This window comes from Micrasema longulum, unplaced genomic scaffold (assembly GCF_059751315.1).
Source record: "Micrasema longulum isolate JH-2025_06_02 unplaced genomic scaffold, ASM5975131v1 h1tg001914l, whole genome shotgun sequence".
NCBI lineage: Eukaryota > Metazoa > Arthropoda > Insecta > Trichoptera > Brachycentridae > Micrasema > Micrasema longulum.
Window position 1 is genome coordinate 197,176 of NW_028279088.1, and position 55,865 is coordinate 253,040.

Consider the following 55,865-nt stretch of genomic DNA (forward strand, 5'->3'; position numbering starts at 1 on the left):
TAAGATCTAACTGTAAAATGTTTTGTAAACAAAAATTTTGCCAAGTAAATTTTAGAATTATATGTATTTTAGTTTTTGAATAATCTTTCTTTTGTGTAATCTCTGGGAGTTTGTTAAATATGTATATCTTAAAAGTCTTCCTGCATTGAAGTTAACAACATAAAATAATGATTTTCGATGTCATCCTTTGAAAATGACGTAAAACATGAATCTACTTTAATCTGTGATGAAATTGTAATGTTTAGTAAACAATTTAAGTCACTCCAAAATTTCTAAATTTCACACAAGTCATGGTCAAAACAGTTTTGTTTTCAAAGGAATAAAAATATATAATCTCCCCAATGAACTAAAAATTATTAAAACTATGAAGATTTTTTTAAACCCGAGTAAAAAGAGTATTCTATTTTAATTAGTATTATTGCATTATTATTGTCCGTTTTTCTCTTCATGCCGTTTTTTTTTTTTTTAGTATATTTGAAATTATATAACTTTAAATTACTAAATAACTATAACAGTGTAAGTCACTCTCTAATCATAAGAGCTAGTCTCTTTTTTGGAAAGTTATATTTATAAGATTAACTGTATCATGTATCATTTTATGTACCTAACTATATTAATTAATTGATCAATATAATAGCCACGTGCCGTGAGAATATTTTTAAAAAACACACCGATATTGAAAACGATAAAAAAAATAATAGATACGTCGCTAATCTTTGTTTATCTTCCAAAAAAGCTGTTTGTTGCTAACAGCCCCGTAATTAAATACGTAATAATGGCAGATATTTAATTTTTAGTACCCGATCGCCCTTGAAATGTTTATTTGACATAGTCAGCGCCCAGAGGACTGTAGACATGTAATCAGATCGCAAACTGAACTTGGTTCCTAACCACGGGTATAGCGGCCTATGGCAATGACTGGGATTGAGATCATTTTTAAAATACTCGCCACTGGCAGTCGCAGTCGGTTTGATTAGCCACTAGCCATGCCTACCTTGTGCAATAATGTATATCTTCTTCCCCGTATAAAAACCGATTAGCTGCGATCCGAGGAGCAGTTCATCATGGCACGTCTCGTGGTGATGTTAGTGCCTCTGGCCTTCGCGCTTATAGCGGCAGGTGCGTATTTACCTTTCCATTATTCTGCGTGTTTCCTCCGAGCTGGAAACAGCATCTCCAGTTACTTGGGCCGCTCAGTTCTAGCGAAACGCCTTGTACTTGGACTTGTACGATCCGGCTTTTTTTCGCAGTCAAAGATCAAGGTTCTTGCGAAGATTACCTATATTTGATCCCTAAAATCTATTTGTTTACGAATTAACATGGGAATATTAACGATTCCATGTCCATAAATTGGGTAATTATTCAATTGATTTGCTTTGCATTTTTAAACAAAATTATTCATAAGGACGTGTGTTTATTCATTATACAAAAAAAAATATAATTCACATAAACATTATCCGCATATTTTAAACAGCCAGGAGAGCTCTAATATCAAATAATTCGGTATTGTCCTTTTCCCAAAAAGTTATTTTGCAATGCGTGGAAACCTTATTATTACTTATGTAATATATATATATATATATATATATATATTAAACGCGCGATTTAAATATTATATTAAACTTAACAATAAGAATGAAAAAGTTAGTAAAAGTATTATAGTTTAAGTAAATAAAATTAAACAAGAGAGGAAAACATTAAAGATATTTCTCAATACTATTCAGTCAAATGAGGCATGAAAAATAGGTTGATATTATTTTTTTTTTATCACAATAGTATAATAAATATTAATAACAGCTTAATGTAGAACATGTACTTCACAACCGTCGCGCGTTGACATTTCAATGTTGATAAAATATATTAATAATAAAATGATCGAGTTGCCAAAAAGTTTATAATGTGAAGTAAAATACCATTTCGCCATTTTTCGTCTCTTTCAGTTTCAGACAGAAATAGCAAAAAAGTGTTGCTGTATCACATTATGATTAATATTTTTAATTTATAGGTAGTAGGTACCTATAAGACGAACAAACAACATTTCATTCAAGGCTGTTTAGTTTGTAAGTTTAAATGATGTAAAAATGACGCATCGGATACATTTTTATTAAATAAATCATAAAAATATTTTTTTAATATTTATAAAAAATATTAAAGGAAAAATCTAGGAATATTAATTTATACATAATTTAACACACGTTTTAATTAAGCATTTCTTATTTCTTGGTATAATAGTAATAACAAATGGTACATAAGTGTACAATTTTACTAACAACAATTTTTGATAATTAATATTTGAAGCACTAACTTTGCGATTTCCGCGTTGAGTTAATATAACTACGAGCTTAATTTGTGTAAAACCACAAATATAAATTTAATATTCCGGCAGGTTTAAGAACATGACTGCTCCTTTGTCAAGGCTTAAACATAATTAACGCCAATTAAATTTTTCTTGTTAAATTGTAATCTAATTAAATTGTTTTATTAACCCTTACTTATTATTATGTAAGTACATTTATTTTACAAAAAATAAATTTAAATTTTTATTCATACTCTGTTGTTGATAATAATATTTTTTACGCCCTTTGAAAAGTTTGTCTGAGTTTTTTGTTTAGTTTTGTCTGGTAGTTGATTGTATAATTTCAGTCCCTGATTTACGAATTCTCAGGTCTGCCAACAAAGATCCCAGTCTTGATTTCTTTGATAAAAAGTTGTCTACTTTCATGCGATCACTGAATCAAATTCAATTGAATTATATTCATAAAAAATATTGCAGTTATAGTTATAACCATCTCTTTCCCTCTTTCATTCCCGCCTAGTTCAATTTTTCTCCCTCTCGTAAACGTATTTTCGTATTTTCTCCGTGGATGGCTCATGGCACTATAGTAATGATTTGACACACTATAGATATTTACCATAGGCGTGTCTCTATTGTTTTGTTTTTTTAATAAATTATTTCTTATGGGAGCTAGGACCACCCGAAAACCCAAAAAAGCACCCAGTTTTATCTACCGTCTTCGGACGTACGGTATACAAAAATGATAATTAATTTTGAAAAACAGAAAAAGTATCGACAAAGAAAATTTCATTTTGATTTTGCGAGAGAGTGACAGAAAAACTCTCAATGTTATTTCTTGTACTTTTACTGTATATTATTACATGTATTTTTTTCTGTCATATGTATGACGAATATTGTCCTTAAAAATGTTCACTGGGCGTAAGTATTATTCTAATTCTTAGTTTGTTTTCTACTTAACACTTTGTATCCCAGAGCCGTGTAAACACGTGATTATACAATCACGCGTTGTGTCCCGGTCCCGTGTTTTCACGTTACTTACCAACTGTTCAAAAAAGTGCATTTTAATGACATTTAGTGACTTTTATTAGTACTTTTTCGCTGGTGGTAAACTACGTGAAAACACGGGACCGGGACACAGCGCGTGGTTATTATAATCACGTGTTTACACGGCTCTGGGATACAAAGCACAAAAATTGCAATGAGACCCTGTAGGTATGTGCGAACATTGCAATGTGACTCTCCATAAAGGCCAATGTTGGCAAAACGACAACACAAAAATGATTTATAAAATTGTTTCAAATAAATATGAGAAGTTACAATTGACTTAACCAAGTATTTTCTTTTAAGAAACCCTTTACAAAGCATGAAATTTCACAAAAATGGGCCGGGCACAGGGTAAATTCTATGTGTACCTCAAGTGAGGGTTATCACTAGAGCCCTTACAGGGCACTGCACGTTAAACAAACACCTTGCTAGAATGAACCTTTCCGAAACTTCTAGATGAAGGTTCTGCAGTGCAGATGAGGAAACACCTATACACATTCTATGTGAATTTGTTTACTTTAAATTATAAAAGAAGCCTCATCCTCGGTGGACCACTGGTTAAACCTGACGATGTTTAAGAGCTCTCCCCCTACACAATAGCACGATTCTTCACGGGTCTGGGCTTGGAGGGGAAGATTTACCAAAATAAGAACTCTCGCCTTCCACACAGCAGCCAGGCTTTTTATAGACCTGGACCCCGATCACAGAATTCTAAACGTTACGCAGTGCATGTTGTAAAGGGATCACTTAAATAAACCAATTGCAGAATATTTAAATGTTCATCATAATTTATTTAATTGGTTTAACAACAATTGCAAATAATAAAAACAGAAATATTCAAATTAAAAATAAATTAAGTACCTATATATTTATTATCAATTATACGCAAACAATAAATGAAAAATCCGTAAAATGGAAGGGATTAGTTCAATTAAAATAAAGTTTGTGGAAAATGTGAAACGAACGCCCCGTGGTGTGATAGTCAGCGCGTTTGCCTACTACGCAAGAGGTCTCAGGTGTGATACCCGACATGGTTGACATTTATTTATTTATTTGGTTTACAAACAATAAAAAGTAATACATAATATACAGAAATATTCTAATAAAAAAAAGACATGACTTATTTTTCATCAATTACACGTAAACACCAATAAAATACATATTTAATCAAAATTAACAATACAAATGATTAAAATTGAAATAAAATTATTGTAAAAATTAATTTATGAATATAAAATGTCTTTTGACTAAAAATGTGTTTTATCTTACACTAGAATATTTCGTAGTCCCTGGACTGGCACCTGAAGCGTAAGATTAATCATCTTACCCTTATGCAACAAAAACGATCAAGATACGCTGCGATTGGTGTACCAATGCAGCGCCATATGCATTATTCGATGCGGAAAGGGAGTGATGATGATGATGATGAAGGTGTAAATTAACTAACGGTTAAAAAAAGGGAAACTAATTTTACACCACGCAATATATTACCTGCTCCATCTTCAGCAGGATGAAGAATACAGTTCTGCGTGAGAAATAGAACCAACACCCAGGCGCGAGTTTTCGACTCGATGGCAACTCTCAGGTGAAAATCTCGAAACATAAAATCTAGTAGGGATAAGTCTGCCTCGTAGTGGTTGCGTATTAGTCTACCGTGCTTGAGGTATCAGGTTCGATTCCCAGCGGGGTCGAAATGAAATATTTGTTTTTAAGGTGTTTTTTCACTGAAATATTTATGTCTCGGACTATCACCGAAATATAATTTCATTTGGTGTTTCAATGCAGTGCCCTATGCACCTCGGGTATGGATAGGGGAATGATGACGAATTTATTACCTATATCAAAATGCGTCTCGATGTTTGTCAATTATTTCATACTTACTCAGTCATAACTAAACTAATTAATTTTTCCCTGTATTTCTTCGTGTCAATAAACAATTAATAATTTATCTATGGATTATATCTAAGAGCTTTTTTAAACGAAGTGTAACATTTATAATCATTCTTTGTCAAGAGGGCGTGAGGATTTTCTTAAACACGAATGCATAAATACTATGTGTGTAATGCTTGAGCAGATACTTAAAATAATTACTATTTACACATCATCTTAATATAGTATGTGCACTATACAAGTAACATAGTATATATTTATAAATATTGTATTTTTTTTGGAACAATATCTGTCGTTTTCTTTTAATAAATAATAATATATATAAATATATCATATTTATCGTACCCCTTTCCGCAACTAATGGCGCCCAGCGGTGGATTTCTGAACGCAAAAGAGCGCACAGAGAACGCATTTTTAACGCGTATTTACGTACTAAATACACGCTAACAGAGCTATTTCTGAGCGCTATACCGTTCAGAATACCAGCCCAGCGCTGCTATTCCGAACGCCGTCGCGGCCGTAGAAAACACTTTTATAACGCATATTTAATATGTAAATAGCTTTTTATACGGTCGCGAGAACGTTTGGAAAAGCAGCCTAGGACCTAAACGCAGCCTATTGGCGATTTTTCTTTATATACACGGAGGCAAGATGGAGTGAAGATCTATTGAGACGGATCCCCGTGAATAGTTCTCGCCCTGCGAGCCCAGGGCCCCGATTACAATGGAAAGTTAACAGGGTAGTTTTCGACTGTCTATAAAGAAAAACCGATATTTGTATACGAAAATGAGTTTATTTGCATGAAAATTTAAAATATCTTCGTCGGTAACCTATAATTGAACATGTTTAGAAGAAATAAATTTACGCATATTCTGCTTTTCATACAGAAAACTTAATTTTACTTTGTAGATAAAATTTAAGATAAATGTTAACTTCCCATTGTTATCGGAGCCCACAGGTCTATAAAAAGCTTGGCTGCTGTGTAGAAGGCAAGAGTTCTCATTTGGCTAAATCTCGTATTACAATCGCTGTGATTTTTTAAAGTTTTCTAATTTGAAACTACTCCGCCCGTGACGTCAATAGTTGTTTTCGGTGAGTTGATCAGAATGGTGAGATGGCTTCCCGGAAATTGCAAATCTATCACAATATTCTAACATTGGTCGATTCGGAAAAACACGGACCTCGGACCAAACAGACAAAACAGACAAAAACTTGGACCCAGTTAACTTTTTATTAAAATAATTTTTATTGGCATTTTCATGCATCTTCGAGAAATTTCGCCGTACAATTAAACGCTCTATTTTTTTATCGCCCGTAAAAAAACATTTTTTAAATACAATTTTACAGAGCACCGAACTCCTTCATAAATTGACCAGTTACCCGCGTGTATCAACTTTTAAATCAGTGCAGTGATGATCTACAAAATTATTTATATTATACCACGTCGCTGATGATCAAGTCCTGTACTCCTGTGTCATGGAAAAATATAAATTGCATATTTATTGGATAATTTGATTTTTGTATGTTGCTTTGTATTTGTATATATATTATTTGTGTAAATCATGATTTAAAAGCCTTTGTAAATAAATACGTAAATAAAACAGTTTAAAAAACTCGTTGTCTACTAATTTTAAAATAATACTCGGCACGGACAAAAACACGCCAAAAAGATAAAAAGCCATTTAGCAAAAAAGAAAAATAATTAAAACACGGATTAAATAGATACAGATTTGAAAAAATCTGGTTTATTAAAAGAAAGATAAAATATTAAAATCTTAAAAACCATTATTGAAGAGAAATAAATGTCATCATCATCATAATCATTCCCCTTTCTCACCTAATGGTCCACAGGGCACTGCATTAGTACACCGATCGCAGCGTATATTGATCATTTTTGTTACATGAAGATAAGATGGCCAGTTTTACGCTTCAGCTACGCTACGAATATTTCATAGTCCACGGACTATGAAATATTCTACTGTGAAAACACCCCTATAAATAAATATTTTACATCAACCATGTCGGGAATCAAACCCGAGACCTCTTGCATGGTAGGCAAACGCGCTGACCATTAACACCACAAGGTCGACATTGAAAAATTATTATCTCGCTTTTTTACTCCGAAATTCTTTGATTTTCAATCAGTAATATTTATTCGTTGTAGCGAAACATTTGAATTAAAGTCGCCGATTGGTGGAATTAAATCACAATAAATTATTGCAAATACGATCGTTCGGAATTTCGTTCGCGGACGTGACCGGTTGTATTAAACAAAATATTACCATAACCATTACTTGGATGCCTATGTTTGGATCTATTATGTGTAGAGATCGAATCCGATTAATTTAACAATAACTTTTAATGGTTATTTAAAAAAACAACCAAAGAAGGTGTATTCGAATAAAATACATACAAATATTTTGATTATGTTAATTTAGGGTATTAGGGGTCGTTGGGTATTTGCTTTATTACCTATGGTTAATTGAACGTAGCTATGCTGAAAGAAGCCAGTCATAGAAAAGTGAAAATGAGACAATAACACTTTTGTGAAAAGAGTGAATAATCTAATATACACAACAGTTCGAATGTTTTTACTTTGACAAATAATAAATAATGCATACATTTCTTTAATATAAGACAAAAATTTTATTATGTATTTGATCAGTTTTAATGATTTTTAAAGTTTGGTTGACCCCACAACCTAAGATGCGCATTTTGCAGAAAACAGTCAGCCCTAGCAAATATCTAATTAATGTTGTGTCATTATGTATTGAAAATATTAATTTATATTTATATTAGGGTACTTTATTATAAAAAATCTCTTAATAAATTTGTTATTATAACATTAAAAATAATCTAACAATATGTTAACGGAATTTTGGTATTGTTTTAAGCCTGGCCGACCACACAAATATGCATTTGTGGAAAACAGTAAGATCTAATGTTAAATGATGCCTAATTCAAACTTTGAATGTATGAGGCATAGAATTTAAAAAGTCCAGAAACCGCACACAGGCATCAAACTGAATCCGACTAAACTACTTACAAATGAGTAGTTTTCGCCATCGGGTACTCTATGGACGTCACTTAGTACGCAACTGCTGATTTTAATTCAATTATGCCGCGTTGTGTCGATTGCAAGTGTCAAAATACTGGTGGGATTGAAAGAGAATACGGTAGGATCACATTTCATGTGATAGAAGCTAATTCACAAGTAATATTATTTAAGAATTCGATTATTTTACTACCGGTCAGATTATTAAATTAAAGTACGTGGACATTTTGTTAGTATTGCCAGGGTAGTCGAATTTTTTACCCGGCTTTCTATTAATAAGCCTCAGTATAATATTGAACGGTATTAATTTACTTAACTATTAAATTAATTTTCAATACGTTTTCCTATTACCTGTTTTTTTATAGTCCATTGAGTAAAATATTTTTTGTTGTAAAATATAACATAAAACAAAATTATCTTTTATTCGTGTATATTGTTCACGGTTTGGCAACATTACGGGGCCACTTCACGCATGCGGCGGGATATCGGGTAGAGGGGGAACTTTTCTTACAATTCTATATTATAATTCTAAATTAAAATTATATATTATAATTTTATTGTATGACGTGACATTTTGTGTTAAAATATTTTTTTTTTGTTGTAGGTATTTTATATTTATGAATCTTTATATATATAATTCCTCTGTACGTGTGATGTCACTGAACTCCTTCTAAATGGCTTAACCGATTTACGTGCGGTTTTCAGAGAAATATAGATCTTTATGCTGTGCGTGTTCGTAGATATTAAAATCTTCAATATAATGTGTAAAAAAGAAGTAAAGAGCATAAATGTTTTATTCATCGATCTACCAGGGTTGCATTCGAGGAGAATGCATTGACAAAAAAATGAAAAGATTTTGTTTTTTTGTTTATAAAAAAAGTTTGTTTTCGAATGGTTACAAACAGATTTTGTTTTTTGTGGATCTCAATCAGATTCTTTCCTTAAATTCCTTATAATTTCTATCCGTTTATTTTTTTTACTGGATTTTTGGTAATACTAAAATAATATTAAATTCAACACATTTAAAAAAATCATATTCCCACATATATACACCTCTCTGTTGGTGAGAAGACCGGAGTTTGACGTTTGCAAAAAGAATGCCATATTTGAAAAACTATTTATTTTATGTTTTGGAACTCAACCATAAACAAGTACCTACTTAAATAAGTACCTAATTAATTTAATAAATTTTGAGTTTTGGAATTCAATCACAAACAATTACCTTGGTACCTACTTATCAATAAAAAGTATTTTTCCAAGGCAAGCCAACGTTCGGGCATGACAACATCTGTCGGGTCAGCTAGTTATATCATATAATACAGTGTTTTAGACCGCAATGCGCACGAAGCCAAATATGGCGGTTGCAAAAAACAGCTCAAAAACAACATAAAAATATAAAATTTCATAAATACGAAACACATTCCATATTCTTAATTATTCACTCTACATGCATTTATTTTTTTTATAATTGTCACTTACCTGTAACTATTTATTTTTCACTGATAAATGTGGCACTATTTTTGTAGACCTCGCCAAGCCGGGCGCGTTTCACATACCGTTTAATTATTATTGTCACATTGGACTTGCCATAAACAAAAAAATATGTTTCGTTTTACAAATAATTACTTTTACTGAGTCTAGTTTATTTTTAAAAATTTGATAATTTATTACGCTGTAAAAAAATCTAAAACTTTAGAAACCATTTTTGGCTTGGTATGCGGCAAAAGAAATGAATTTATAAAATTAAAATACTTATGTAATTATCCACATTATTTTTTTAAAGAGAATTATATTTCTGGAGGAATGCATCTTCTATCAGCATCCATACCGTAAGATTTTCCTAAAGCTGCGGGTATTTTCTACAAATTGAGAAATGCCGTTTTTGTGATCAACACCATTTTCAGAAGGTGATTATTAAAGTTTTTTTGCATGAAAGTGACCTGGCTGTTTTTAGCAGAATATAGAATTGGCTTTACGTCACCTGATAACATAAATATCTCATTTTTCAAAATTATGAATTGTCTGCTTTCTGTATAACCACGTTCTTGAACAAGGTCGTTAATTTTCTTTTGATAAGAAGGAAAAAAAACTAAACATTAGTCGGTTTCATAGCCACAAAGAAGCAGGGTGCGGCGCTTGCCTCCCTGGCTCAAAATCATTTATTATAAAATCAAATAAAAAACTTAAAATAGTCAAAGGAAAAATTATCGGTAAATAACAATAATTTCTTATTATAGTATTGCGCCGGTGAATTCGAACTTTGGTACGACCAATGGAATGGAAAAATGTGCCAAATGCCGAACTGAAGGAGTGGAAATTCATCTTCCAAGTCGGTCCCTCAATGCTGAGGATCGTGATCACCACGAACACTTCTAGTTAGTCTGTTCCACTCCAGTCTGTCCTCAGCCCGACGTACTGACTCATCAAATTTTAGCCCCGTAGCCACCTTTATTTGGTCAGTCCACCTATATGGGATTCTACCCCGGCTTCTCCTACCTTCAACTCCCTAGGACCCGTTTCGTCTGCTTTAAGGTCTGTGAGATTGTTAGGACGATTAAGGTCTTTGCATAGGATTGTTTCTACTGTTGGTATTAGGAAAATAGTTTTTGCGAGGAATTCAGTACTATGACGAAAAGTAATTTCGCCTGAGTTCGATAGGGATCATGTTAGGATCTGTGTTAGGATTTTGCCGGTAGTGTCTTGATAATTTGATGTTCCACTGTGATTTGTTATAGATACGAATTGTTTTTCTTCTGTTGATTGAGTGCATGTTGTATAGGGCAAATTATTCTAATGTTTCCTATATGTATTTGGGTTTCGTGTCGTTTGATTGATTTGTTTGTATCACTACGTTCTTCTTCCTTTCCGATGCGGGATCTGGAGCGTGCGGCCGCGGTCTCAATTTGGAACTAACACTGTATTCCTCCACTGTAATACTGGGAAATTAGAAAAAGGTGATTGTGCTGACCATGTGTATTTGATTGATCACAAACTGACAATACTGCAGTGAGGGGTACAATGAAAGTTTTTAAAGTTTATTTGTTTTGTTATTTTCGCGGTTTGATTGTTAAGAAATATTAAATTTTCGCTTAATTAGTTTAAAAATAAATAAATGAAATTGATATGCGAAACTGAAGAAAGACTCAAGTCTTTATGAACAGTTTCGGGAAAGGGGTGGATGCTTTCATACCTTCAACTCGGCCAGACATTGTTGCCTTTTCTAGATTGTCTGGCTCAAGTCTAGCAATATGTCCATAGAAAGACAGTATTCTTCTAGTAGAACTACCCATCCGTAAAACGGGGGCTACTTATCTCGCGTGCACAGCCCTGCACAATTTCTAAAGATCCTTCAGCATCTTTCGGGGTTATACTGAAACAGGTAGAGGAATTTGTGTATCTGGGAAGTACGTTTAGTAGGGATGGAATGACCGAGAAATATATTGAAAAGAGGGCGAGTGCCGGGAACGTGCACGGTGCATTTAAATCAACCTTGAAAAATAAATGCTTATCGCAAGAAACAAAATTAGCAAAGTAGGCTGAATGCTGTCGAAATGCGGTCTCACAGGTGAATGTTTGGAAAAACTATGTACGATAGGTGCACAAATGACGAGATCCGTACATTATGTAAGGCTGAGGATAAGCATTATCGACAAAATCAAGAAAGGAGTTCTGCGTTGGTTTGGACATGCAGAGCGAATGAAGAGCGAAAAAACGCTTAAAATGATTGACGATGCAAGTGTTGATGGATACAGAGATGGAGAAAGACCAAGAAAGATATGACACGACCAAATCCAACAAATATTTGAAGATGGACATCTCAAAAGTAGGAATGCTCGGCGTGCGTGCATGGAAAAATGAATAAATATAGAGGAATGATTTGAAGATAATATCGGTCGTCTAGAGCGAAAGTACGAGTCATAGAATTAAGAATATTAATTTTATGGTACGAGTAGTAATTATTAAAGTGTTTTAATATTTTGTTTATATATTTATTTTATTGTAATGCTTTTGATTATTCACCGCCATATTTATGGGGATATTTTTTGCCTAAAGGTACTGCATATCTACAGTAACTTCAAACTGCCTACTATTATATCGAATTCAATCTGAAGTAACCGTTATCTACTTTAAAAAGTAACCGAAGAAAATCTCCGTTTTTATTTAGGTTACATACGTGTGTTTATTTTGCCTAAATTACAATTACGTGACTTAAATCTAGTTGGATCGAAATTGTTACAGTTAACCGACGCGCGACGGCCAGCTATTATTTATCAATTTTTTTTGCGTTTTTTTATCAAACATATAGGTAGAACGATATTTTCTTATCCGTCATTCTTTTGAAAATAACGAAAAGCTTTTGGAAGTCTAGGCGAGAACAAGATGCAACTATAATATAGTTATTTTTCATTGTCTACGTGCTTGCAGATATACACATTATGATTATAAATAACAAAATTCAGATTGATGGAACCAAGATGCGGTTATAGTTAAAAGAAGTAATGAAAAAACATGAATTCAAGCGTTTTGCATTCAATATACGAGTTCAGTCCATTCAAATCGTTAATAACCATTGCTTTATGTGTGCGTAGCAATGCCATAGACTTACGAATAGTCCAGAAGGAGCATAGAATCATATTCGAATACATCAGATTGTGTCCCAAAATCCCCCCACTATGCTCCACTTTCACCACGCGCATTCGTGATGTCGCCGCGTAATGTTGCACGACGGGAAAAAATATAATCATAACACAAATGTAAAGTAAAATTAGACTCTTTAAACATACTCTGCGAAATTAATTTTAATGTGTCTTTTCGCGTGACATGAAATAAATATTTATTCCATCTGCCAGTATTTAGCATTAACTATGCATAACACGCTTTCTTTTATCGTTCTTGTTCAATTTTTTTTTTCACCTATTGATATATTTAACATATCTGGCTGCCATACACTTCCACTTACTTTTTGATGATGCCCAAGCTTACAAGGCTCACACACCCGCTCTCATACAAATTTATTTATTATTATTATCTTACATATTTATTACAGAAATTTACAAGTAATTATTTATACAACAAATTAATTAAGTAGTAAAACTAAACATATATATTTTTTATTTTTGCTGTTAGTTCATCTAAACTGCCTAACTAGGCATAGCTTCCCCGTTCTAAGGCAGTAAATTATGTATTTTGTAATAATATTAAAAATAAATTATAGTTTTATCATTATGTGTGCTTTTTCAGTCTTTAAAGTAAACAATAAAAATCCAGAGAAAACATAAACAATACCAAAATCTCTATATCCTAAGTCCTAAGTCATTACTAGTAAAACAAGAAATCAGCTTACAAATACAAACAAACACATACATTTATTTGTTATATATATTTATATATATACACGCACACACACATTTAAGAATGTACCATTTAATATGTATGATTAATATTTCGGCCTCGTGGTGTAATGGTCAGCGCGTTTGCTTACTAAGCAATAGGTCTAGGGTTCGATTCTTGACATGGTTGATATGAAATATTAATTTAAATGGGTGTTTTCACAGTAAAATATTTCATAGACCTGAAGCGTAAAACTGATAATTTTATCTCCATGATACAAAAACATAATGATCAAGATACGCTGCGATTGCACTATTAGGGAATCATGATGATTATTTAGAAATTTTGCTTGTCTGTCTTTCAACCTTATCGTTATTACGTTATCATTCTTGACTATGTTTCTATAAAATAAATTACCATCTGTTTTTTCAGAGACGGCTTACTATGTGCCGAAGTCATTCTACGTGATTGACCAGTCTGGGGCGGTTTCCGCCCCCGTCATGCTGCTGGGCGGGCGCTCTCTTCTGCGGGCGCGGCGCTCCGCCCTCCCCGGGGTCTCCTCCGCCTCGGCCTCCTCCAGCTCGTCGTCCAGCGGGTCCGGCTTTGGGCAGTCCTTCAGCTCGAGTAGCAGTAACACCAGTGAGTGCAAAAACAAAAACATGCAAATAATTACAGGCAAATAAATAAACAAAAAAAGTTTTAAAAAGGTAAAAATACAGCGATTGTAGACAAGAACATTTTATTTATTTACCTTTTTATTTATTTGGGAAAAAACATTTTTTTTTACATATAATTCTTAAAATAGTACAAAGATTGATTATTAAAGTAATTTTAAAGAAACTTTCAACATTCAATACGGAAAGTCCATATAAAATATTTAAGGTTCATACAGTAGACACTTTTTATAAAATAAATTCTATTACACAAATTTATAAAGAAGAAAATTACTAAATTTTACATCTTTAGCCTAGTCACGTTTTTGCGTACTAAAACAAGCTTGCAGATTACAAATATTATTTGAGGATTCTCTATTTGGAAACTAGAATTTCTAATATTATTTCCGAAGGACCACTTTTATTTGATAGGATACCGTTGACATATTATGTAACACATGTGACATGTGGCGTTTGCAGTGTCCGTTTTTGGCATCATTCATTTTAAAAGGTATCGGCTAGTGCTCTCAGTGTTGACATTTAAATAATAATGAAAATATCTGGTGAATGTCATTGTGGTCATTTTTCATAAACTTTTGTACAGGTATTGTATCGAAATAGTATAAAATAAAGCCACGTATATCGCGTGGTTAATAATAATTGTTGTTTGAGTTGATTTTCACACAACTGCATGAAAAATAATCATTTATAATTATATTACTTGCATATTATGTAGGCACAAATTAATTGTCATTTTTTGTAGATTTTCCATAAAATAAATCACGGCTCGCCACTGCAAGAAACGCGATATAAAATGCATAATTAAAAAATAAATAAAAGTTTAAATATACCGGTAAACTCCAGTGTAATTATAATCTTAAGAGATATTTTAATTAGTTACCGTTCGCTTCTTTTCTATTAATAAGATTTATAATTTCCTGTAAAAGAGAAATAGTATTATTAACTATACTGGTTTACGATACCGCTATTTATTTATTTCCCATTTCCTTTACTAATTAGTTTTCATATTATAATACCTTACACAAATATAATGAATGTTTTTGATATGAAATAATATTCACGCAATCATTTAATTTTACTATTGATTTTGTTTGTTCAGATGTTAATGAATACGTCTTGTGAGGCCCATCATAACGAACATGAAAATTTCTATTATTCTTGAAAAATTTTAGATGAATAAAAAAGAAATGGTGAACTCTAGACGAAGTACATGTGACTTAAACCACCCAGCACAAGTCGTAAGCCCTCTAAATACTTAGATTTTCATATTACTGTCTTAAAAAGGGTCTCTATTTTTTCTGAAATATCTGTGAAGCTTGATAAATTAAAAAATCGAATCCGGTTTTTTTTAAATGAACATTTGAATTGAAAAATTCAATACTGTTGATAACCATAGTATTTTAGAACGATGTATAGCATTTTTTTTTGTTGGAACTGCATTTCAATTAATAAAATAAGATACATTTTTTTGTTATGATTACTTTTTAAAAAACGTAACAATTGTTCTCCCGTGACTGGTAAATAAAAAAAAGTAGTCAAAACTAAAGGACGTATTTTTCCTTTTATAATTTATTTATTTTTAATTTTGCATTGTTGCATTACTTTTTACCTTGATTATAATATTACAATTTTTATATTTCAAAAAGAGGATTTTTTTGCTATTACTATAACTTTATTTTAGCTAAACTGTTGGGATCAGGAAGGATATTCTAATGTGGGCCAATCAGGAACTTCTCAGCATTTGCTCATGTGGAGAGGAAACCACTTAAAACTCTTCAGGAGAAGCCGGCCTGTTGGCAGTATTCAACAGGCCTTCCATTCCACTAGAGGAGTGTTTGGCATTTTGTTCCCTACTTTAGTTTATTTTACCAATTGCCTGCACTATATTGATCATGTATGATAATACTTCTCGTGTGAGTTCTTTATTACCTATCACCGATGGGATGTCGCAAAGATCTTCACCTAGGCTTATGTCTTTTTATAATTGATAATTATTGCTTTTTTTCTAGATTCCGGATTCGGATATCCAGATCATGGAAATGGCTATCAAGGTAGTCCTTATAATGGACCCCAGGCCAATGTCCACTCCAACCCACACCTAGTAGAAGCGACGTAAGTATTTTTGATGGCAGTATTAGTATTACACCTCAGAGTAGTTTGGTTTTTAGTTTAACAATAAACGTGTATTGGACGGTTTGGGTTCGCGCTCGCAATTCACAACCCTAGTAACTACAGCCCGTTCTATTTCTGTAATCTGTAGCGAACTTTAACACTTTAACACCTTTGACGCACCTTTGACCCCTTTAACACCTTTGACGCTCTTACTGCTGCAACCAAACATACTGCAATTCACCACAGTCGATTTTTATTTATTAAAACGTAAATATTATGTTATTAACAAACAGAACCAAGCACAGCGATAAAAGCACCCGATAAAACCGATATGCTTATGTTGTCAAACAAACAAAATGGCCGCCAATTTGTTGCTAACCAACATCGCTTGCGTTCTATGAAACATAGTGATAGGGCTTCTCTATGGGTTGAAGCATTATTACTCTGAGATTCATATGCTAGTGAATTATTTACAAGTAAATACGTTGATGATGAAATAAATATTGATTGAAAGTAGGCAATCGATTATTGTGGCTACTCACTTCTACAACACTACATAAGGCATAATGAAATATTTTTTCAATTAAAAATACATTTTAATAAAAAAATAAAAAGCAGCATTGTTAGATCATTAGAAATATTTAAAAAATACACATGTTACTTGTAATTTTGAAGAAGTATGCTCTTTTTCATAAATTAAAAAAAATAAGAAATTCGATACGTAGGTGCTATAGTAATGTCTTAAGTATGATATATATCTTAAATAACCAACTGGCCAGCGCGCAACGATCAATTGAAATTATGATCATCAATAAAATAAATTAAATATGGTATTTTTTGTGTATTAAATAATTTTGCTATGTCCTTTAATATTAATTTTAATTATCAATTAAAAAATTAAGAAAGGTGATTATTTAATGTTCAAATTAACGGGGGCTGTGGTGTGCCTTAAAAGCTTTAATGTACAAAAACATGAAAATGTTAGACATTTTGTTAAATCGTATATAATTTTATCAGCTGCACGTAAAAATGATCATACAGTAAAGATGATGAATACATTAATGACTTCACGACTGAAAACGAGATGATGATCATTTTAACCACAAACACACATATATACATTTACAAATATATAAAGGCATTAGATACTTACATCATCGTTGAGATCATGAAAAGGTTCACAATGATTTTTATTCGTAAGAATCGTGAGATGTGGATCTGCTTTCTGATGACCATTATTAAGGTCAAGCAGCCTAAGAGTTTTTTTTTTTTTTTTGTTTATTTTTCCATACTGTTACATATTATGCATGTATTAAATTACATATTTTATACATTATATTTATTAAACATTAGAAGAGAAAAAGAGAAAAAATACATATTCTAAAAATAAACATAGCCTTAAATTTGGAAAAAATGCCCACAAAGACTTAAACGTCTGAGCGTGGGCCATTCCTTTTTTATTGTTTTTGGTGATTTTTTTGGTATACAAACACAAATATGACAATGCCATTAAAAATCATACAGAAATAACAGGAAAATGACATAAACAATGTAATTAAGACAAAAAAGTTTAGAATATGCTGTTGTACGACTCTTTCACAATAGGTGTATATCTGTATTTTCCATTAGTTAGTTACATTACGGTAATGATTTATTTATTGAAACGATTTTAAATACTTTTATAATATTTTTGAACAGTAGTGGTTAATATGAAATAAGTACACAATAAACAAAAATCATGCATCCGAAATATAATAAATAAGTTTTACATTATGTCCTGTAAACCAATCCAATATAAAGATTTCAGGTCTATAAAAACCCGCCTCTTTCCAGGAATAGATGTGGTTAGTTTTCTCCATACTTTTATTCTCCATTACTAACCAACACGCGTGGGAATGCAATTTTTAACAATTTTAACTCCCGGAGCCGTGTAAACACGTGATTATATAACCATGCGTTGAGTCCCGGTCCCGTGTTTTTACGTGGTTTACCAACTGTCTAAAAAAGTGCATTTTATTGACATCTAGTGACTTTTATTAGTACTTTTTCGCTGCTGGTTTTTCACCTGAAAACACGGGACCGGTGCACAACGGGTGGTTATTATAATCATGTGTTTACACTGCAACTGCTCCGGGGTAAAAAACACAAAAAAGAAGTGAGACTCTGTGTATGTGCGAACATTTTAATATGAGGCTCTCCACAAAGGCCACTGTCGGCAAAACTATCATACAAAAATGTTTTATTAAATTTTTTTAAATAACTATCAGAAATTTAAATTCAACCCAGTATTTTCAAAATTATGACACATAAAAGTTTCTTAAAAAGAAACCCTTCACAAAGCATGAAATTTCACAAAAATGGGCCGGGCGCAGGGTAAATTCCATGTGAATTCGGCTGGTACTCAAAGTGTTAAACAAAGCATAGTACTGATACAGGGAATTAAAAATGCACATGTGAATTTGATTGTCAAATACTTTTATTTATTTATTTTATTTATTTACCTACATAAGTTTATTGTGCATTATTTGAGACATAAGTCCCAACTCCATGGGACTAAAAGTCCTGCGTTGAGATGGGACGATACTGTACGCATAACTTTGAATGTTACATAGCGTGTAACGTCATTACTTAACCTAGCCGATTATGGATTAAAAGTTTGTTAAATTCCTAGATTTCCATATTCTCAACAATTGAATCTCTGTAGAAAAAATATCTAAATTTGTAGTGTAGTGTTAACATAAATTTTTCTGCTTTTTTCTAAGTTTAAAAATGAACACGAAACGTAAAAAAAATATTAAAGGTTATATTATTATGTCATTCGAAAGATAATTTTCTGCTCTATAAGATTGTTGGCTTTTACGTTATATACATTAGTTTATATTATGACAAGCCTTCAAAATGGAATCATGTACGAAAATGAGCATTTTTGACACATTCTGTTTGCGTTCAATTGAGGGAATAAAACTTCTAAAGCTGCTCGCGAAATTAGCACAGTGTACGGTGAAGATACTATCAATTATTGACCAATTTGTTGTAAAATAATGAAACATAATATATTATTGACTAATTTGTTGTAAACTACTGAAGCAGAATACATTATTGACTAATTGTAATGAAATAAATTTAAATATCTGAAAAGAACTGGGTTGTGGTCCCGTGGTAGTATTGTGGACTCGCGGGCCAAAGGTCCGAGGTTCAAATCCCACTCTACCACAACTCGATTTCCATTTTTCCAGCACAAGTTATTTATGACTTTTAGGAAATGGTCTGAAAATTAAAATATTTGAGTTAATAATAAGATAGTGTCGTTTCAATGGTAACGGATTACATATAATAAATATGAACTAAAGAAATATGTTTATCTCTTTCTTATATTATGAATGATTACATCTGTATCGTGATTTGATCAGTTTTTTTTAAAATATAGTTAAAGGCAACGCAATATTTGCTATATCTTAGTAAGTAGTAAAGGAATAACGTGTCTATTTACTATACGTCATTGATTAAAAGTACCGGTTTCTTCAATGTGTACTTAAGTATTATGGACACTTGCTGTTAAGTATTTGAAGCGCAGCAATTATGTTGATTGAATATTGATGTATTACGAGAAATTCGTGTATGGTATACCTGAAAAGGTATGCGTATCTATTTAGGTTGGACCTACCAAGTACAAGTACTATGCATGTAACGGTTGTCTAAGGTATGATACGGCTATTTTACAAATTAATGGGACTTATTTGAAAATTACCGTTAAATTAAAGTCAGAACTCGATACATGGAAAAAAAACTGAAGAAATTACCACGAAATAACAATAAAACGAAAATAAATATGTACTCGTGTTTATCAATAATATTTTGAGTTTGCCCAAATTTTTCTAGACATGCATTGGATTCGATTCCCTGGGAGCTGTTAATATTAACATTTTTTTTTAAAATTAATTAAATTTTTTCTTCAATGTAGGTATAATTTACACGCTTATTGAAAGTCAATATATAAATAAATAAACAAAACAACACAAAGAGATAGTCAGGATTCAATAAATAATTACACATTCTAAAAATAATCAAAAAACAACAAATAAAATAATATTGTCAGTTCCATATTCTGCTCTCTTCCATGTACTCATTTAGTCCATAATAGACCTTTTTTAGAAGTACGCCTTTTACAAAAATGTTGAAAATTTTTCGCCTCAAGTTGTTCTAAATCAACCAATGATAGATCTTTGTGATAGATTTCCGATTTCTGGGAGGCCAACTCACCGATCAGGACAACTCACCGAATAGTGACGTCACGCGCGGAGTAATAAAAAAATCAAAACTTAAAAACATCGTAGCGATAATAATACGGCACAAGTGCCTTTTGCAAATCGTTAGTAGAGTGGTAAAATATGGTTAAATATTTACATGGAGATGATTTCAATTTACGGAGACTAAAGTTTGAAATGTCAGTATGAGATGTAGGTACATTCATTGCCTAATTTGTGAACAAGAGGTAGAGGTTAGTGACAAAGATAATTCGTTCCAGAAAGGTGACAATAATAATATTATAGCGCTTTAATAATAATTTAATAATAATAAATACTACCTACATAGGTATTTTTACTTACATACAGCAGAATCTAAGTTTTGTTGGTGATTTGTTTTCATTTCCAACAAAATGTACTAGAGTCGGTTATTTCACGGCCAAGAACAGAAACGTAATGGGCCAGTGAACCTACCGAAGAAGATTGTTTGATTTTTCAAATGCTTTAATACATTTTTCCTTTTGGTCAAGAGAATCTGAGAATGTTCAGAATAAACGGTCAGATTTCAAGTTTTTTGCTTCCGGAAATGAGTTTTTATGGAGCATCGTAAATTAAACTCATCTAAAAACGTTATCCCAGTAAACCAACAACATAAATAAAAGTTTTTTTATAAAGACACAAACCATTGATGGTGTTTTATGTAGGCAACTTATAAATCCATATATTTGAAAAACTCAAACTATAAAACTGACTTTTTTTAAATAAATTTTTACATTTTTACATTTTATTACATTTTTTTTTTTTGCACCACAACAGGCCAGGAGGCCTAATTACAGTGGTGAATTACATCACAGAGCACCCAGGCTTGAGAAAAATCACATTTTAATTTTTGTGTTCTCACCGGGAATCGAACCCGGAACCTTCCGTGCGTGAGTCAAGCGTCTTGACCACTACACCACGGAGGCCGCCAAACATGTGATGTCAAGTGATCAGTTTACAAAAATTTAAACAAAATATGTTGATTTGTTTAATCAGAAGCGATCCACACTTGTACTATGAATATGGATTTTTATTTTTTTATGTTTCTAAATAGCTCACATTCAACCATGTTTTGAGTATATCCAAATGTTTGTAGATAGACAGCTCTTTATTGCAAATAGGAAATCCATCCTGTCTTTGGACATACTCCAAACATTCTTAATTAAACTAACTGGATAAGAACAAGTATAAATTTAAAAAACAGTTTGCAGGCGTTGCCTAGTAGGTTCAATAATTCAGCCTGATAAATCTCACCCCCATCCATAAAGGTTTCAGCTCTTAAACTTTACAAGAGAAAACAGGCGAACGAGTTGAGGAAATGTGAATATTTAAATATAGGCAGAATGATAAATACACAGTGTGTAAAGTAGCCACTTGAACTAATGTTTTTCCCCTCTGTTGCAACAAATTTCAATATTAACAACCATCCATTTATCATATAAAATTTACTGTATTCATGCGTTTTGTGTAATTCAACTCAACACAGGACTTTGGTTTCATAGAGTTAGGGCTTGTATCTCAATAAATGTTTAAATTGATATATTGTAAATAAATAGAATAAAAAAAATAAAAAAATAACTAACTATTAAATGCCATTTTTTATAGGTAAATAATTTAACTCTATTTATTTGTATGTATATATTATAGAATTCATTTTTTCCTTGCATGTGCCTAAAAGTCATGAAGTGCTGTTTATTTAAATAAAACAAAATAAGACGAACGCTTTTTAGGAAATATTTTATATCGAATTTAATGAAATAGACAGCTACCATTAATTATTATAATATTTTTTTATTTTTTTATTAATATCCCTAGAGAGATGAGGTAGATTTTTTTCAAATTCAGGATTATGGATATTCGAGTGTTTACAGGGCTTATGACCTGTCATTGGCTGGGTTAAGTGGCCACTTTACGTACTACAACATTCCCCATTCCGCTTATTAGCGAATATCGACACAGGTAACATTTTTAGTTTTTTGTATATATGTTATTAAATGAGAAACCATTCACAAGCGTGTTGGAGCGCCATCTATGTATTGTTATTGAAGTTAAGTATTTTTAATTAGCACATAAGTATTTTTAATTGAAAAAATTCTACCTCATCTCTGTAGGGATATTAATAAAAAATATATACCTACTCCCCCTTGGGAGAAATCCAGATTTGTGTATGTACAAAATACACGTACCAAAAATAATGTTGTATTATAATATTATTTGTTTTGAATCCGCGGTTATCACAACACATGTTTTTGAAATACCTGTATTCATATTTAAATAAATACCTATGAAAGGACGTATAAATCATTGTAATGAAATCCCAGAATCGCAATAAATAACGCAATATAAGTATTCAACGAATCTCATGCTCATGTTAAAGCGTTATTTTCATTGTTATTTAAACTTCATCCGGTCGCCAAATGATTCAGGGTCCGTTGCTTTTGCGCTTCCTTTACGGACATGTTATTTAACATGCGTGATAATTTCCGTGACATAAAATCGAACACAAATAAACATAACCACGACTATTTGCCATACTTTGCGCGGAACTAAAACTGCCAATTAATCCCACAAAAAAACAGGAATAACACAATATTTTGAGTTTGTCAAAATATTAGTAGAGAAGGACTGGATTCAACTCCCTGGGGAGCTGTTTATATTAACATATTACAACAGAGATGAATAACATTTAAGATAAGGTAATATAGAAGTCTAGGCATCAACAGGGCTTATGACATGTCAATGGCTGGTTTAAGTGGCCACTTTACTAAAAACATACACTATACTATGAAGAGTGGAGAGGGAATGGGAAAGAGAAAGAAACAACTCAAATATTTAGATGGTGTCATTTCAATCTTGATTTAAATGTAAATAAAAAGGGTGTCTCTGACATTAGTGGGTAGATTATTCCGCAATCAAGATGTTCACTCGTTTTATTGATAAATAATAAAAACTAATTAATGAAGCCTATTTTACATGAATCCAAAATTCATGAATGAAATAATAAAAAAAAACTAAATTTTCTCCCCTTTTATAATTTATGAATAAAATACAGTGTTGTATTTTCAGATAAAATAATTATTTTTGTTCACGTACACACACACGTCGAAGTCCTAAATAAAGAAATCGGTTTGATTTCTAGAAAGGAGAATGTAAAATATTGATTTTAGAGGTTGTTTAAACTGCAATCTTTCATTGTTCCTTAACCGGCACCTTCAGCGAAGGACTGATCGCCCTTTCTTCGTGTAGCTAATCAAAATACGCTGCATTTGGTTTACATTGCGCAATGCATTGCCTTTTGCACCTCTGGATGATAACACACACATATATACTTAAACACTAGTGTGTTTTTCACTTTATTCAAGAAGGTACTTCTGCAAAATATACAAGTAAACAACTAATTTAAATAATTTAATTCAAATGTTTTTTTCATCGCCAACTGCTTCCTGCATATAAAAATGTTTATTTTATCCAACCTGCCTAAATTTACGATGGTTTATTCGCCGTAGTATTTTAATCGGTCATTTGAGAAACCTCATAAGTCAGTCAGTTATTATGTTGTGTGTCGTTCGTTTACCGACGTTTTGGATCGCATTACAGCGTCCATCATCGGAGTTAATGTTTTTTGTGTTGATAAATTTGTAACCTTATGTACTTAGGATTTGTACCGTCTCGCAGTCGTTTGCTGTCTACAGCTCGTTAGTTAGAAATTAGTAATCATTACTGTGTCCATTTCACAGTCTTCGTTTTGACGTGATTTTTAGGATGATTTTAATCGCATCCCACACCTTTGTTCATATTGTTGGGATTTTTGTTAATCTCGATTGTTACCAATCGAGTTTGGTGACTCTTTAGTCTTTGAAAAATTATCAGCCGGAAGGAAAACTTATAACCCGTTTCTATGTGTTGTCTGCGTGCAATTTTTTCTTTCGTATTTTTTCTGGTAGTCCACCCAATGTATACCTTGGGATAGTTTGAACAATTAAGCTTGTAAATACCTTTGTTTTCAAAAGGGTCCCGGTCCTTCGCGGGTTTTAGAAAATCTCTTATTTTGTAAATGTACCGGAAACGGTTTTGATGGCACGTTTTTTAAGAATTTTGGAAATTCTATTCGTAACATTCTTTACATTTGGCAAACAACCTATGCCTTTATATTAGGGAAATATCACATACTACGAATACCGATAAAACTATATGAAACGGATTAAGAATAACTAATCGTATTTTTAAAATCAATATGGATATTATGGAGAAATGTTTTCATATATAAATGTAAAAATAAAATTCAATAAAAATACGTTCGCAGAAAAACGCGACGTGTTTGTCCTTGGTTGTTGTGACGTCAAGATTCATGATATTGTTTTACACAAATTTTGACGGCTACGAACAAAAAAACACGAATTGTGACGTGTTAGGGGCGTGGCCGATGGAATCACCGTTTTTGCGGGAATTCAAAATTACAAATTTAAAAGTATTTTTTATGCTACTAATAATTCGGAATTTTTGTTTCTTGGACTTTTATTACTTTAAAAGTGTAAAAAAAAAACAACCTGATATTTCCCTATTGTCGTTGGTATAATTATATGTCTTGTTTGTACTTGACATGGAAGTTATTCTATTCAAAATATTCTTCTTGTAATATCTGTTTCTTTCTAACTCTTTCGTTAAAATATTTCATTCACCTCTTAAGTTCGTTTCCTTATAAATACGAGTTGAGACCCAGTTTTTATGACGGATGGTGGTGAGAGATAGATTGAAGATACTGATTGGTATGCGTTGGCTTACTATAAACATTATGATCCAAGCCACTGTCTTGTGTTTTCTTGTAACTTCCACATCAAGGAAGGACCAAGTCTTAGTCCTAGAAGTCTAAAATGAAAGTTGTGACATCATCATCATTCCATGTATTTACAAAGAGCCTCCATGCATCTATATCGGTTGCCAGCTTCTGTGCGTTCTTCCAAGTCAGGTTCGCGTCCCGTAGTTCTAACATAAACTGCCGACGATCAGTCAGCAGCGGATGTCCAGGACATCGAGAACCTGATGCCTTGTAAAGTAGGCAAGCGCGGTTAGGGTTCTCAGGAGGCATTTGCAGTACATGGCTAAGCCAACCGTATCGCCTCCGCTTGATAACAGTTATATAATTATTTTATTCCTTACAAAGTCAAACCACCGCTCACCTAAAAATCTTTTGAGACACTTATGCTCAAAGCTCAGTATTTTGAGCCTTGGTGAGGTACCATGATTCGCATCTGTAGAGGAGAATAGGTATTATGTAAGTGTTATATAGGTGGCATTTGGTTGTCACTGAGTAATGCGATCTCCAGACAGCCTTCATACTGTTGACAGGGCACCTGCTACTCCTAGCTGCACTTCCAGTTCATTTCGAAAGCTGCCATTTTCTGTAACATATATGTAAGGTGACATCATTAAGACCTTTCTTTCCAGTTCCTTGATGATAAGCATATACTGCAGGAGTATTGTCGTTATAGTTGTGAATGCGCACAATAATTGACAGCGCCGTGGCGCGGTTGGTTAAACGGCTAACTGTGAAACTGGCGTCGCGGGTTCGATTCCCGCCAGTTGCAAGAAAGGAATCCAATAAAGATTTTTTCTCAATTGATCTGGGTGATGTGGTGTATTTTTCACAGCTTCCTTCCATATCCTTTCTTTCCTACCTGCTGACAAGCTTCTGAAATAGAGGCTTAGCGGGTTATTCCTTTAAAAATAAAATAAAAAAATAAAAAAATGGACAGCGAAAGAACGGATAAAAAAATCTACGATGTGAATGTTGATGGATGCAGATGACGAGGAAGAATGAGAAAAACATGGCACGATCAAGTTTATCAAATAATTGAAGATGGACGTGTCAAGAGTAGGATTAATCGGCGTGCGTGCATGAGAAGATGTATGAATGTAGAGGAAGCGAGGTCTGTATGCAAAGACAGAGTGATATGGCGTTCTATTCTCTCTGCCTACCCCTATGTGGAAGTGGCATGATGGTTTGTTTATTTGTTTTGTTTGTTACCTCCTACTTTTGGGTCCTTCTGGCATAATTTAATGACTGCGTACAGTTTCTCAAAAAAAAAGAAATTAGCTCTGCCGTTCCCATAAAGATACGACTCCTATATATTTTTATACGGTCATCAGCTTCTGCGCACATTTTAATATCTTCCTGGGCCTCGATTATGATGGGAAGATAAAAATTATCTTTAAATTTATCTACAAAGTAAAATCAAGTTTTTTGTATGAAAAATATAATATGTTTGCATTTTTTTTCTTAACATGTTAAATTACCGGTCACCGACGAAGAAACTTTAAATTTTCAAAAAAATATTTACACTTTCGTGCATATATATCGATATTAGTTTATACCGTCTCAAATATACAGATGAAGATAGCCGTTCATAATCGCGGCCCTGTTATTATAATAATTATTTATTTTAGCAGATAACAAGTTAAAAATCACATACGGAGTACTCACAATGTCAATTGTCAATTGCGTTCAGTGAAGTAATAACATGACAGTGACTTGTGGGTTATGGCCATTGACTGGCAAGTCGACCATGATCAATTTGTGTGACTAAAATTACGTGGATTCTTACGGAACGACATGCGTTTTAAGAAAAAGCAACCGAATTTAAAAAAAGTCAAATCCGCCGAAACCCTGACTTACGGGGTTTTTCAAATGACCAAATCATTTGTTGACGACATTGACGATACCTTGTTCGAAGAAAACATTGTTTTTCGACCTCAGAGGCTCCATTTTATTATTTATAGTTCGTGTTTGTGACAACTAACCGCAAATTATCATAGTGAGGAATATCCTAATCTGACCATTATGTCATTATTCCACGACGTGGCTGGTTCTCTCGCAACCAGTTTTTATATTGCCCAAGTCAACAAACCGTCATACCTGACATGTTGACATCGCCTGATTGTTTACAAATAATAAATAATATTTAACGGCGGTGCGTACCATTGATTCTGAAAAATGTTTCGAATAATAATTTTGAGATGTTCCGATTTTTCGTGTACAAAATATAGCCGCTGTAGGTCAAGCACGAAACCCATCGAATTCATGTTCACAAAACCAAATAAATGTACCGGTTTCACCTAGTTATTTATGTGATTATATAAATCAATATTATCGCTATCACCTTTACTTTCCGCTCCTTATGGTGCATAGAGCATTGCATTAGTACACCAACCGCAGCGTATTTTGATCTTACACGAACAAAAGATGATTAGTTTCACCTACGCTTCAGATGCCAGTCCAGAGACTATGAAAATATACTAGTGTAAAATTTTTATTTTAAATAAATATTTTACATCAACCATACTGGGATTCTAACCCGAAACTTCTTGCATGGTAAGCAAATGCGCTGACTATTACACCACTAGGCAATTCAATACTTAATCTACAAAGAATTAGAAATTAATCTTAGTAATTAAAATATAATCTGAATCTAATCCTTAATTTACACTATGCACATGAGGTATTATTTTATTTTATTGTGGTGTTCTTTTTTATTTTTTTATTTGTACTTTTGTCTCATCATGTATTCCCTTTGTAAACTTTGTTACTTTTAAAACATATTAAATAAAAATAAAAAAAACAAATAAATTATAACCAAAAAAAAAAAAATGAATAAACTACATGTCAACTTCAAAATAATTAAGTTCTAATCTAAATGAGTAAAATCTTTTAATTTATGTTTAATCAAGGTGGATTTTTAAATATTTTATCAAAATAAAAAAAAAACTAATTCTCAGTGTTAATTGGTCAGATAAGTCTGACCAATTTAACGCTTTAACCGTCTAGCGAGCATTTTCAGTCTATAATACCAATCGGTAAAATAAACAAGCAAAAGAGTGTAGATAGGGGAAGAGAGATTTTTTCAAAATACTTTATTTTGTGTATTTTTACTAAGAAAAAAAAATGTGTGTAAAAACCTACTTAAGAAGGCAGAGCTTATTTTATTTTTATTTATTTATTTTAAAACCAACACAGTCATGGTAATAAACAATACATAAAGAATTACAACAAATACCAAGACCAATTATGGGTTTCATGTAGGAACAAAAATATAAAAAAACAAAACGTAGTTTCGCTAGGGGTTCGTTCGTTAGGGGTGGGATGTGAAAATAGGGAAGCAAGAGAGGAAGAAGAAATAGTAAGTAAATATAAAACAATGAAAAAAAATGTATTTAAATGTACACATACAAATTACATACATATACATACACATAGACATACACATCCATATATATATATATATACATATACACACATGAACATGCATATATATGTATATATACACATAAATACACACATGAACATATACGCATAAACTAATGCACATACTTTCGCGTACATATATGTAATTAATAATAAAATAATTAATACTAATAAGTTAATCGATAAAAAAATAGTACACTTATGACGTCTCTATCGCAATTTTGATATATTTTTTAAAACGGTATTTTCTTTCGTTTAAATGATCTATCGCGCAATTTTTTTTATCATATGACGAGCATACTCTATAAATGTATTAATTTTTACCCAGATTCGATTGTTGAAGAGATGTTGAAAAAAGATGATTGAGTCTACTATTAAACCTGGGTATTCTAAATTTTATTAGTGATAATAGTTCAGTTATGACTTGTCATTGCGTAATATTCACTTAATAAATTCCATAGAGAGTCAGTCTATAGGATCGAACCACCATCTAAAATTCAGTTTTTTAAACTTTAATTATATTTTTATTTATTTTCAGATTGTTCAATCGATTCGGAGATGATGGAGGAGTATCGGGCATAGGAGTATCGGGAACGTCTACCGGAGGCAATGGTGTTTTCTCAGGATCATCGTCAACAGTGGATTCTGATGGAAAAGTGCACTTCTCAACCCATACTGGCAAATTCTAGGCCATATGGTTCCTTGCGCCCTTTCACTACGTGCTTATACTACAAATTCAGACAATTGCTCGCCTAAAATTGCCTATTAAATAATAATAAAATTTGAAAAAGCAGAACCTGTATATTTAAATTAAGAACCAATTTGCATTAGAATTTGTGGATTTGTTTTGCGTTTAAATAAAAAAATATTTTTAAATATTGCACAGATATTAGTTAGGGCCAAATGATTAAAAAAGTGATAAAATAAAAATGTTTACTTGTAACAAACCAAATGTAGAGTTTATTGATAAAATATCGTTATGTTAAGTTATTTTTAAGTATTTTTTTAGATTTCTGCTATGCAGCTATCGGTGGTTTATAGATTTTTGGGTAATCTTGTTTTTTTTTTTGATTTTGAAATAAATAAACGATTACAGCGACTACTGTCTTTTATTTTTCGTATAAATAATACAATGAAGACAAGATCAAAATATAAAATGGACTAGGTATTGAAAATTTTTGTTTAATAAAGCCAATACTGTTATTTTCTGGAATGTTGTTATTATATTTTTGCATATTTCTCAGATACAACCTACAAAACATAGGATTTTTTAAAAATCCAAATGTAAAAAATACAAGCATTAAAAGACATTGAATCCGTTGTAAAACCTAAGAGTTTTACCTTCAAAACATGCCTATGAATATTTACTCTGAAATAAAATATTGATTACTGTTTTATTGGCTATTATTATCATCTTTCGGCTGGGCTCTGAATTGAAGTCCGTCAGGAAGTTCCAGTGGTGGCCTAAGTTCATTGGGATTAGGGTAGGAATACCCTTCTCCTTCTTGAGGCGCAGGGGCGGGAGCCGGTACCGCATCCACCACCACTGAGTCTCCTATACTGCTCAGTCCAGGCTGCTGGATGTTCACGAAACCATTGTTGCTTCCAGTATAGACTGAAGGCGCGGGCACGGGGGTTTCAATCCGTTGGTAATTGTAATTGTTGGGAAACAGTTCATTTAAGAAAGGAAATTTGCCCGGATAATTGCCGGGATAATTGCCGGGGTATTGTGGGAATATATTGTTTCCTCCCGGGTATCCGATTGAATTCGTTCCGTGGTAGTTTGGAAACTGTCCGTTTCCTGAGAACACGCCGGCTATTTTGTTGAAAAGAGGCCAGAGGATTTTTTCGGATGGTAGAAATCTGTTCAAGTCGTTTTGATAGTTGTATCCGTTAGTATTCTGGGGCACGTAGGTAGGTCTCGGTATATATCCTTGATCGGGAACTGGATAAGGTCTCTGGACTACGATGGGGTACACCGGTCTAGGCCGTACCGAGACAGTGTCCGGGATGACAGGCTCCGGGTCCCTGTAGATGGGCCGAGTGGATATGCCCGGACGGGGATAGTCGTACCCTTGAGAGTTGTCCTGCGGTTGCCAGTATACGGGGGCGGGTCTGGTCTGTACTCCGTGTTTTAAGTTAAACAGCTCTGACACATCTCTCGGGACTCGCAGATGACTGCATTTCGCTGAAATCGAAAAAAAACCCATTAATATTTTTACGGACTATGGGTAAAAGAAGAAATACTGAAACAAAAAATAAAAACGATTTCAGCGGTGCCATTCTGAACCGATCTCGCGGCCGTAGAAAACACGTTTATCTCGCGTATTTAGTGTTTTCTACGTCCACGAGAATGTTTTGTTTTTTTTTTTTGCACCACAACAGGCCAGGAAGCCCAATTACAGTGGTTAATTACATCACAGAACACCCAGGCTTAAGAAAAATCACATTTGATTTTTGTGTTCTCACTGGGAATCGAACCCGGAACCTTCCGTGTGTGAGTCAAGCGTCTTGACCACTACACCACGGAAGCCGCCACGTTTGGAAGAAGGTATAAAAAGAGAAAATGTATTTGTATTGCAACAACAGTAAATAACGTTTTTGAACAAATATATTTTTCAACAATGTTTGAGTATGTCCAACCATCTGGACCCATTTTCCGATCGTGAGTTATTTACAAATCAACAATGTTTGATTGTGTCCAAATGCTTGCAGACTGGCTGGATTTCCTCCCTAGCGAGTTATTCATATTTAAATTTATTTCAACAGAGAGGGAAAACATTATTGAGAGGGGAATATGGATGTCTAGGCATTTGGAGCGTGCGGCCGCGGTCTCAATTCGGAACTAACACTATATTCCTTCACTGTCATACTGGGAAATTAGAAAAAGGTGATTATGCTGACCATGTGTATTTGATTGATCACAAATTGACAATACTGCAGTTAGGGGTACAATGAAAGCTTTGGAAGTTTCTTTGTTTTGTTATTTCCACGGTTTGATTGTAAAGAAATATTAAATTTTCGCTTAATTAGTTAAAAACATGATATTGATATGCGAAACTTAAGAAAGACTCGAGTCTTTATAAACAGTTTCGGGAAAGGGGTGGATGCTTTCACTGTAGGCATTTACAGGGCATATGACCTGTCATTAGCTGGTTTAAGTGGCCACTTTAGACACTGTGTAATATTCACCATTCTGCCCATGTTTCAACATCCATATTTCCTCAACCTTTCCATCTGTTGATTTTGACTTTGCGAAGTCAATATTCCCTTCTCAATAATGTTTTCCCTCTGTGTTGAAATAAATTGAAAATATATTTTTATTGAAATTTATTATTACGGAGAGGGAAAACCTTATGATTTATTTATTTTTCCGTGTTTTTTATTTATCTACATTAACAATAATATTATTATAAATTTAAAAATAGCATCCATTTTCTCAGACTTAATAAGTTATTTTGGTCCATTTATTATTTATGCTATTGTGATAATATTCCAATAATTACTAAAAAGAAATTAGTGCTTATTTTTAAACAATTTTTTAATGCATCCAAATAAATGTATTCCCTTTTAAAATAAACCGCGACATCTGTTGAAACCTTTTCAAACTAATTATATATTTTCACAAAACCTTGACAAAGTTAGTTCATAATTGACGATTGGTTAATACGATTGAAAAAAAAAATCATATGAAACCTTTTAAAACACCCAACGGTTTTTGTAGGTTTATTATATTTAGTTTCGATAATTGAACTCTTAACTTATTTTATCACTGAGAAATATATATTTTTACATTGATATAAGACACCTGGAGCCGCCAAGTAATTTTTCTTTTTAAAATTTTTATTATCTATCCGTCATTTTACTATTTTTACGGAATATTATGATTTTTGTATAAATAATAAGGAAACACGCAAGTTTTATAATTCAAAGAAGTTGGAATCGAATACAATAATTATTATCAGCCAACGATAAAAATTAGCCTAATATTCCCTTGTAAAACTTAGTCGTCCATAGGAACACAGTCGGTGGATTTGCTTGTTCTTGATTTTGGGTATTTCAAACATTTTTTTTTGTCCTGAACCCAAGTAAAAAGTAATTTTTAAGCTTTATCTCTATTCAATATTTTTTTTTCTCAAAATAAGTATTTGCTTACTAAAAAAGTCTCATCTTTCTATTTTTAAAGATAAAATTTCTATTCGCTTATCAATTAATCCTACGGATACAACAAATACGTAAACATTATATTTGTAAGGACTTGGAGGTTTATTACGTTACTTTTTTAAACTTTATATTAATTTTATCCATTATTTACTTTTGCGCCATAAAAGCTCAAAAGAAACAAAAACAGCGCTGAATCAGAGCATAGAGCTTCTTGGCTTGAGTAAACTCAGATTGAATTTTTGTAATCCCAAAGGAAATCGAACCCGAAACCCTGCATGCGTGAGGCTAGCCTCTTTGCCATTACAAGACGGAAGTTTCACTTTATTATTGAATTATTTAGAGTTCAAACTGATATATTTTTATATTCTTTATTAACGCATTCCAAACCGTATAAAAATTGTCCGAATCACGAAATTTTATCAAATAACACATTTGAAAAAGTTTTTGAATAATTGAAGAACATAGAATATTTATATAAATATGTAGTGAGATCGAAGATGTGGTTAGGTGGGGAAGGCAACGGAGTATGCACATGTGAGGAGAATAGAGCCACCTAGACTCCCTCACATTGCATCGCACGGCTAATCCCAAGGTAGACGACCCCCAGGGAGACCACCAAAGAGATGGATCGTCAGTTGGGAATCGACTTCTCAGGAGGCTAATCCTCCTTGAGAAACAGCCCGCAAGGTCTACACGAAGAAGAAAAAGAAGTGTATATTATAATCACATGCGAGTCACACGCGAAAGAACATATTTTTCCATCATACTATCAATTACTCAAGGAAGATACGTCGAATTCAGATGGTTACACGGATTTTTTTTTCATATGATAAAAATAACGTAGATATTAAAAATCAAATATCACTAAGGCACATTTTTTTCACTTAAACAAAGCTCAAAGTTTTACAAAGCTCTTTTAACATTACCTGCAACAAAGAAAACAGCTAACAAGTAAAAGCTTTTCATTGTTCTAACAATGAGCATACAGCTCGTTCACCGAATTTTCACACAACTCATACTGACTATTCCCAGCACCTTCTCTAGGTTATATAGAATCCCAATATTTGCTTTGCAGAACAAATCCTTGAAACAACGTGCATTGTTTGTCTAGTATTGAAGGATTGACTAATACAGTTCCTTCTATTTGACTGGCTGGCTGTCATGTCTCCCACCTTCTGAGATAAGATTCGGATACTGAAATAAATGTTAACTAAATACGATGAGGTTTGTTTTCTTACTGGGCTTGTCACGTGTTATTGGCCAATAGTCAATAGGAAAATGAGTAATTTTGGTACTAAGCCTGGGAAAACTTTAGAGTCGACGCTAACACCTCTTGCACACAAAATGGTTTCGTAATGCGAGTACCTTGCATTGAAAAAGTGGGCATCTTAAATTAAAGTAATAAAGAATGTAAAAAAAAACTATTTAAATTATTTGACTAGATTCAGAATGCGTGCTGTTTCAGAAGTAAATAATTTAAAACCGTGAAATTGCACACATTGACGACTTTTTATTTGTCGATATTATTGGTAAATGACGACAAACTCATACGATATAAATACATATTATGTATAGATATATCTCTAAAGTACTCGTATACATCACCAAAGTTTCTACAAGAAAAAAACCTCAAATCTATTTTCACATGTGTCCTTTAGAGGTAACTCGGTGTCTGCAGATTTAAAAAAATCTTCATTCTAAAAATTGACAGACAACTTGGATGTAGTACATCATCAGGAATATAACGAGTGACAACGTCTCTTTGTGGCTCCGAAGCTCTAAATCTGGTTACCCAATTTTCAATTAACTATATTTAAGGCGCTTCACTTGTTAGGCGAATATTGTAACGATTACAGAACTTACGCCCAGCTGCAGTAAGCGAAAAATTGCTCGTTATATAGGCCTCGATAGTGAACGCACGCGTCTTTTCCGATCAACAATCTATGGCAAATAAAAAAATCCGCAGTACCTGCAATTAGTTTTTTAAGATTGAAATATTAAATTTTCCACCGGACACTCTGAATTAGTCTTTATTGAACGCGGCCCTTCACTTGGCTCAGGACTCAGGACCGTGAGGAATGGAGGCTTAGTGCCAGATATCCTTGGAGACTACGACGTTCCACATTCAGTAAGACGAGGATAAAGAAGAAGAATCTAAAGACAGTATCACGCACTAAACATCTACAGAACCCTGACCTATTGAGTAGTCATTTGAAATATTACATGTCATTAACATTAATTTCAATAAAGGTAATACTATTTGTTTGTAAGAAGGAATGTACTACTTACATAGAAATTTTCATCGTGAAAAATCAATATTTATTTTTTAGTGGTGAATCCCACACCAAAACATTATTGGAGAATAAAATATGATCAAAATTTCAATTTTCACCGTCCAACGTTTATGTCCGGGCGGATTAAGAATACAGTTCAGCGTACGAAACACAACTGCATTCCTGGACGAGTGCTTTCGACTCCATGGCTACTCTTAGGTTAAATTCCCGAATAAGGATAAGTCCGTAGTGTTTGGCGCATTCGCCTACCATGCTCGAGGTCGGAGTGATATATTTATTAAAAATGGTACTCCACCGCAATATTTTATGTTCCCGGACTGGAACCCGAAGCGTAAGGCTGATCACTTTACCTTCATGTGACACGTGATCAATATACGCTGCATTTAGTGTACCAATGCAGTGTCCTATACACCACCGAATGCGAACGACGATGCTTCACTTTTAAATATTTACTCTTACACGTTATTTGTGTTTATTTTAAAGTCCCCTTCTAGGTAATCTCCATCGGATATAATCTTAACATAATAACCAAATAGAGTCGCCCATACGGAGAAAAGCCATTCTATGATTATTGACCACAAAGTTAGCTACATTTTCGTCTTACAGCAATGCAACGGGTCGTAAGTACTTAGGTTGAGAATTGTAAGCACTAACCTAAATCGTCCGTAACACGTTTGTTGTTAATAAAAAAAACAAAGTAAAGCCAAACCGAAAAATTGGAACGCCTTTGTTATGTAATAGAGCTTAAGGGCTTCTCTAGAGAATGATTACTCTGAGATATAATACACTTACCGTCGCTTGTATAAGTCACTGCACAACTCGGCTCCGGAATATCTAAGGGAACTATGCATTCCAGATGAACTAGCTGACAGGCGTCTCACGCTTAGATCAGCTACGTCTACGGCGAGAGGAAAAGTTATTATACCTCTACGCAAACAGCGCACTAAATTTGGTGAGCGCGCATTTGCGGTCGCAGGCCCTATGGCATGGAATGCTCTCCCAGCAGAGGTGCCAGGCTGTGAAAGTAAAGTGATGTTTCGGAAAAAACTTAAAACCCACTTGTTCTCTAAATCATACGAATAAATCCGTAGCACGTGACAACAAAATAAATTATTTTAATTAAATGACAAATTTAAAAGCTTCAATTAAAATTAACTTAACAATAGAATCACCATGTAAAGCGCCCTTGAGGTATTTTATTACGAAAATGGCGCTATATAAGTTATTACAATAAATAAATAAATTTAGTTCGTTTTTGTCCAACATTTCATTTTAACGAAATTGAGTTGAGTGTACAGGAGAAAATGTCTACCATTTTACGTAAAAAAAGACTTATAATTAGAAATCAAACACTGATTTGAGTCTACTGAACACTTTATTTTATTTTTACAAATATAAACTTATATAAATTAAAACTTCGTGACAATTGTTTCGCCTTATTAGGGCATTTTCAAACGAATGTGAAGATTATTTGGATTGAATGTCCTTATAAAGTTATATAATTCAAGGTACTTAAGTAGAAAATAAAAATAATCTTAAGAACCATAGCATGTACATTAATCATAATTGAGGGAAAACCCGATGGTTAAGGGTGAGGCTAAGTGTTTTTCGCTCTTTAATGACATTGGTCGTAGGGAGTCAGAAAAGTTGATGCGTGCCACGGATTGGAGATTCTTACTGGATGTCGAAAATAAAGTATAAAAATAAGGAATAATTTAAAAAATATATATTTATAGATGGCAACCATGAAGTTTCGCATAAATAAATTGTCTATGTTTTTATGAATGTATGTATGTGTATGCGCATGGGTGTATGTATGTATGTGTGTGTATATATGTGTGTGTATATTTATATATATATATATGTGTATATATGTGTATGTGTGTATGTATATGTATCAAAATGTGTATACGAATAAGTTTATATTTTATTTGTCTGTGCTCTCTGTTAATTTGTTGGCTATTATAATATGTTAAAATGTAATTGCCTAGCTTGGAACGGGGTATGTACCCTTGTTAGCTTGGCAAAGTGAACGTAAAATTATATTTTGATAAATAGTGTAAATAAATAAATAAAAAATAAATGAAACAGTTCTTCATTGGACGCTCCAGGAACTTTAACTTATCAACTATTAAAGGAATTACGACGTTTGCTCAGAGGAATTTCTCTTTTGTGGCCCCAAGAGTGTTCAATGTCCTGGATGAAGTTCTTACCAAGTTCTACAAAACGAAAGCCATTTTCATGAGTGTATAAGTCTGGATTCTGTCTAAGGGAAGAGACCATTGCAGAAGACTGCTTTATTTTTTATATACTTTTAAGCGTGTTGTCTAGATGCCCTTTAAAATATATTGATTGACTAACTTGCAAAACTCCAAACTCCAAAAAAAATAATTTACGGGAGGGTGAAAAAACAGTATAAGTATAATTTCAACAAATTATGCTGTTTTTTCTCCCATCTGTAAATGATTTATTTCTGGAGATCGGAGTTTTGCAAGTTAGTCAGACGATATGTATGTTTATGTAATAATATTTAATTTTTATTTTTGCTATTTATTTAATTATGTACGTGCTTCCACTTTCCATTATGTTATATCCCAACTCAATACAGGGCCCTTGGCATCATAGAGTTTGGGATATGTTATTATTATATATTTTTTGTAACATGTATGTATTTGTAGGAATAAATAAAATAAAAAAATAAATTACAGAAGTATAAATACGAAAGATCTTCGAACTACTTATTATAGTCAACAAATCACTAAATCAGCCTAGTTTTCATTTATTATGTTAGACAATGATTCAATTACTAATTATTTGAATGGACAACAATTCCATATCTCTTATTGTGCTCATTTTCTATCCGAGTACAGCCGAACGTAATTCGGCACATCCCGACCGCACGTTTCGGCCAAATTTTGGCCGAAACGATTTTTTTTGAGACCGAAACTTCGGTCGGTATCTTGAGTGCGCCACTACGCGCCAATCGCATTAGAGGTCTATATTATATCTATTCTCTTCTAAATGTTTTATCCAGTTTTTCTTGCGTTTGATAACGATTCTACTGTCTAAAGTAATTCATAGAAGTTTTCTTCTGACATCTTAAAATGTAGGTAAGCTTGAAATCTCTCGGAATCTATTGGGATTGGGATTTTAAGATGTGGTTTTGTCTGTATCTAGACGGATGAAGTATACAGTTCAGTGTTTGAAATGGAAGCAGAACCTTTAATGTATTTATTGTATTTAATTAGTTTACTTCGTTATAACAAGGTAACTTAAATATACTCATTAGTTTAATACTAACAATATTTTGAGTTTGTCCAAAATTTCCCAGACAAGGACTGGATTCAACTCCCCGCGGAGCTGTTAACATGAACATATTACAACAGAGATGAAAAACATTTTAGAGAAGGTAATTTATTTATTTATATATACGCCCAATGGGCATTTTTATGGACACATTTATGCATAGAAAATTAATATTAAAAAAGGAGAAGACTCAATGGTATATAGTAAACTTTGTGGGAGTGGAAGCGGGAGAGAGGTGTTTATAATTGAATTTGATTCAGTGATCGTTTGAAAGAAGACAACATGTTATCAAAGAAATCAAGACTGGTATGTTTGTTGGCAGACTGACTGGCAGAATGAAAACCATAGTTAGTTCTATGGTTATCGGTATGAAAGAGTAAGTTTTGTCTGAGGTTTCTAGTTGGGATTTTTAATTTTATTGAGTTCAGTCGTTCAGGCGCATCAAATATTGAGTTGAGAATTTTAAATAGGACTGTAAGGTCGGATTTATTTCGACGGTCTTGAAGAGAATATATATTCAAGGTAGTTTCTAACTCATAATACGTATTTGGGTCTCCAGATAAGCCCAACCTCCAGCCTATCTTTCTCAAAAATCGATGTTGAACTGATTCAATATTTTTGATGTGAACATCATAATATGGAGACCAGATAACAGAGGAATACTCTAGGTGCGGGCGAACTAGGGAACAGAAGAGAGTTTTAAGGGTATTGATATTTTTGAAGTTAGCTATGCTTCTGTTAAGAAATCCAAGAAGTTATAAAGATTTATTGACAACATGTTCAATATGAATTGTAAAAGAAAGTTTAGTGTCAAGTATAATACGTAGATCTCGTATACTAGACACAGATGATAAAATTTCATCGTTCAGTGAGTAGTCGTATATGATTGGATTTTCCAGACGAAAAAATCTCATAACCTTTCACTTGCTTAAGTTGAGATGTAGATTATTGGATGAGCACCAGGTGCTAAAAGACAATAAGTCAGATTGTAATAGTGAACAATCGGAAGGGCTGTCAATCTGTTTGAGAATTTTAGTGTCATCAGCAAACAGCCAAATTGATGAAGTAAGAAAATCATTTTTTATATCATTGATGAACATATTGAATAGCAAAGGAATAGTAATAAAGAAGTCTAGGCATCTACGGGGCTTATGATCTGTCATTCTATTTTACCTTATCTAAAATGTTCTTCATGTCTATTGTAATATGTTTATGTTAACAGCTTCACAGGGAGTTGAATCCAGTCCTTATCCAGGGCTTATGACCTGTCATTCTATATTACCTTCTCTGAAGTGTTCCTCATCTCTGTTGTAATATGTAAATGTTAACAGCTCCCCAGGGAGTTGAATCCAGTCCTTATCTACAAAAATTTGGACAAACGCAAAATATTGTTGATAAATCCACCTGGTCCATGTAGAAGTATAGAAATTGAAAAATGAAATTTTTAGGCGTTGCCTAGTACGTAGGTGAAATAATTAAATTAGATGAATCTCATCTGTATAGATAAAGGTTTAAGCCTTTTAACTTCACAAACATCAACAGATGAAAGAATCGAAGGAATATAGATGTTCAAATATGGGGAGAATGGTGAATGTTACACGGTGTGTAAAGTGGCCACTTAAACCAGCCAATGACAGGTTATAAGCCCTGTATATGTCTAGACTTCCATATTACCTTAAAAATGTTCTTCATCTGTGTTGTTATATGTTAAAGTACAATACTATTTATTTATTTAATCATATTCATAAGATACATATTACAAAAATAATAATAACGTATCCCTAACTCTATGAAGGTAGTAAGGGGGTAGGAAATATTCAGAATATCAGCCCTAGAGGCAATACATTGAAATAAGTATTCAAGTCTCGAATAGCCTTTGCTTATTATGTGCGTGACATAAAGTTTTCATATAAACACGAGCAAAAATATTATGTTCACTTGCTTCACCTACAGGATATACCATGTACACATGTATATCTACACAGACAATATCAACGTAAAAACCTGAGTCAAATGACAATAAAATCATTTGCAATTACTAGTTACATAATTTATTGCAACAATTATTGTGTTATTTATATCATTAGCAAATATCAAGGTATTTCCTGTAAGTTAAAGAAAAGTGTCTAAGATTCAGCAAACTTAGTCCTTCAGAACAGGATAATAAAAAGCGAGTCCTCTATCAGATTTAAATACAGTAAAACTCCAATTATCCGGACCAATGAGTGTCAGACGGAACCACATAACAACTTACTTAAACATGTCCAGCAAAGTTAGTTTGTTTGACGAAGAAACGCGCCGGCCGCCAGAGCCCTTTTTTATTTCTTATTATAACATCTCCAATATTTTATTTTTTTTAGATAACATTCCTGATATTTGACAATCCGGATGACAGGAGTTTGGATAGAGTTCTACTTTATTGAAAAATGTAAGGGGTAAATTATTTTTATTTTCTCCTTCGCACTTTTTTCCTATTTGTTTGTGAGAAAGCCTTAACTTACTTTCAAAGTACTACATGGGTGCTGAGTAACTAAGATTAAAATTAAATTAATTTTATTACAAGATTTTTAGTTTGTCCAGACGAAAAATCAACAGGTGAAATAATTGAAAACATATGTTTGTTCGAACATAGGCAAAATGGTAAATGTTACAGCGTGCAAAGTGGTCATTTAAACCAGTCAACCTAGACTACCATATTTCTGTATCTAAAATGCTCCCCATCTCTCTTGTAATTTGTTTAAAAAAACCTGAAACTGATTTTTCTAATGATTTTATTTATTTTGTTTGCTTAAATTATTTATTTCATTGATAAAAACAATTTTTCATTCTTATATAGTATACACCTCTGTTCGAGCGATGGCTGGAAATGCCGAAAACACCATTTATGCAAAAAAAAAATGTTTTTGTTTAATTTTTTCTTAAAATTGGTATATTTTCATTCATTTTTGTATTATATTTTAGTTAAATTTTTCTAGGAAGTTTATCTTTTATACATTTTATATTAATATTATACATATCACGTAAGTTATCTTTGTATGTATTATTTACTATTATATATTATCAATACATTCTTAAATTAAAACGAATTTTTTTTTTCATTTGGCAGAATTGTCTCTTCCAAATTCCCTTTTCTAAAATATTCTCCATCTCTATTGTAATATGTTATTGTGTTTTAACTGCCTCGAACAAGTAGAAGATGGTGTAAATTTTTTGAAACAAAGAGAAAAACATTTTGGGAATATGGAAGTCTAGGCATTTACAGAGTTTATGACCGGTAATTGACTGGTTTGAGTGGCCACTTTACACACTGTGTTAACATTAACCATTATGCTTTTGTTAAAACATCTACCTACAACATGACAGGTCATAAGCCATGAAAAGCCTAGACTTCCATGTTCCCTTCTTATTATTTATTCTTTTTTTTTAAACATTTTGTACATAATGTAAATTGTCAGCGGGCTTATTACCAAATGGCAATTTCCTCCAACCAACCAATTTTCCCCTCTATTGCGACAAAATTATACCTTAATAACTGCCTAGCGAGGAAATCCAGCCTGTCTACGAAAATTTGGACATACTCAAAACATTGTAGAAGTAGGTATTGGTATTACTATGCATATAAAAAACATTAACAATTGTAACATTTTGTCCCATAATTTGTCCAAATTAAACATCTGGTGCCAACAAAATAAATTGCAACTTAATATAAGCAAATGTTCTATTTAATTACATGTTAAATTACTGATGTTTCTACCGTGAGCGATCTGGGTGTTTTGTTCGATTTGAAATTATTATTCGAAGAGCGCATTATTAAAATATCTAACAAAGCTTTAAAATTATTAGAATTTGTACTTAGAACCGGAATAGATTTTAATAGTATAAATTCATTAAAATATTTTTACACATCTCTAGTTAGGAGCCAACTGGCTTATAATTCTCCAATATGGTCATCTTATCAAATCACTTTCTCAGAGTCTATTTAGAGAATTCAGATTAAGTTTCTTAGATATATTAATTTTAAGATAGGCTTTCCTTGTAATCAATTAAATAATAACAAAGTTCTAGACTCTCTAAAATTAACTAAATTGCAAGAACGAAGAACATCGACGGATCTTACGACTTTATATAAAATAATGAAATCAATGTTTGATATTCCTGATCTACTGAAGTCGATTTAATTATATGTACCACCTAGGTTAAGTAAAACAACAACAATATTTTATTGTCAAAATTCTCAAACGGTAGCTCAATATAACTCATCTATTTTTAGATTACAGAATACCGGGAACATAGAATTAAGAATAGTCCAGAAGGATTGTAGAATCATATTTGAATACATCAGACTGTGTCCGAAAATCCCCCCACTTTGCCCCACTTTCGCCACACGCATGCGTGAAGTCACCGCGTGCACGTCGTTGCACGATGGGAAAAAAAATCATAACACAAATGTAAGGTTAAAAAAAAGCAATCTGTTAATTTCTCTAAAATTGTATTGTGCACCCGGAAACATTGATTGACACAACAGAGTAGATAAGTAAAAGGTCATTTAATAAGATTAATTGAATTAATGAACTTTAAACTATCCCCATTTTTAATGGATTATTATTACATATATTATTTATATATTTATAAAAAATGGACCTTATTTTTGGATGTGCCATAATAATGCTATGGACATTTTATCAGAATTTTTGCAGCTTACCAATCTTAAAACTCACCGCTCGCCCTGCTAACCAGTAAAGCCATAAGTATTGCCACTAGTCCAATAATGGCATTAGCCTAGTAATGCCTAGACTTCCATATTACCATCTTAAAAACATTCTCCATCTCTCTTGGAATCTCTGTAAACGTTGTTTTCTCACAAGTCGTTTATTATCTTAGTTTCCACGTCTTTCCACAGTATTATGTTACCGTACATTGCAAAATAATTGTGTGTTGATTACATGTAAAAAAAAGCAAAAATAGAATAATTTTATTTAAAAGGTCGTGTTAACAGCTAATTAATTAATTATTTTTTTATTGGATCGTTATCTTTATGATGTTTCCGACGTTGTTATTGAGGAAATAAATACATTTATAATATATTATATGTATATGACTCGCAATCCCCGGAAACAAAGTTGTGGATGATGGTAAAAGAAACCTGTTGCCGTTTCTTTGTAAATACTAAATATTATAATTGTATATTTTTTTAATTAATTGAAATCTAGTCATGTACAAAATAATACAGTTACGTTTATAAAAAAAAGAGTCATTGACACATTTCTGGGTATGCGGTTACAAGAGGAGATCTCATCAGAATGCTCGTACGAGGTTTTCCTGAAATTTGAATGATTTTATACCAAAAACGCCCACGACTTTCACTCAGAACAATTTCTCTTTTGTGGCCCCAAGAGTGTTCAATGTCTTGGATGAACATATTCAGTTCTCCAAAACGAAAGCCATTTATTTTCAGGAGAAGTGTACAAGTTTGGATTTTGTCTAAGGGAATAAACCATTGCAGGAGATTTTTATTTATTTATTTACACAATTATATTTTTTTATGTCCTGACTTGTTAGAAAACTCCATGTTAAGTCGGGAATCTTCTAAATAAAAATTAAAAACGGTTATAAACATATTAAACAATATCCAAAATAATCAAAACAATATCCGAAATAATAATAAAAATTTATACTTGTCAAGAAATTGAATGTAGAAAGGTTATACATGGCAATATGTTATTAATATTTTTTTGTAATTTTATAATTCAATTCGATAATTAATTGATAGTAAAAATAAATGCAAAATAATACAGTAAAGTAATAATAGTAACACATCTACAGGGTGTTATTTAAACCCTGTCACATCCGACACCACGATGATCAGTACGGGCTAGAAGACATATTAGAATATTTAAAAAATATTTAGAACGATGAAAATTTAAAAATTTAAAGGCTCTTGGTCTCATAGAGTTAGGGGTACGTTTTTTCGTAATATGTATCTTTATATGAATAAAAATATAAATAAATTAAAAAAAAATACAAAATATACTTAAAACCAAGCTAAAACTAAAAATTTTAACAATAAGAAATGTATTCCCTCAAATTTTGACTTTTACAGCGTTCCGCATTGTCGATAAAGCAGTGCTTCACAGTTATAAGGTAAAACAGATAAATCCAACATGGTGACATTACGTCAGATTTTTACATGGCCGAAGTAAATAAAAGATACGGAGTGTTGGAATAAATCATGAAAGCAAATTGGAAAAAGATTAATTTAATAAACTTAAACATGTCGTTTCTTTGTTTTTCACTGGTAGGAGTATTGATAAAAAATGTGTTCGTTTATTTATTTTGTTCATTAACGCCCAAAAGGCATTTACAAAAAATAATAATGAAATACATGCTAACATACTAAATAATAAACACAGAATATACAGAAAAAAATTGTGAAATTAGTTAAAAAGGATATGATAAAAAGTTTTACAAAGTAAAAAAAAAAATAATAACAAAGGTATGCAAGAAAAAACAGTAAGCATATAAACAAAAAATGCAAAGATATAAGCTTATGAAATAAATTCTGTAAAGCAAACAATAAATAAAGTGTTACGGTAAGCTAGAAAGGCATTTTTAAGTTAAATTAATAAACAAGCAAGCATATATTATCACGAAAAAATAAGAAATAAAAATATGTATCTATGAAATGCGTATTTGCCAATACTACAATGCAATTTGATATAATAGTAAAAAATAAAAAATAAGTATGAGGTAATAAAAATAAACAAATAAGTATTTTTTTAATTTATGGAATTGAATTGTCAATAATAGTTTGACGAGCAGCTACAAATAAACTTGATATTGTGGACTTATAAGATGGTAAAGAATTGGACAGAATGTCTGCAGCCGTTCCATAAGTGTTACCTAACCTATGCAGTCTCGGTATCAATGAATTGTTTTGTTGGTTGGAAGAAGTACTGGAGCAATGAAACAATATGGTACTCCTAGTGTTGACAGCAGGTACTCTAAAATTAATCAATTCAAGTATTTTTGGTGCGTTAAAAAGAGAGTTTACATTTTATACAGTACAATCAGATCATTAATAGTTCTTCTTTCAGAAAGTGTTGTTAGGTTAAGCAGTGTTAATAAATAGTCATAATTCACATTTTGTATTGGAATGTTTAGTTTGTAGTTTATATATCGTAGAAATTTATGTTGAATGTTTTCTATATTATAAACATGAATATTATAGCAGGGTGACCATATTGATGAATTAAAATCTAAATTACTTCTGACAAGAGAACTGTACAATATTTTCAATGATCGGATGGACTTGAAATTTTTTGTACTTTTCAAAATAAAGCCCAACATTTCGTTGACATGATATACAAAAGACAATTTTTCATCAAAAAATACCCCGAGATCCTTTATCACTGATACTGTAGAAAGATTGACACCGCCAATACTGTAACAAAAAATAAGCGGTTTTTTTATTCGATGAAAACGAATGATCTGACATTTTTGACAGTTTAGTTGGTTTTGTGATGTAAAACAGATTAAAAAAAAACTTTGTTGTTTACAGAGTAACACATGTACTTAATTAGTCAATTAATTAAAATAAATATAATATTTTATACGTAAAACCTAAGTTTATCAAAAATCAATGGAAAAAAAATCTTTAAACATAGGCTTTTGTTGAGTGTTACAATATGTGTAAAGTTGCCACTTAACACGCCAATGGCCTGTTATAAGCCTTGTAAATGCCTAGACATTCTTATTTCCTTCTGTAAAATGTTCTCCATCTCTCTTGTAATTTGGTAAAAATATTTTTAAAAAGACGAATCACATTGATAGCATTTAATGTGTTGAAAATTTTAAACAAAAAATGATAATAATATGGAGATAAGATAATAAATTTAAAGATGTTATTTCTGGTAAACAGTAAAAAGGATGTAGAAAGGTCACCTATATTTTTTGTAGATTAAAGTATTTGAGTTATCTCAATATTTGTTTTTATTTTATTTTTTATTTATTTATTATTTCAAAAACACGTTAAGGTAATATGAGAAATATTATAAATAAATATTATTTTATTATTAATATTATATTATATTATTTCATAAGCTTATATCTTTGCATTTTTTGTTTATATGCTTACTGTTTTTTCTTTTGTTATTATTGTTTTTTTTTTTTACTTTATAAAACTTTTTATCATATCCTTTTTAACTAATTTCACATTTTTTTCTGTATATTTTGTTTATTATTTAGTATGTTAGCATGTATTTCATTATTATTTTTTGTAAATACCTTTTGGGCGTTAATGAACAAAATAAATAAATAAATAAGGTCTAGTCATATTATAATGCCTCGTCTGGTTAGTGTAGTCATGTGCTTTTGGTTGATATAGTCATGTGCAGTTTGATTTAAAATGTTGTCTCCAGTATAATGTGGCCTACGTGGTGTAGTGGTCAAGACGCTTGATTCACGATTCCCGGTGAGAACACAAAAATTTAATCTGATTTTTCTCAAGCCTGGGTGTTCTGTGATGTAATTCACCACTGTGATTGGGCCTCCTGGCCTGCTGTGGTGCAAAAAATAAATAAATAATTTTTCAAGTGGTAAGGTATGTCACTGTAGTGTTAAGGTCCATTGTATAGTATGTTTGCCTGTCCTACGTTTGTCTTTGCATTTTTAATACGGTAGTGTTATTGTTGTCGGGTATTATATTTGTGTATGTCAGCATTTTTTGTAAGTGTTATGTTATTGTTTGTATTATTTTCCTGTACAATTTGGGCTATGTATAGCGTGTGAGCTCGCCAATATATGACAGTAAAAATTTTATTGTCTTTGAATTTCCTAGAGTTTTAACCATCGAAAAAAAAGAAGATTGCAAATAAAATCAACAGACAATGGAAATTTGATGTGTATTATTTTAATAGATTGTTTATAACAGAAAAATACATAGAGAAATATGCATTTTTATTTTTTGTAATAAAAACAGTCTAGTAAATTCGAATAAATAAAAATACGCTTTATATTAACAATATTAATTAAAATGCAAAAATAACATTGAATACTTGAAAAATAAATATTACTGAGTGTTACAAACATAATTTAAAAAACGGATAGCGATTAAAAGTAAAAACTATCTTTAGTTTAATTCTTATAGCGATAAATACATAAACATTATAAAACAGGAGTTATACAAATACAAAAATAATATTGTCACTAGGCGGCTACCTACACGGTTAAATTTCGAAACACCACGCAATTTCTTATCTCGGCTACGCTATGTAAAATGAAAAAAAATATTTAAATTAATAATTTCATCACGTCATGAAGTCGCCCCTGGGTAGCGCCTGCTAACGTCAATCAACAAAAACATCCTCGTTTTAATTACAATATTTCGGCTACGCCATAAATCTCTTTTTTTAATAATTTCTCACGTCACAAAGTCGCCCCTGGGTAGCGCCTGCTAACGTCAATCAACAAAAACATCCTCGTTTTAATTACAATATTTCGGCTACGCCATAAATCTCTTTTTTAAAATAATTTCTCACGTCACAAAGTCGCCCCTGGGTAGCGCCTGCTAACGTCAATCAACAAAAACATCCTCGTTTTAATTACAATATTTCGGCTACGCCATGAATCTCTTTTTTTAAATAATTTCTCACGTCACAAAGTCGTCCCTGGGTAGCGCCTGCTAACGTCAATCAACAAAAATATCCTCGTTTTTATAACAGTATTTCGGCTACGCCATGAATTTCTTATAAAAAATGTCAAAACGTCCCAAAGCCACTCTCTGAGTGTCGCTACTGACATCATTTACAAAAACATAATTATTTGTGCTTTTTTCAGGTACGCAACATTTTTTTTAAATACACCTACCTAACCGATAAAATACTATTAGTAATTAAACCAAGGTGTGCTTTAAAGTTCCGTATGGCCAAATAATATTATTTATTATTAGAATATTATTGACATGTAGTTCAAGCATTGCTGCATTCACGTTGCTTTACTTCTGAGAGCTTAACTGCTATGTTTTTCTATGGTTATGTTAATGTCATCTGTCATGTATTGGCGAGCTCACAGGCTATACATACGCCTACAATTTTTATAGTCCCAATTTTCGTCAAGTTTTATATGTATGTACGTATGTCAAACTGGTGTATTTTTTCGTACAGTTCAGTCATAGAGGTCCGAAAGGGTAAGTTGTAGGTTAGATAAAATACTTCATTTTGTTGTCTTTGTATTCTTGTAATGTCTGTCTTGTTACTGATTTCCCAGAAGGCGATTGAGTAGCTAAATTTACTTTTAACATAACATCATGCTTTTTTCTTGTTTTGGTATAATGTGTTAAATTTTGTAGAAAAGTAGAAAAGAATATATGTAATAGAAGTGGGCATCTTCAAGACTGGTTAGGCGAAAGCGCTCGTTGGTCAAAATAATAAAAAGTAAAACTAAACCAAGAAGTTTCATTGATAAGTTTATTTATAATTTTATTATAATCATTAACTATGGAGTTTTATCAAGAAATATCAACAAAAAACATCAATATTACCATAGACACGTCAATTAAATCTGACTGAATATTACTGGTCTTTAAACTGTTATAAAAATGGTGTAAAGTTGGCGGTACGAACTCAGGCAAGGAAATTAAATCCTTCTTCTTCATCGCTGTGAAAGTATTTCCTTGTGGAAACAATGCATCTAGAGTAGTGATTGAGACTGAACATCTTTTTGAAACATCCACTACGGCAAAAATCACTTCAATGTTGTTTGAGTATTTGAAATATATTTTAAATGGTTTGGTTTTTGTATACCTACCCCAACCACTGTATTTTCAACCACTCTACTTTGGATCCATCAAGTGAGACATTTCTATTTACTATGTTACTTTCCAATTTAATTGTTAAATAAAAATTATCCCTTTCCATTGAGATTATTTTTAATGGATTACTTTTCCTGGTTGATCGTATTACTTGAATCCAGTGTTCCGGAGTGTAAATATCTCGAAGAAATCTTTTTTGTTTTTCAATTAAACCAAAATCCTGATCACAAGGTAAATAGGAATGATGACTCACTAAACATTTGTGGTCAATGTCATTCACCACTTAATCAGAATTGAACAAAATATGCTGGCATAATAAAGCGAGCTTTATGTTCCTATTATATCCGCCACATTGATCAGAATACATTATGAGCTTGTTAATATTTACAAAGTTTTTAATATAGTACAGGAGACATGGCCCTATTTCTTGAGGCCCGCAGGAAGTAATAGATTCATTCCATACAAACATTGTAACATCATCGTTACCCAAATTGTGGATCCCAAAACAATATGTCCACAATTGTCTTTTATAATAGCAAACGCCTGTTGCCAGTACGGATGTTGACAATGTCTTGTCAATGTGGACGATCGATAGCGGTAATATTGTCATCAGACTTTGCATTAAGCCTATCTGCGCGCATACCATATCTGGCAGATTCTGCCTTCCTCAAATGAACTTCATTTTCGGCACTAATACTTTGTTTTTCTTCCTCAAACTCAGCAGCGAGCATTTTGATCTTGAAGCTATCACATTTACGACATGTATCATATAATGTCGTATGAAATGTTAAATTGTAGTCTTCATCAAAAATTTTCCGGAAAATGTGGACACTGAATTATTATCATCCGTTACATACAAATCGCATATTTTTTTCATGTTTAAATCCGGTGTAAGATATTTTACATTGTGTGATTTATGCAAAGCATAGTGACTCTCATAAGTTGGATTTTTTTCTATCAACTGTTTGACAGCTTGAACTTTTTATTTGGAGTCTTATTTGCTGAAGGAGCGTGACATTTTTTATTTAATGATGGTACATAATCGTTTCTTTTTTTCTTGAGCACACGATCTATCTTTCCAGCAGAAACTTGCAGAGTTCTTTGGAAAAATGTTTTACATACTTTTATGTCATAACCATCCCTGCCAATCAATTCATAGACTCTTGTTTTGTCTTTTTTAGATTATTATGTATGTGAATAAGTCCATCGTTTATTGAATACATTTATCATTGAAAACAGAAATGCTGATTGTAAATTATAGTTACTTAATCGATAAAAGCCATCAAATATTTGATGCTGTCGATCACGAATTTTAGTAGGAAAATATGAGTACATACCTTCTATTTAATTATCTTGGGTTTTATTTGGTTCCTCCATCTCGCATTTATTACATGCAATACACAAATTGACTGATAACATAAACTTTATTGCATTCGTTTTCACCATAAACTAAAGATATAGATTCCATAAAGCAAAACTAGACTAACCATCATGGTCCACTTTTGCAAATTTGCTTATTTGTATAATTTTTACCTTTACTGTTTTGCAAACAGATCATAATAATACCTTATAGGAATAATATCGATAAATGCTGTTATTTACTAAACATGGAGTTTCCTCATCTGCACTGCAGAACCTACACCTAGAAGTTTCGGAAAGGTTCATAGTATGCAAGGTGTTGATGACCTTTTACTGAGTGGTATAAGTGACCACGTAATATGTTAATTTTAACAGCTCCCCGGGGGTGTAATTCAGTTTTTTGTCTACAAACATTTCGACAAACTCAAAATATTGTCAACAAAATATGTTTTATAGGAACATTATTATTACGGATATTTTATAGAGCGCCATTTTTGTAATACCTCAAAACCGCTTAGCAAAATATCTACATAATCATACATCAATATTAATTTAACTTAAAATTTAATTGAAAAAAATATATCTTACTTCGTCATCAAACGTCACAGTTTTATTAAAATGATTTAGAGAACAGGTGGGTTTTAGATTTTCACTCTCACAGTTTCGCACTCTGCTGGGAGAGCATGTTATGCAATAGGGCCTGCGACCGCAAATGTGCGTTCACCGAATTTAGTGTGTTTGTTGCTTAGAGGTGTAATAATTACATTACGCGAATACAAGATAATGGCATTAGATATGTTTGTATGAAATGCCGGGAAGAAAAAGCGCCTTTTATTTCAAAGTTACGATGTTATTCGTTTTGATGTATTTATATTTTGTGTCATATTGGGTATCAACCCCGAATCAGCATGGTAGGCCAACAAGCTTACAACTACACCAAAAGTCAGACATTTTCATTGTTTAATAAATGTATCTATTCATTACTTGATTGACAATAAACTGTGCGAGTAATTCAGTTAGAATGCACGTAAAAAAGTGCATCTAAGTAATAAGTATGAATACACCTACATTATCTTATGACAATAGTTTTGTTTTTATAAATCAGTTTTTCTTGGAAGCGTCGTTTCATTCAAAAATGGATTGAAACGGAAATACGTGTCGTTTCCGCCGGAAATTAGACTTTGAAGTCTACTTATCTATTTTGAAGTTAGTTATCAGGTTTGTTAAAATAAACATTTGCATCCTATTTCATAATCAAAACAAGCACGTTTGAAATATCTTATGATCAAGATCTAGTTAAAAATTAAAATTTTAGAAGCTAAGCCGAAGCATAAATGTATAATGTATACATAATTTGAATAAAAAGGCATGTACAACTTTAAAAAAAACCCGTGTTTTGAGAGTAATTAATCTTATATTGTTTTTGTTATAAGATGTTACAAAACAACAAAATTGTGTCTTCACTGATTTACTGAATTATATTTTCACAAATTTATTTATTTCATCATCATCATTCATTGAATTGGTACATCAACTGCAGCAAATCTCGATTATTTTTTTTACATGAAGGTAAGGTGATCAGTCTTACGCTTCGAGTACCAGTCCAGGGATTATGAAGTATTTTAGTTTGAAAACACCCTTTTAAATAAATATTTCATATCAAACATGTCGGGAATCGAACCCGTGACCTCTTACATGGTAGGCAAATGCGCTGACCATTACACCACGAGGCCGACAATTTATTTTTTGTATACTAATGCTTAATTTTTAAATAAAAAATCCTTAATTGAGTTATTAAAAAGTAAACTAAATTGTATGGTTTGTTGTTTTGCACACATTTATGTTAAGTAAAGTTTTTTGCAGCTACATTTTAAAATTTATTACCAGTATTTTAATGTATTTTTTTTACATTTTCTTGAATCAAATCTATCTCTAACCCCTAAGATACGAGATATGAATTATAAGTTATATGTATTTCAGGAGCGTGCGGTGAAGCTTTAGATTAGGGAAGCGGTCACTTGGTACGAGGTACATACATAGGTAAATTATAATAATAAAAATACTTAATAGTTTTATTCCACTTTTATTTAAAATTATTTTATAATTTTTTTACCAGTGACCGGGTTTCGTCGTGACCGACATCGTCAGATTGGTCACTGGTCACTGGTAAAAAAAATATAAATAAAAGTGGAATAAAACTATAAAGTATTTTCATTATTATAATTAAAATGCAGTTCCACCAAGAAATGTCAGTAGAAAATCTACATAGGTATAGTTTGTGCCTACTACTAATACATAAATTCAAATTAAGTTCTTTGAAATTCACTAAAAAGGTATTTTATGCCATAATTATAGCATAAAAGGGTTATATTTTATACTTTAATATCCTACCACCATCGTGTCAACCGATTTAAGTGCTAAATTTGTTTTAAAACCGTCACAATAGGTACATGGAAAATAAACCGGGATTTGTTTATTAGAATTGGTTCCACAGATATTAAATATCACTATTGCGTATGCGCGGGATTGTGAAACTGTTTATTGCGAGACCGCCTTAAAGGAACTAAAACACTTAACCAGTTCCATATTCCAGAATCAGACAGAACCCAGTGTATTTTATATAAGTTCGCGCAAAACTGCGCAGTCGGAAGGTTGTGTGTGGGGTCGTCATAAATGAACATTGAACCCATTTGTGTCCAATAATCCCCCCACTATGGCCTTTTTTTGCCGCGCGTATTCGTGATGTCGCCGCGTAATGTTGCTTGATAGGAAAAAAAAACATAACACAAATGTAAGGTAAGAAGAAGCAATCTGTTAATTTCTCTAAAAATTTACTGTGCACGCGGAAACATTGATTGACACAACGGAGTAGATAAGTAAAGGGTCAATTCATAAGAGTAATTGAATTTATGAACTTTGAACTTAAAATATAAAACAAATTTTATTTACGTAAAACGGATATTTTTATATTATGTTAAATAATATTTGATGTTTTAAAGGTAATGTCATTCAAATGTCCCCCACGGCGTTGTTTAATCCGAGGGCTAATTTTCATTAGTTCTTGCATTAGATGAACAAAGTAGGGTAAAAAGATTTACTACCCTGGCAACATTAACTAAATTTCCTTTTTGTTTCTTCGACAATCTGACAGATGGAAAAATAATTCAATTTTTAAATAATACATTTGCTACTTAAACATTCGTTTGCTAATTATACATGAAATGTGATACCATCCTGTTTCTCCAAGACCCTAGCAGTATTTCTACACTTTAAAAGGACACAACACGGCATAGTTGAATTCAAATCAGGAGTTTTGTACTGAGCGACGTCTACAAATAAACTAATGGGTCAAAACGTAAACTTACTCACTACTTACTGCGGTTTCTGGACTATTCTTAATTTTATGCCTGTAACCTGTTTGAATTCTAAATAAAAAAAAGATAATTCTTTGGTTGAATATAACCACGCTGAAGACATTTTTTGCACATTAAAAAAAAATATATATAAATGAAAAAATATCAGAAAACAGGTTATAACAAAGATAAATCTTTCTTCTTAGTCGTTTGCTCTTGGCAGAGTAGTCGTGGTCACGTTGGTGGCAGGGAAGCACGTTGGCGTCGTTAGGATCCGCCTCCATCCGCTTCTGGACGCCTCCCGGAGAGAGACGCCAGTCGCTTCTGTCACCAAGTGTGTCCATGTTGTAGGACTTTTCTAATTGATTTATTTAAGATTTATTGCCGCAATTGTTCATTTCTTCGAGCAGAGTGCACTGCATGCCCCACCATCGTTTTTTCTAAAGTGAAAAGCTTTAATTTGTTACGATCTTATTCTATCATAATTGAGTTTGCGGTCTTTTCAATTAAATATGCACGATAACTTTGTTGGCTCTTGTGCTAAGCACACACATTATAAAATTCTCCCTTGAAAGCTCCTCTTGTGTTCTTACATATTAAAAACTACTTTGATTTCCGTTTTTGTTTTTCAATTAAACAATAATTTAACTGTGTAAAAACACTTGTAGAAAATTACTGAATTTTAAGCTCTAGAGCAGTGTTTCCCAGCCTTCTTTATGCCATGCCCCACCGTAGTCTTTTCAAAAGTCAGATGCCCCACCGGCATCTTTTTTAATTAAACAGCAGGTAAATTTTCAAATCATCTTGTCATATGTTTGTAAACATATTAAGCCCTAATGCAATTAAATAAAACCTATTCTAATACATATATAATAAGTGAAATGATTACAAAATAGAAATTGAAAATGTAATAAAATATAATAAAATAAATACGTGTATGGTGCCCTTTATAGACACGTCTGACTCACACCGCGCATTGACATATCTATAACAACGTACTATCAAAAAACCACATTACAATTATACATCTGGTCCCGGTACCAATACAACATCTACAGCTATATCCTGCACAGTTTCTGTGTTTTGAGATAATTATTGAACGGGTTTCATTCTATTTTAAGTACAATTTAGCGTATATTTCAATTTTGTACATCTTAAGCATTTTTTCGTATGACCGATGAGTATTCCCCTTCATATGTGGAATGTCGACGTGTCTCATCTTTGAATCGTGGTGTCCCACCTCTGAGGCCTTAGGCTCCACCGGTGGGGCGTACGCCCTACCGTGGGAAACACTGCTCTAGAGTCTACTAAAATTGATAGGTATTTAACAGAGACGCAGAACCATTACAAAAAAGGAATAACCCGCTAAGTCTCTATTTAAGATGTTTGTCGGTACGTAGGAACGAGAGGATATAGAAGGAAATTACGAAAAATACACCACAACATGAAAAAGGATAATGTTTTAACCTATTATTGGCTAGTTTCAATGTACATACTATTTACAAATTGTGTAACAGTCACCATTCTCCCAATGTTTTTACACCCTTTTTTAAAAAAAAGTTCTCTAGCTCTGTTTGAATATATAATATTGAGTTTTATTCATATTCGCTTTAAAATATTTCTCCAATATCTATACTGTACAAGTATCTATCACTTGA

The 55,865-nt window shown here is 32.2% G+C and overlaps 2 protein-coding genes across 2 annotated transcripts; one reads left to right on the top strand and one right to left on the bottom strand.

Annotated features, from left to right (window-relative positions):
* The first annotated feature begins 1,054 nt into the window (after positions 1 to 1,054).
* On the top strand, positions 1,055 to 30,023 carry LOC148273564 (uncharacterized). The gene is made up of 4 exons (XM_088238523.1): positions 1,055 to 1,119; positions 14,049 to 14,255; positions 16,300 to 16,402; positions 29,463 to 30,023. Exons 1-4 carry the CDS (start codon positions 1,065 to 1,067, stop codon positions 29,611 to 29,613), a joined length of 516 nt encoding a protein of 171 aa, XP_088094649.1. The 5' UTR covers positions 1,055 to 1,064; the 3' UTR covers positions 29,614 to 30,023.
* LOC148273565 (uncharacterized) lies at positions 30,015 to 34,137 on the bottom strand. The gene is made up of 2 exons (XM_088238522.1): positions 34,015 to 34,137; positions 30,015 to 31,112 (listed from the first exon to the last, which is right to left on the bottom strand). The coding sequence occupies exons 1-2, from the start codon at positions 34,070 to 34,072 to the stop codon at positions 30,319 to 30,321; spliced, it is 852 nt and encodes a 283-aa protein (XP_088094648.1). The 5' UTR covers positions 34,073 to 34,137; the 3' UTR covers positions 30,015 to 30,318.
* Positions 34,138 to 55,865: the final 21,728 nt, after the last annotated feature.

Coding starts and splice junctions, on each gene's coding strand:
- LOC148273564 (XM_088238523.1), top strand. CDS start 1,065: ATGGCACGTCTCGTGGTGATGTTAGTGCCTCTGGCCTTCGCGCTTATA. Junction 1,120..14,048: donor CTTCGCGCTTATAGCGGCAG/GTGCGTATTTAC, acceptor CTGTTTTTTCAG/AGACGGCTTACTATGTGCCG. Junction 14,256..16,299: donor CTCGAGTAGCAGTAACACCA/GTGAGTGCAAAA, acceptor CTTTTTTTCTAG/ATTCCGGATTCGGATATCCA.
- LOC148273565 (XM_088238522.1), bottom strand. CDS start 34,072: ATGCTCATTGTTAGAACAATGAAAAGCTTTTACTTGTTAGCTGTTTTC. Junction 31,113..34,014: donor AGCTGTTTTCTTTGTTGCAG/GTAATGTTAAAA, acceptor TTTCGATTTCAG/CGAAATGCAGTCATCTGCGA.